This window comes from Miscanthus floridulus, chromosome 17 (assembly GCF_019320115.1).
Source record: "Miscanthus floridulus cultivar M001 chromosome 17, ASM1932011v1, whole genome shotgun sequence".
Lineage (NCBI taxonomy): Eukaryota > Viridiplantae > Streptophyta > Magnoliopsida > Poales > Poaceae > Miscanthus > Miscanthus floridulus.
Window position 1 is genome coordinate 77,025,189 of NC_089596.1, and position 60,948 is coordinate 77,086,136.

The following is a 60,948-nucleotide window of genomic DNA, read 5'->3' on the forward strand; positions in this document are numbered from 1 at the left end:
GAAGTCGGTGCGGGAGCCTCGGAAGAACTCACACCCGACCTCCGATTACTTCAAAAAGTCCAAGACTAAAATTCAAAACAAAGAGGAGAAATTCAATGCAACAAGAATATGAAAAACAACTCACCGCCGCATGACGAGGGGGACTTCATCATCCTCTTCTTCTTCAGCCAACGAAACCAGAGCACCCGCTGAAAAAGAGATGAAAAGTACTCGGTTCAAGAGAGAAACATGAAAATAAAAGAACAAAGAGTATTAAATGTGCTCACCTAAGAGCATGCTAGCAACAACTGGAGTACCTGAGGGAGTACTTGGTTTGCGAGGCTTTTTGGAGACAGGCAAGCCAGATGAAGACCCATCCATTCGCCCCCTCTTCGGGACACTGCGAGGACCGCGAGGGACTAGATGAGGAACATACTCTTCATATACATCAACAAATCTGAAAGAAACCCCAGGAAGGGCTGTAAAGGTTTTAGACTTACTAATTGTAGAAGTACCAGCTAGACGATCCCCAGTCTTCGCCATGGCAGGGAGAACACCAAGGGGGATCGGATCGATAAAATTCTGCCCAAACTCCTGCGAAAAAAGATAAAACACCAAGACAAAGAAAAGCTAAGCAAGAACGGATGCAGCAAGAGTACATAAAGAACTCAAATAAAAAAGATAGACAACTCACAGCTAGGGGCGGGTTGATGGCCAAGAACTCAGAAACGGCAGGAGGAATGACGCTCACTCCTTTCAGCATCTTCTGGAGGCGCTCGAGTACCTCCTCACCGGTCAGCTCAAGAGCTGGGACCATGCGTGAAGGATCCTCGACCCCAGAATACTCAAAGCCGAGATGTTCCCGCTCTTTCAAGGGCTGAACCCGGCGACGAAGAAAGCTTGAGACAATACCAAAGCTGGTCAATCCCTGCTGTTTCAACGTGCTAATCCTATCAAGGAGTGGCTGGATCGCTTGAATCTCAGTAGGGGACTCAAGCTTCTTGTCCCACCAGTCATTCACCATAGGACCGGATCCGGAGTGAACAACAAGAGAAGGGATCAAATTGGCAGCGTAAAACCACTCGGCACGCCAATCTTTGACAGAATCAACCAAGTCATAGTCAAAAAACTTAATTTTGAGACCCTGGCGAAACTGAATCCCACAACCGCCGAGGGCATTGGTTTCTTCGCGGCGGGGTTGGGGTTTCAGGCGAAAGAAAAAGCGAAAAAGAGATAGAGAATGAGGGATCCCAAGGAAGGCTTCACAAAGGTGAACAAAAACAGAAAGATGGAGAATGGCATTGGGGGTTAGATGGTTCAGACTAACCCTGAAATAACCAAGAAACTGATGAAGGAAGGCGGAAGCAGGAAGACAGAGTCCAGCGCAGACAAAGGAAACAAAAAGGACAATCTCACCAGGACCCAGAGCCGGAACCCGATGCTCGCCCGGAACTCTCCATTCAGCGATGACTTTGCTTTGGATCAAGCCATCACTAATGAGCTTGCGCAGCTGGTCTTCACTTGTTGTTGGAGCCGGCCAAACTTTCTGAGCTGCCCTCATGGCCACGAACTCCTGGTTTTCAATCAAAGACAGGGATGACTCCTCGTCCACGAAGGTCGTCTGAGACTTGCTTGCGGTTTTCTTCTTTCCCATGAACTGGCGGAAGCAAAAAAGGCACTAAAGGAGATGAAGCTAGAATGATGGTGCTCGGGTGATGGCGACAATGACGGCGGCGGATTTTTGAGAACTAGGGTTTAAAGGCAAGAGCTGGGCGACAAAGGAAAGGAAGATAAAAGGTCTTTAAATAGATTTCTCAGTAATACAAATGGCCCACAAGGCCCATTAAAGCACAGTGTGGAAACGCAACGGTCCATTTACCGACGCAGCTAAAACGACGGAGGGCACGAATCCTCACAACGGTAAAAACCAACGGGCAGATTTCAGACTTATCCGTCCAACGCCACGGCAGGATTATCAGATCGATACAAGAACGACCCGTCAAACCAAGAAGAAAGAAAGAAGAAAGAAAGGGCTACCTCACGAGGAACAAAAGAACCCGGTTATGTAAGAAAGAACTCGATAGTCTCATGAACGACAGGGATCACAACAGAAAAGTCAAAGACAACTCAGAAGACAAGATTTGTTACATTACAAGCGATTTCAAAAATAGAAGATTACAAATCTTACAAGACCCAACGAACTCAGCACCATAAAAAGCAAAGTAGCAAAGAGGAACACGGACACAACTAGGCTCTGGAACGACTACGTGTCCCAAATTGCTACTCGGAAGGATAAACCGCCATCAGTTACACTATTTTCTTCAAAGGACGAACGCAGTGCATCCAAGGCGGAAATCGACAGCACGGTAGGGCAACATGGAGCATAGAAGACCGGCAGGCATCTGTCTACCCAAGACCGATGTGATGCTGGATATGGTGTTGATCTGCACCGGACGGTCTCAAGACAGGCGACGAGGATCAACCCAGAACTACCGGATGAAGGAATGAAGCCCACATCATAAGACTTCCTCCAACTACCACCACGTACATCCTGGCACAATGCTGTCGCGGGATCAGCCTACCTCTAATCCCTATCACAAGACTTCCTCCATCTACGACAAGACACACAGAAAGTACAAAACATGCCCGGGGGCTGCTCTACTTCACAAACTACCATGTTCATGACCACCAAGGTTTCAATAGAATATCCAATGAATGAAAATAAGCACTCAGGGACAGTATTTATAGACCAAAGGATCGGCACATATGGACTAGGAGTACCAACGAAATAGGCCTAATAAAGGACACAGTGAAAAGACAGGACACAATAATGGACGACTCAGGCGAGAGGAAGCGGTACTCGAAGACGGGCATATTCGGAAGAATATACCAGCACAGTACAACCCGTGAACAAAAGGCATTTACACTCAACCACCACCATACAACTACATCTGACAACAGCAAAACTATCAAAGAATACGCCAAAACCACGCATCCGAGTTCTTCCTAAACAAAACAACACGGATATACGCTCGGGGGCTTGGACGGCATCATAGCTTAAACAACACTGAGCTAGGGAGCTCGGCCTTAATTTTCACCTATTCCCGGAAGCTCGGAACCAAAGACAAAAGACCAAGAATACAAGAAACTCAAGACTACAACGACGACACATCAAGACTCTTCATCCGACTTCTTTTCTAAAAAGAAGAACTCGGAGAAAGCACGGGGCCTACACTCAGTGAGTGCAAATTTTTGACATAAGCTCGGAGGCTGCTTACCGCAAAACTACTCGGATGATGACGTAATCCAAGTCTCGGGGACTACTTCAGAATACAAAATTTTCAAACAACATAAAGGATCAAGACCCTCCAACTTTTTGTTCCAAATAGCAAGAGGCTCGGGGGCTACACTCAGTGAGTGCACTTTTTCTTCGAAAAAGCGCACGTCACCAATAGGCTTCCTCAACGCAGACCACTTCAAGACATTACGGCAAAAAGAACCCGGAACAAGCCATGTTCGAGCGAGTTCTTTTTGATAAAATTTCAACGAACAATCAGGGCAACTTCAAGACAAGATCCTCCAGCTCCTTGTTCCAAATAGCAAGAGGCTCGGGGGCTACAACCAGATGGATGCACTTTTTCTTCAAAAAGCACTCACCACCCAAAGATCCCAAGAAGCGCTACAAGGTTTCACTTCAGAAAACGCTCAGATGATATTTTGTTCCTACTCAACAAGACCAGAAGGAGCAGAGCGAGATTTTCAGAGCTCAACCATGAAGTGCTCGGGGGCTTGTCGATGCGGGACCCACAGGATACCCCACAGGGTAGAAAAAAGATCTAGTCCAACTAGGATTCTTCCTATATAATCGTAGTAGTAGAACTATTAGGTAATCCTACTAGGAAATCTCATTATAAACCGACTAGGACTCTGGCCTCCTGACTATATAAAGGAGGGCGGGGCTCCTGAGAGGGAGAGAACAATTGTACAACACAACACAACACATTATAATCAATCCAACGCAAAGGCTAACGCCGACTGGACGTAAGGTTATTACTCGATCTACGATCGAGGGCCTGAACCAGGATAAATCGACTGTCTCTTGCGTTAACCATCGAGTTCAGCATACGCCGAAGCCCGAACATACTGCCCCGGGTACCCCCGTGGCAGGCTATCGGTGGTGAAACATCGACAGGCCGTGTCGTTGAAATTTGGCTGCTGCTGCTGATTTATTATGAGAGGAAAATATTGTTCGTTCGCTGAAAAGTACTGCTGAAGTAGTACTGTATAACAGGGTGAGTTGCCGCCTTCTTCTCTCCGATCTCAAACCATGGCGAATTTTTTTCTTCCTCAAGCACCTCGGACGCCTTAGCGAATTTCAGCGGCAAGTCAAAATTCAACCTGTGAATTACAACGCCCAGATTTAACCGTGCAAAGAGACAAAACTAAACTACAATTTTTTTTCAAACCGAGGATTTCTCCATTTGCATTATTGAATAACGAAAATACATCAAGAGTTTAAGACGTTTGGATCCGGGTACTAAAAATTATTCCCTAGAACCAAATGGGCCAGCGAACTAAACTACAAATTAACCACCTTGGGTGGGGAAAACCAAACTATAGGGTCACTCCTAATCTCCCACCCTCGCTAGAGGCTAGGCGGGGGAGGCTGAGGGTTTCCCACAGGAGAAAGGCCGAATGCAAATGAACGTAGGAGAGGGTATCCCGTAGGGAGAGCAAGAAATAAATGTGGATTAACTACCCATTAAATTACCCAAACGGCCTTGTCTAAACGTAAGTGTCCCTAGGTATTTATTGGCCATACCCAGAGCCCTGGTGAAATTACAAAAGGGTTGGCAAATGGCTGATGGCGCCAATACAACGACTGAGGGCATTGGGGTCCTCCGCACGCCTGTCCAACCACTCCTAACCCTAACGGGGGCCGTCGCCAGCTTCTTGTGTGGCTACGCTCGCCACCTTCGGCGAACCCTTGTCACGTTCGTCAAAGGTTCTCCCATCCTTTCGCCGATCCTGTGCCTTCCTCGCTATTTGTAACCTTTGGGCCAAATCCTGATGCAGGTACCTAAATGGAGGGAGCGAGAAGAAAACCCCTGCCGCGAGGGTGACGGCCCGCGGTCAAGGCATCTATGAAGGGCGAAGTGAGGCTAAGTGCCGGGCGGGGGTCCTGCCAGGGGCGCCTTCTCCCCAACACAAACCAAACCAAACGTATTAGCTTGTCAATGGCCAATTTTTGGATTGGCTTCTACTCCCTCCATTCTAAATTATAAGTCATTCTAAGAATCTTGGAGAGTCAAAACATCTTAAGTTTGACCAAAGTTATAGAGAGAATTATAAATATTTATGACATTAAATAGATATACTATGAAAATATAATTAATAAAGAGTCTAATGATATTTAGTTGGCATCATAAATGTTATTATCTTACATTATATAAATTTGGTTAAATTTGAGATGTTTTGACTCTCCAAAATTCTTGGAATAACTTATAATTTGGGATGGAGGTGGTAAGAACTAAACATCTCCCTCGTTCCCACCTGAAAACAGCTGTGGGAAGCGCAACAGGCACATTGCCAAGGATGCCAGGCGTTGGCTCTGGCAAATGGCACACGGTGACACGGGCAAGCACCAGCACAAAAACAGACATTTGAACATATGGGTGTGTTCGCTGCTTTTTTTTTTTTTTTTTTTTGTGGGCAGCTGCGGTGGCATTTACTGTAGCTGTAGCCAGCAAACATATTTTATAGCAGTTTCTATAACAGCATGCAGCAGTAGACGCAGCCCAAAAATCACAAACGACCAAGCTGGCAGTAGATGTACCAACAGAGTACCACACGGCTCAACATCGACGTCCTCAGCTCACAGAAGAAGCTTGATGTGTACATGGAATTATGGATCGTAGCGTCTGAACACAACATATTGTTCATCTTTTAATTTTAAACATTTATGTAAGATTTTAGAAAAGTTACTTGAACCAATCTACGACATATGTGCGCTTTGAGTTCCCTCTTAAAATGTCCTTCTGTACTCGGCACTAGTAAAAAAAAGATTTTTAGGGACGTCTTCTTTTTCTATTAGAGGCGGTTAAACTAGCACGCCGCCTCTAACGTCGTCTGGGAACACTGTAGCTCCATGACCATCACTGAAGATATATTTTTAGGGACGGTTCCATTAAAAAATCTACTTCTAAAAATGTATCCATTTTTAGAGGCGGTTCCGTTAAGAGAACCGCCTCTGAATGAAAATGATATTTTTAAGGACGGTTGCTTATGTCAACCGTCTCTGAAAATGAGTGATTTTAGAGGCGGTTCTCTTAAGACAACCGCAGCTAAAAATCGATTTTCAGAGGCGGTTGACTAAGTCAAGCGTTCTTAAAAATAGCTGCAGCATAAATAAATTCATATCTTTTTTAAATGAAGTCGGATCAAGATAAAATTTATATCAAAATTGTAGATCTCGACAAGATCTAAAACTTTATAGTTGATAAAATTTTTGTTTAAGATCATTTAGGGTTCCAAATATATAAATTAAGTCTCAGATTTTGAATTTTAAAGTTTTGAATTTTTCAAATTACCTTGGATGGAGAAATATCCTATATGAAAGTTGTAGTGCTCGACGAGATCTAAAACTTTGTAGTTGAAAGTTTTCTCATTTAAGATTGTTTATGAGATAAAATATTGATTACAAGATTCATACATATTAGTACAAATAGACAACATCTTTGAACTAGTCAAAGTGATTGTGTGGTGCGGTGGTAGAGGATGAAACGCGCGAGAAAGAGGCTGTGAGTTTGAATCCCAGTGTCTGCACTTATTTAAAACGAGTGAAAAATACATCTAAAATCTTGTGAGCTGTGGCCAGTCCTCAGCCCTTCAAGCTATATTAAAAAAATATTTTTTATTAGACTCTAAATAATTTTTAAAAAATTCAGAAATTTATTTTTAGAGACCGTCTCTAAAAATCAATTTTTAGTTGTGGTTGTCTTAAGAGAACCGTCTCTGAAAATCGATTTTTAGTAAAACCGCCTCTGAAAACCACTTATTTTTACAATCGGTGGCATTATAGCGGTTTTTTTAAACTGTCTCTGAAAATCGATTTTAACCGTCTCTAAAAATCTTTTACGTAGTAGTGCGGTTTCATCTTGAAAAAAATAACCAATTGCGCATTCACACTTGCAATTCGTACTATTGATATAGGCATCGCAGGCACTCTGGACCTATTTGAATTGGACCCTGAGAAAGCCTTCTGGACGGGGTAGCAATGTCCATTTTTTATGGCCTAGGGTTGGACGGGGTTGTCTAGCCTAGGTAAGTTGGCCAGACCACCAACCAAATAGGCCCTCTTTATCGTCCCCTGTCAGATTAACACATGAATTTCCCTATCAATGATGTGATATCTCATCTCCGTAAATCAGTGCTAAGGAAATTTGGTTGTGTGTTGTTGTTCGTGCCACCCACTCTATGTTGCCAGTCTCCGCGTGACAAAATGGCTTAGTAAGGTAGGAAGAACGCTCTCTCGCTTCTGATGAGTCAAGCAATGTTTGGCCAAACCTATATAAAAATTTATGAATATTTATGATACCGAATAAATATTATTAGATTGATCATGGAATATATTTTCATACTAAATCTAATTCGAGATATAAATATTGTTATTTTTTCTGAAAACTTGATCAAACTTAAAAATGTTTGATCTATCTAAAATCTAGAATTTTATATTTTTTTTGGATGGATGGAGTATGACGCAAGACGGTCGTCTCCTCCTGGTCCTGGCTCTCGACGTTAGTATATTTGATTAGATTGCTGGTGACACACAGGCACACAGCCATTAGTATACTTGATTAGATTGCTCGTTACAGGAGACGAGCAAGAGTTCACAGGAACAATGCCTGAGCTGTCTGCTGCTCATGTTCAGGGTGTCTACTCCAAGTAGGGGAGCAGCGCTGGTGCATGACAACTGCACACACGCAAACAAAACAACAACACATGTTTATTCTAGTTTGAACACCCTCATTTCTTTTCGCCACTTATGTGTTCTGAATTGGCTTCTAGTCCTCAGCTGCAAGGATGGGAAAGAAGAGAACGAAATAGGAGCCTTTGTGGGAACACCCGAAGGCACTCCACCGTGGCCGTGCATACTTGCCTTGTTTCAAACTTTCAAGTCACACCAGGAAAAGCGAAACAGGCTGTGTTACACTCCAGTTCCTTCTGTGTATGTTCATGTGCCAATTTGAGCCAACTGAATTTGGATTTGCTGAATTTGGCCTTTGTTTGAGCAAAAAGAGAACCTGCCTTGCTGTATGTTTCACAGTCATCTGATGCAACTATGCTAGTCGCATGTTTGCCAAAGCTTTTCGACTGCGGATTCAGAAAAGGTTTGCTTAAGGTAGTCCCGTACTAGAAAACTGGGAAATACACAGGGTTCATGTTTCTGGTCACAAGTCATAGCACTGGAATAAGCTCTGCCCTTCTGAAATAGTAGTTTATGAGACTAGACTGCAAGTGGCACGCAGCAAGATTCGTGTTCAGGGCAGCGGGGGGCAACATGCAGCATGTTAGCTTGGTTTGTATTTGGCTTATAAGTTATGACTTATCAGTCAACGAACAATATTTTTCTCTCACACCAAATCAACCAACAATACTTTCAGCCATGACTTATAATCCAAAGTTCCAAACAAGCCCGAATAGACAGGGCAACAATATCGATACCGCAGGCAATGCCTACCCGTGGGCTCAAATCATGCTCTTGAACGAAGCAAGACTGAAGTACTGAAGTGCACACAAAGCAAGACACCGGTTCATTTGACCATTCTCCACTCATCACTGTTGCTTAACTCGAAACACCAAATGGGGACATGTGTATAAACAACACCCGAAGAATACGGCACCATGTGTGTTCGTTTTCTACTCTACTTGCTTGTTTGCATCTTAAGTCAAAACGACGAATATTGAAACAAACTGAATACATTTACTGACCATCGTTTCGCTGAAATTTGGCTAATAAGCCAGCTGATGCTTATTTGTTGTGAGAGCAAAACACTGTGCCAGGACTGATAAGCTGTGCTGATAAGTTAAGCGAACAGGGATTGTTGGCAATAATATGATGTTTTTAGCATGTTGCTAAGAGTACCCAACTTTAGATCAGAAAAAGGCCCCTTTCCAGATTGTAAGACTGCGACGGCATCACGAAATTTATAGTAGTAGTAACACATAAGCTTTACAATCACATTTCTGATCACTACCCTTTGCACTCAAAAAAGTAATTCCATTGTCTGCCTTTTCTGCATATCACATGCCTTGCTTTATTTACCTAAAACACATCAAACTGGAGCACACAAAGAAACATCAGCAAACCACTCCAGCAGTTAACATTTCTATATTTGCATACCTGATAGTTGCAAGACACAATCACAAAGAACAATGAACAGAACTGAACATTAATAAGGAAGCAAACTAGCACTGAACAATATAACTGGACCTACATAATTTTGTGCAGCACTAAATGTTCTCAAATAGTCATGCTATATATATTTACATGCGCCTGATTTTCACTCATCACTAGCTCTGACCGGACTCGATCTTCCTTGCTTGAGCAAGATCAGGCCAATACACTTAGCTGAGAGATCAAATGTTTTACCATACAAATTGCTCCAGCTAAACCACGCCCTCTGCCTCCATCAGATTTACACGCGTACTGCACTACCCAAGTGTCGATATCTCATCACCACAAATTGAGTCCCCTAACCATCCTATTTCAGCTTACACAATTGGAGCACCAGAAACTTACAGAACATGTAACCAGCAATTCTCATCCATTGCAGATGGCATTGAGGAGCACATGCCCCAGCATCAGGTCCACGAAGTACTGGTGCCCGATCTTGCCATCCCGCCACACTAGCCTCGCTGGTGCACGCCCGTAGTGCACACCGTCATTGCAACGGTTGTCGTAGTGCCATGGGAATGTCATGTCAAAATTGTCGATCACTCCACCAGTGAGCACCCCGTACTGCCTCATCTTCTCAACGAGCACACCATTGAACGCCTCCATCTTGTTTGGATTGAATGCCAGGTCCCTAGCATAGCCCCCAGTGGCAATCGTCGCCCGGTAGAACACCCTAGGCACTGCATGCCCACGAGCCCGGACTTTGTCCATGACTCCGGACCAGAACTGTGCTGCAAAATCCGCACCCTGCGTGTAGGCGCGGACGCTGGTCCAGTAGCAGCCATCGTGCAGGCCAGAGTTCAGAACCACGACGTCTGGGACACGATCACCCGACATGAAGTAGGACCGGATGAGCTGCCGGAACCCTCTGTTCCGGAGGGAATGCAAGCCGAGATAGTTCATGCTCATGTTCCAGTGGCCGTTGAAGATGCTCGTGATCCTCACAGTCTCTGCCCCGCCACTGGGATTGGTGAACACTGCATCGAACCGGCGCGTCACGGCAGACGTATCCGTGATGCCGAGGACGAAGGTGAGGAGGTTCCGGATGGTGTCGACGTGGTTGGAGTCGCCCCAGAAGAAGACCCACTTGCCGTCAAGGCACCGCCACGCCACATCGGCCGCAAAGAGCTTGAAGGAGCAGTGCGCCGAGTACACCCAGCCGTTGCTCTCCAGCGCGCCGAGCGGCCCGTCGCACCACGGTGCCTCGCACGGGTGGTCCGGCTCCAGGCACCGGTACCGCCCCGCGGCGTCGACGTCCTCGCAGTTGTCGTTCTTGGCAAGCCGCGTCCACCGTCCCGACCAGACATCGCGAGAGAAGTCCGCGGCGCGGCACGTCTCCAGCGCCGGCAGGGACGCGTTCTTGTCCGGTCGGAACAGGAGGGGGATGCGGCGCAGCTCGGCGCGGTACTTGAACCTCGAGGAGGAGAACTTGAGCCCCTCGAAGCTGCGGAAGAGGAGGACGACGGTGAGGCGGAACTCCCCCACGGCGAAGCGCGGCGCGACCTGGAGGCGGAAGGAGTAGGAGCCGTCGCCATGGTCCACGATGGGGGGCCGCGACTTCCAGGCGTCCCCGGAGAGGTCGACCTCGAAGTAGTCCCCGCCGAGGCAGCGGCGCTGCCCGGCCTCGTCCAGCGCCCAGAACGTGACCTCGTGGATCTGGCCCGCGCCGAGAGTGGTGGCCTCCCCCCTCGCCGCGGCGTCGTCGAGAATCCCGACGGAGATGTTCGCCGTGCGCGCGTCCCGGCACGGGGAGCCCCCGGGCGCGAGCCACCGCGCGAGTAGGTCGTCGGTGAAGTTGGGGCGGTCCGGCACGGAGAGCCACGAGAGCGAGTCGGTGCCGCCAACGCCGACGCCGACGTAATGCAGGTACTGCTGCCGCAGGCGGCGGTGCGCGCCGGCGCCGGTAAGGGAGGCGTCGGCGGCGAGGAGGAGGATGACGGCGAGGAAGGACGCGAGCGCGAGCTTGGCTGCGGAGGGGCCGGGCTTCTTGGGGTGGTGGTCGCCCCCGCCGCCGAAGCAGGAGGCCTTCTTGTTGGGGGTGGGGTTGGCCCCGAGGTGTGGCTGCTTCTTGGCGTCCCCGGCGGCGAGGGGTAGGTGGTGGGGCGCCGAGTGGGGCGGCGACATTGCCGGGCGGGGTTGCTACTTGGGGCTAGCTAGGCGCGGTGTGGCCTCGCATGCGTCCGCGTGTGCGAGGGCGCTGCTCGCGCGGGGCGGGGAGCAGGGGGGCGCTGGGTCGGATGGGATTTGCCGGATTGGGATGGTGGCGAGGCGAACGCAAGCGGCCGAGGTTTTCGCTTGCCGCTTGTTTTTTTTTTTTTTTTTTTTTTTTTTTTTTGGACTTGGGCCTTGTTTAGATTGAAAAAAATTTCAACCCGATGAATAGTAGCATTTTCGTCTTATTTGATAAATATTGTCTAATCGTGGACCAACTAAGCTCAAAAGATTCATCTCGTGATTTCCAACTAAACTGTGCAATTAGTTATTTTTTTTACCTATATTTAATGCTCTATACAAATGGCTAAAAATTGATGTGATGAAGAGAGAGTGAAAAAACTATCTAAACAAGGCGTTGCTGGTCTGGACGACGCCGACGCAGGTCAGGTCAGACTGGGCGTGATGATAAAGGCACACCGGAAATGCAAGGAATGTGTTTTTTGACACCCGAAATACAGCGTTCGGCTGGTTCACACAACTACTGTGTACCAGCTGTTTTTAGTGGATTCAACGGTGTTCTGTGAGAGAAATTAAGTTAAAATAAGCTGAGACAAGCGACACAAGTCAAGCCGAACGGCCAAGGCCCTGACTGGTTTCAGCTGATTCAATATTGTTCGAAAGATTGTCTGATTGAAATCGATGGCTGAACGATTACAGTTGGGCCATAACTAAATTGATTGCCTATTATCGGGCTGTTCGTTTGGTCGTAAACGATCGTAAATTTTCAGCTAGAACAACATTTTTCTCTCACACCAAACCAGCCAGCAGTAATAATCTACGATCGTATCTGATCGTTTTAGCCCCAGCCGAACATGCTATACGTGTGGAGCCTGTCTGTCTTTAAAACACGGGTGATGGGCCGAAGGCATGGGAGCACGATAAACGGATTGGATTTGAACAGGGATATATAATCCCTCATTCACTAAATAAATATCATTTTCGCTTCCCGATAAACAACTTTAACTAAATATATATAAGAAATATTAATGTAATATTTATAATACAAAATTAATATTATTAAATAGATCGTTGAATTTATTTTCGTAATACATTGATATAGAGATACAAATGTTGCATATATTTTCTATAAATTTACGACAATTATTTAGGTTAAGGAATAAAGATAGTTATAATATTTCATAGAATTAACTGAATTACAAATAATTTGGATAAAATATGAAAGGATGTTGATATTATAATATATATATATATATATATATATATATATATATATATATATATATATATATATATATATATATATGTATGTATATGTATATATATATATACTAATTTGAGTATTGGGACATAAATAGGGATATTGAATTTTTGTATTTACATATAGTATGTTTCATTATAGGGTACTGAAGCCTTTCTATTAGTTGGAAAATATCTAAACTATTTTCACCTCCTTAGTGAGACTAGTTATTCTCGCTAGCTCATTAGCTAGTCTAAGGTGGTAATTAAGAATAACTTAAACATGTTGTTTGTTTTTGCATTCAAACAGGCCTTTGAAAACGTCGCTCCGTTGTGATGCATTGCTGAATTGCGTTCAGATAAGAACATCTCCAACATTTTTCTAATACTTCTAACATTAAAAGCTAACATGTTTCTTTCTTAATCCAACAGACTCCTGATACCTCTTTTTTAGTGACCGCCAACATGTTTCTCATCTCCTCTTAAATAAAGGAGAGTTGTAACTCTCTAGCAGCATGAGGCTCATCCCAACCATCACTTTTTTTAAGTCATTTTTTCTACACAGCTGTGGGTCCACTTTAATATGAATATTGGAGGAGATATATCAGGTACAGCTATAGCAACTCTCTCAATATTTATAAAAATAATGTTAGATTAACTTAATATCTCTATTATTATTAGGGACTGTTTGCAACAAAGGAATACAAAGCAGAGCAATAGAAAAAAAATGCACAAATAAGATAGAGTTAATTTAATAGTGAAAACTATAAGATTTCAAAACACGGGACTCGATATTTTGAGTTGTTTGGAATATAGGGTATGATCGGGTTGCGGCCAAAATTTGTCATGCCAAAGATTTGGCAAGTCAAAGTTAGGTAAAAAATTTGCCATGGATTTGGCAAGCCAAATGTGAGAGGTTAGCAAGTTTTGCTAGCAAATCAAACAATAGCCAAAATCATGGCTTGACATATTTTGGAAGCCAACCAATCAGTCCCGTAGTAGAGAAAAAAAAATACAAGAACATGAGCAAGCATATATATAGAGAGAGCAAAGATTTTTTTCGAGTTATAGTGGATGCTTTATTTTCTATATGTTGTGCACTACTATTGTTTCTCAACTTTCCTTTATTCCAAACACTACAACGTGATTCCTTTCCTAAGAAATTTTTGTAGAAACCAATTTTATTTTTTGCAGAAAAAACAACTTAGCAACGACAACAAATCTTGCTTTTTAAAGAAAGCCTTAAAAATTCCTTTCCAAATTCTTTGACCCACATAGGAGGACCTTGGTGGACCGTGGACATGCTCGTGATCAAGTCCGGGCACCCCCCATTTCTCTCGTCCTCTTTCCCCGGGCAATGATCCTGCGAAATCTTCAGCCGCCGGATACGGACTATGAGTACCGACGATGACGACGGAATGATGAGCCAGCCGGCTTCCGTTGCGGCATCTCTTCTACTACAGTTCGACTAATTCTGCGGCGGACGCAGAGGATCCTATGCGATTGCGATCACGTGGCGGGGTCCCAGCACGCACCGCCTCCCTTCTCAGGCGGTGCTGGGCCCGCGCTGTCTGTCTGGTTCGCTTGCTCATGCTCTCTCCCCCGTCCAGGACCGAGGCGGGGACGGCCGAAGCCCGAAGCGGGGACTCGAGGGTAGGAGACGACGACCCACCTCCACCTGCGTGGCTGTCTCACTGTCTGGCCGACTCATCGCACAAATCCTTTTCCTTTCCTTGGGTGGTGTGCGGTGTGCGCCTCGCCTCCTGGCTCCTGCTGATCTGCCGGGGGCCTCACTCACGGTGCCACGGCGCATCAATGGAGATCGGTGCGCGGCAGGTGGCGCCGTGTCGTGCTGCTGCCCCAGCTGCTTGAGCTGCCACTGCCAAGAAACGCGGCTAGGTTGTCCGTGTCGGGTGTTTTTGCTGGCCGCTGAGGGTCAGACATCCAAATTTCTCGCTGTGAAGTGGTTGTTCGTTTCTTAACGAGCTGTACCGATTGCTCTTTTTTCAGCTCCCAATGGTCGGTTCGCGCATTCATGTGGTGGGTCCGGGGTTGGTTGGCTAAGCCCGTGGCAAGGTCGTACAGTGACAGATTGACCCGCTGGCAAGTGGTTCTTGCATTGCATGCAGACGGAATGGAATGGAAGGAAAGTTCGGCAGATCACGATGGCAGCACGGTTGGCAAACAAGCGGACTGTTTCGCCTCTTTCTTTTTATATACAACCGTCCGTACGCATGTAATTGCACGGGTAAACAGCTACTCCTAGCGAACACTTCTTTGCAAGTGCAGCACACTTTGTGCCTCGATGCGTTAAATTCTCTATTTTTTCCGTGTTCTTCAAACGAGAAAAGGGCATCTCAAAAAAAAAAAAAAGGGCCACGCTCGTTGTCAACCGAGAGAGTGGCACCGGCTTTTGATGCCTAATTACGTGAGTGGAGGGAAAGGTGGTTTCACGAAAGAATCAATCAAAGAATGAGAAAGTGGGGTGCGCTGCGACGGACAGTTGAGAGAACCGGTACTGTTGCTCTTTAGGCATGATCCATGGCTAAAGTTTAGCCCACCTCTTTATTTCATCTTTCAGGCCTCATGATTCTAAACAGGAGGGCTAAAACTGAGGGTTACATTTTAGCCCAGCCTTTTTCCATTACCCCTCGGCTAAAAAGGACTAAAAGTGATCCTTTCCTATCAAAAGACGTTCATTATCTCCACATACCTTCTTTTAGTTATGCGCATGAATATTAATTAAGGACAAATAGATCATGTTAGGATACATGGCTAATCTTTAACTCCTGAATCAAACAGCCTCATGACTAAGGGCCTGTTTGGCAGGGCTCTGGCTCCTCTGGAGAAGCTGAAGTCGTTCTGGAAAACGTTGGGCAAAACGGCTCCTTCGCACTAGACGACGTGAACCCACAGCAAGGAGCCGCGCGAAGCTCGTTTTTTAGGCTTCTCCTGCGCAGGCAAAAAATGGCTCCAGCTCTTGACCGGCTCCCCATGCAGAGCCTTTTCCAAAACAGGCGTTTAGCATGCTGAAGCCTCTGCAGGAGCTCTGCCAAAGAGGCTCTAAACTTTGCCCACTCATGAATCAAATAGGGCCTTAATCTTAATGGAGCTTTTAGTTTTTGATTGCAACCTGATAGTTGTGGACCACGGTCCATAGCCTGTTTTTTACTCCCTCAATATAAAAAAAAATGAGGTCGTTTTGATAAGGCTTTGGTCAAATATTAGAAATATAAATCAAACAACCCTGCTTGGTTCGCAACCAAAATTTGTCATGTCAAAGTTGTTGAGTTTGAAAATGTGAAAACCATATATATAAATTTGTCTTGAAAAATACTTTTACAAAAATTTATATATATCACTTTTTAATAAATATCTTTATAAAAATAAATAGTTAAAATTATGTTCTGAAGATCATGCGCTGTCCAAATTGACTTTATTTTTTAGTAAGAAGTATGTACTATGGAGTAGTACTAGTATTAATACTGTGTTCCCTTCGCCTCCGTGGTACTAGTACTGGTACTAGCATACGATTCCTGTCATGGTTCAATGAATATATACGGTGCTGAGTGGTTGATGGATCGTTACTAGATCTACTGCGGGCAATAAAGAATGCAATGTCCTCTATTGTAATGTTGGCCAGTGAGATGGTTTCTTTGTCTGAACCAGTGGTGTGGAGTTTTACACACAACACAAGAACGTTCTCATACAGGTCATATGTGGTTGTCCACTTGTTTGTCTGATCTGAAATTAGAGTTCATCGTCTAAATTTTACCCCTTCTGATGAACCATCAGTCAGTATAAATTTCTGACGAACCATCAGTCGGTATATCAAGTTGTACCCACTCCACATTGGTCGGTATATATATTTAGATTTATCAATGAAGCATCGATTCGTAAAAGTTAATAACTCAGTCGACTCATTAGTCGGTATAACCCTGTTTCCATTCAGGAGCAAGGATGATAATGGGATTTTAGCTTCTATTTGGTTGCCTACCAAAACTTGTCAACTTCTCATATTTGGCTTGCCAAATCTTTGGTACTTTTTTTTACCCAATTTTTGGCTGCCAAAACTTTGACATGGCAAATTTTGGTCGCGAACCAAGCAGGCTCAATATGTCGAGTTGAGTGCCTCCACCTACAGGTGAAAAACTGTACACCCACACCTGCACTTATCAGGTGTAGCACCCACGGGTTGGACTGGATCATCATCCTAATAGAGCACCCACATGTGAAATTGCAAGCATGCACAGAGGGATGGAATTTGCACGTCCACCCGCACTCGTCAAACGTGGCATGTGCATGTTTCACATTCCTATTCGGGACCTTAGCCGATAGCTTGTGTGGTAACGTACCTTGACAAAGACAATGTCGATCCCAACCATACACAGGCTCTGAAACCGTGTCGAGTACGTAGCTGGCTGCTGGATCCATATACGAGGAGACAAAAGAACTGTAGTCTGTAGGTAGATCACCGACTGGCGACTGGCCGGCCGACGTCGTTTTCCCTGGGTTTTCTGGCAATTCCGCTCATTTTAGAACGTAGAATAAACGTCAGCTTCCTGTATCCGACAGAAACGAGTCAGCTGGATGCAAATCATGGTCCGTGCCGCGTAAAGTAAACACATGCATGTAGCGTTGTCGCACCGTTTCCTCGTATTCGCGAACGCGAAGCAGAGACGACGTGCTTCGGCAGCTCGAGCCATTTCGTAAGATCGGTGAATCGCCGATCATCTGGAGCTCAGACTTCATCAGAACAAAAGCGGCGACAGCAGAGGGAGAATTTGTCGCCCTCGCCCGCCTTGCCAACGAACAAGAACAATTGAGCGAGAGAAATGAAACAAAATGCTCTTAATCTTCAATCGGCCCAGCACGTAGCCCGAGCAGACGAGCAGGCCTTACACCGGCCTAGACGGGTGAATTCTGTCTGGACGGCCTGGCCCAGAAGTTTACGGCCGACCAGACCAGTACGCTCGGCCGGTCGGCATAATGAAGTTCTAAACCCCGCCGAAAAAAAGCGGCGTTGCAAGAATCACATGCACCGATAGCTAGGCGGTGGATCTCGTTAGTTAACAAAAGTAGAGAAAGGCCACGTACTTCCCATGACAAAAGTGCACTTGCGTTCTGCTGCAAAAGTTTTTTTTTTTTTTAAACATTCGCCAGCTCGGCGCCGGCAAACGGACTATGGTGCTCCTAAGGGCCCGTTTGTTTCCTCTGATTTCCGGCCGGAAAGTTTCCCAGTGATAGTTGGCCGTATAAAATACAGCTACGTTCCAGCCCGGATTCGTTCCGGCCCTCCGTTCCCTGCAAAACGAACGTGCCCTAAATGATGGTTGCTTCTGCTACCAATCTCGCTCAGGGATTTTTCTCTTTGTGCTACTCTTCCCTCACATCTTTCTTGTTACTCATATAGGCTCACCAGTAAAGTCTATGCGTAAAACAGGAGGGTGGGAGCCTCCTTTCTCATCAATGGTAATCGTGGCGACAATGACCTGACGGCAGCCACGGAGCCACGTTGATCCGATTGCTCACGAGTCATGACGACGTCCCCACTTTTGAAATGAAAACTCGATTTGGTCCCATGCAATGCAAGAGTTGCTGCCGTTACAAGTAAAATGTTCCATAAAATTGCCGACCGTTGTCGGTGCTTACGTACTACTACGTGCAAAAAAAAAAAAAAAAAAAACTTTCGGCGAAGCGGCCACCTGCTGCGTCCGCGGCTTGTCCATAGTCCAGGCCCTCTCTGTGGCTTCACCAAGCACGGCCGTCGTGCCGTCCATCCATGGCAAAAATGTTCCGCACGTACGGAGTCCTCCAATCACGGCGCCCCGACACCTGTTGACCTTGCTCGAATCCCGAGACCCGCCCGGGATCCACCCCGCACCGGCACCGACGATGCTTGCCTTGCTACGCTATGATTCGTTGCACCCAACCAGTAGACCAGACACAGTGTATTGTACCGTGCCGTGTCCCCTGGCGCTGGCTGGACGTAGCACTAGCCTGGAACTTCGCAGCGTGACGAACGTCACCAACCAACCAACCAGCCGCCGCACAGCCTCCCATGTTGCAGGGGGCGGCGGCAGCGGCAGCATCTTCCATGCATTCCCAGATCTGGATTCGCACAGCGTCCTGTACTACTACTACATGTCCCAAGACACCATAGAATCCATGCACGCACGACCTCGGCCTGGGCTGCGTGCGTGATTCCATTCCATCCACCATCATTGGCACATGGCGCGAGCGAAACCACTAGGGCCCTGTTTAGATGCAAAAATTTTTTGTAAAATGAGTATGGTAGTGTTTTCGTTGTTATTTGACAAATAATGTCCAATTATAGTCTAATTAGGCTTAAAAGATTCGTCTCGTGAATTTTGTCTAAACTGTGTAATTAGTTTTATTTTTTATTTATATTTAATGCTTCATGCATACGTCCAAAGATTCGATGTAACGGGGAATGTGAAAAATTTTGCAAAATTTTTTGCAAACTAAACTGGACCTAGAACGAAAGGGGATCAGCACGCAGCGCGAGGCATCAGTTACCAATCATTGCACAATTTGACATTTCCACTCTCTTTAGCACTGCACTAGTACTAGTAGTACACCAATCGCATAATTCATTTCTTCATGTTACAAAAAAATGGGGGAAGAAAGAAAGGAAAATACAAAAAATAATTAATAAATTGACTCAGCCAAGAAGAAAACTGCGGCACCACCAACCACTAGCTTACTATACACACAGAGATTATTCGTGTGGTGGTGCCTCAGCAGCCCACAGTCCTCCCCTGGGGCTCACATTATACATTTTTAACCCAGGGGAGTCGCAATGGTTTTATTATTTACCATATATAAGAATAACAGCAGTAATAATACTGAGAATTAATTAATTAATTAAACAGATTAAGCTAATCCAGCTGATTCCGACGAGCACTTCGTTACGTTGTTGCACTGCATCTGGAGTTAGTAGTAGTGCTTTTTTTTGCCCTCCTTTTTCCCTTTTTTTTTCTGGTTCATTCACGGTCGAGAAGTCGAAATCAGACGCGATTCTTGACTGGCGCCCCGGCTGCCTGCGCCGCCCGCGCGGCGGCCGGCGGCCTTGGCGGCAGCGGCGGCGCCCCTGTTCTTGCCCTTCTTCTTGGGGTGCGCGGACCCGGGCGTGGACCGCGGGATGAACACGCCGGTGCCCTTGCTGCCGCACTGCTGCAGCTGCTGCCACGCCGCCGCCGCCCCGGCGTAGCCTGCACCGTGGTGGTACAACGCGTAGGCCGGTGGCGCCAGCAACGACGACGCGCCCCAATCCTGCTGCTGCGACGGCACATGGGCGCCGCGCGATGATGCGAACCCCTGCATGCAGATTTTTTTTTCTTTTTTTGGTTAGAGAAGAGCCAATCCAATCCAATCAATCCAGGCCGCTAATTAGCTGGCGGTTCGTGTCGAGGCCTCGCACCGTCGCACATGATGTGATGCGATCATGGCAAAGTTTTATTTATAAAAATCTATGAAATGAAAAAACAATGGAAATCGATCGTGGCCGATAGCTGTATCAACTACTCGTAGATAGCATCAGTAGCCGGGCGGGAACATGACGGGTGACCACTTGCGTGCATGCAAAGATTTGGGCACCGGATCTTGTCACAGATCGATCGAGCTGCCCGGCCGGATCGGAGAGGATTAATTAAACAACAACACCGTTCGTTCATCATGATAGTACTGCTGCTAGCTAGCAACAGCGACGCCCGGCACGGGTCGCATGCATGATGCATGGCATGATGAGGTGTTGTGTGCAAGCAATGCTAATAAAGGTTGCCCCAAGCCTCGAAGCAACATCCATCGCCACTTGACTCGACGACGACGGATCCCATGTTGCCATGCCATGCAAATACGCTAATACGCGTGGATCAATTATCGTTGCATTGCAAGGGTATACTACTACTAATAAAAAGTTTTGGAGCCACGTCCGCAAGTGGTTAGTCTTGGCAGTCATGTAGGTAGGGTAGTGATGACAACGATCGAGTGTAGTTAGTTAACTTGTTAGTCGAGTGCTTAGGAGCCACGCTAATTAATACTCCTAGTATAGTACTACAATTAATAGCCGTGTGCGTACGGGGACAGGGAGCATGCATATAATCAAGCGGTGCGCCGGCTGTGTTCGGCTGGTAAAGAAGTCGGCTGGTTCGGCTTATTTTTTTAGCCGGAACAGTATTTTTCTCTCACAATATTTCAGTATGAACATTATTTTCCAGCATGAACTGTCATCATAAACAGTAAATAATCCATACCAACCGGACACTCGCCTGTGCACGTCACGGGCCTGGGTGCTGAGGCCCGCCTGGTCGGGCTAGCTCACGCCTCGCACAAAATTAGCTGTTCCAATCCATCTCCTGTACTGGTGTCATTGACTAAGTGTGATCAACTCATCGATCGGTAGGAGTATGTATTAGTAGTAGATAGCATGGTACTGCTACTGTACTCCACTGCCAGAACTATGTGCCACCCATGACTACATATAATACGGCCGACGCCGGAATTTCACATGAACCGGAAGATTCTCTCCAGATTTAAGGCCTTGTTAGATCCTCTCCCTAAACAGGGGCGGATCCAACGGTGAGGCGGGGCGGGCTCAAGCCCCCCTACCCATACCGAAACAGTGAAACCTTCTGTGGAGCCTCTATGAATTTTTAGGTAAATTTCTATAGTGTAGGGGGACTGAGACTTAAGATCGAGCATTAGTGTTATTCAGCCCCTGAAATATTTCCTGGATCCGCCGCTGTCCCTAAAGTTTACTTCCTATCTGCCTCCTTATCATGTCAGATGTGTGACACATGCATAGAGTATTAAATATAGACTAAAAAAATAACTAATTGTACGGATTGTGACTAATTTACGAGACGAATTTTTAAGCCTAACTAGGTCATGATTTGACAATGTTGTGCTACAGTAAACATATGCTAATGATGAATTAATTAGGCTTAATAAATTTGTCTCGTGGATTACCGGCAGATTATGTAATTTGTTTTTTTATTAATATCCGAACACCCTATACGACACCTTCATGTGACACCCGATATGATATCTCGACTTTAGAGCCTGAATTTAAACACCACGTCAGTCACTGGATTTTCTATACGATTTTTCAGCTGGGTCCTCTTCCAAATAGGTTTGCTGAGGCTGGTGGGCGGTGGCGGGCAGCAGAGTTTGGCGGCAGCATTTGTACTAGTACCTCCAAAATGGTCAATTTCCCACAAATAGGTGTTCAATACTATAATCTCTCGCTAATTCAAACGACTACTGCTTACTACCATTTACGAAAGATACAGCTGCACTTATTGGGAGTATCGGCGAGTAGCTCTAGTTCCGTACGCTGCCTGCCTTAATGCTTATCCTCCTAAAATCCTGCGCGTATGCACATGCGCAAGTGTCCTGTAGATACTCGATACTCCAGGTACGCGTGGTGTTCGGATGCTACAGTACTAATTACTCCGAGGCCCCTACAACTAGTTGGCCACTGCACAACTAGACCAGCATGATCGAGACGCCCTCTTCTTCTACTTCTCCTTGATGGATTGAGTTGTTCTTGCTCCGCTTTGTATTGGGTGAGCGGAACGAACGGCCACGCCGTTTGGTGAGGTTGTGTGCAATTGCAGCCATGTGCTGGGGTTTGATTTCAGCTGGTTTTCAAGTTGCAACAGCCAACTACCTACCGAGAAGCTCCGAGACCGCAGGCAACAGAAGCTATGGCTTCGCCTGGGCCTGACCCACCCACTCTGACGAGCACACGTGCATGCACATGCTTGATTGAAGGAGACGACGAGGAGGGGAGGGAACTGATCGAGGCTCACCGGGAGGGGCGCGGCGGCGGCGGAGGCGGGGATGAACTGCGCGGCGGCGGCGAAGTCCGCGCCGCCCTCGTCGTCGTCGGTGATGAGCAGCGATATCCGCTTGCTGAGCTCGGCGAAGAACACGTCGTCCTCCAGCATCGTCTCCACCTCCATCTTGGTCTTCTTCTTCCTTCCTGACGCTAGCTGCTCAGGCCCCGAAGCTGTGCTGTGCTGCGCTGACTGCCGCGGCTGCGAGCGAGCTCGGAGAGCTGCGCGCGGCGGCAATGGAGGAGACGGGCAGAGAGGAGAGAGGGCTTTGCGTTATGTCGCGGCGGCTGGCCTCTGGCTGGCGCTGCGCTCGGACGAAGGGGCCGGCGCTTTAACAGCCAGGCCCGTGTCATCAGTTTGAGGGGGCTGGGGGTGGGGCCCGGCAGAGCAGCTGGCCCAATCCCTGCTCGGAAAGGTCATGGGCCCCACGAATGTGGGGGGCGCGGCGCGGCGCGGTCCCTGCACATGTTCGCAATCCGCTCCGTTCTCGCCGCGGTCCAGTACAGTCAGTGCGCGCCCTCATCCCCGCCACGGGACGAGGCCCCACATGTCAGATGATAGCTTTTTTGTTCCCTGTGTTCATGTGTTGTGAGAAGTGGAGTGAGAGTTGAGTTGTGCCCAGAGAGCTTCTCGCAGTTGCGGTTGCTAGTTGCTACGACTGAGCCCCTATATGCGGCCCGACATGGCTGATAGTAGGCCGGTTGCTCGGATCAGACGAGTTTGAACCGCAACCGCTCGTTGTCTGTCGTCTGATCTTTGGCCGCTGGAGGGGGCATTATGCTACGCATGAGCATCAGAGCATGACCGGAATGGGATCGCATGATGACCATTTCGATTAGTACTAGCAGCAACCTTCGCTGGGAAGCAAACCATATGCGCGCCGGCGCGTACACACTACACCGGCATGAGTGCATGGCATTAACGACTCGCCATGGATGTCCTCTCCAAGGGCGGGTGGGTGGTCTGGCTGGGTCCGGCATTATCCCCTGCCGAGCTCGAGCAGATCAGGTGAAAAAAAAGCGGATGAGGCTGCTCCGGCGCGGAGTCGGCCACCGAAGCGAACCCCAGGCAGAGGCAGCCAGCCGTCGTGGAACCCGCGATCGGGGCCCGGGATCTCCGCTGCCCACATGGCCCGATGAGCGATGGGCGATGGCCGCTAGCGCCAGGGTGGCCTCACGGAGGTGTCCAGATCGGGCACCGCATGCCGCTCGCGGTCCTTCCTCTTCCGCCCGGGAGGACGTGGGACCCTTCGTTCTCTTGGGCTTATAAATCATACTTTTTTTTTTAATTAATGAATAATATTTTTCTCTTGTAATAAATAAACTAACAGTTTCGGTCGTCACTTATCAGCCTGACCAACATATTCGTTGTTCTGTTCCTCATCAGACATCAGCGGCATGTTCTCGTAGGCCAACCCGCGCACTGACACAATCAACTGTTGCGAAACAAAAAGGCGCCGTGTCACGTCCAGCAAGTACTGGTGGTACTGAGCGGGCTCGATCGATGCACTGATTGGCAGCCGAGGTGGTGCTAATTATTGGCAGCCGAGGTGGTGCTAAATGGCTACTCCCTCGGTCCAGCGAAGAATACGAATACATGTCGCGGGGGAGCAAAAAGTAGTCTACGTTTAATTAAATTTCTAGTAAATACTATTTATATTTATGTTCTAAAATAATTTATTATAAAAATATATTTTATAATTATTCTAATAATATTTATTTTATATCATAAGTATTAATATTTTTTATTTATAATTGATTGAACTTAAAATATAAAATTATAATACTGTGCATTGTTTACTATACCGAGGGAGTACATGGAATGGAATCACCGCTAGGACCCGAGGCACACGACGAATCTTAGGCCAGAATCGCTGGAAATTCACCGGGCACCTGTCGTCCTCACGGGCTCCCGCCACAGTGGTTGCCATCACCGCGCTCGGATCGGTTGGCTTGGTCTGGTCGATCCTATCCGTAACGGGATGGATTCCGATAGGCGGGTGAGTAAAAACTGAAGGGAGCCGGGGGCAGGCACAGGCAGAGGCGCCGCGCGCTCCACGTCGACCCGCTGGGGAGGTCAGCATCCGATGTGGAGCTGGGGGCGCATTCCCCGTAGCAGGCCACCACCCGCTTCACCAGCCAGCCAGGGACCACTTCGACCAGCGAGCGGGCGGTTGTGTGGCTGCGCGCGCGCTCGCTCGCTGGTTGGACAGCCAACGCGCGCCGGGGGCCGCTCGTTGTATACGGCAGCCGCTGCGGCGGGGCGGGTGCCGACGAGGTACAAGTAGCAGGAATGCAGGATGGCTGCGCGGCTAGCTACTTGACCGTGACCGGCGACGGCGACGGCGACGGGGAGCCAGCCGTCAGCACATCAGAGCGGTAACATGCGTTCCGCTCCGCGTACGGATCGCCGGTGTCGTCTACTAACAGGAAGAGCTGTCAGTGACGGGGTGACAGGTGCGTGCTGCCGAGTGACGAGCGCACGTCCGTGCTGCGCCCCATCCGCTGCTGGATGCTGCTCCAGCTATCCCGTGCGGTTCGTGGTGTTCCTCAGCGTTTCGTCGGGCGCCACATCGTCGGTCCGGTGGTCGGCAGCGCAGAATTTCATTTCAAAACGTTGCCTTGCCGAGGAATGTGCAATTTTTTGTGTGCCAATGGAGAGTTCAGAGTTTCCTGAAAATGACGTGCTTTTTTGTGCGCACTGCGGATGTCGTATTTCCCGTACCAAAGCTACGGATGCAGGATGCATGTTACACCGTCTGCAGATAATACCCTTTCTTAGGCCCTGTTTGCTTATCTAGAAAATGCTTCCCAGTTAAACTGCACAAATAAAGTAAAAACGCAATCAAAATGAACTAGTTTGATTCACTTTGTACTTTTTAGTATAAATAATATTAGTAGGAATAAATGCGTCTGGAATAAGCTAAAAAAATATGTCATTTGGTTGATGATTTCAGCTTATTTTGATCATAAACGGATTATAAACTATACCAAACAGAAGCACGAGAAGATGACTTTTCATTTTATACACTAATAGTCTGTGTCAACAATCTAAATACATTCCAAGTCGCTCTCTTAAAACCGATGTACGAGGAGATGTCTTTTCGTTTAGTACTTTCTAATAATAATACATGCCAACAGTCTAAATACTTATTCCAAGGTTGAATTATGTTTGGCCGTGTGTTACCGTGTCTTTTGAATCTGCGAAAAAAATTTAAACAAGTTCCTTTATACATGTTTCCCAAAGGGACACAAGTAGGGTTGGTACAAGCTGACCCACCATTGTAACCTTTTTTGGTTTTCGATACTTCCTCCATCAAAAAAATATATATAATTATAAGATCATGTTAGTCAAATAAACTCAAATTTATAGTAAATAGTACTAAAATTTATGCTCTAAATAAGTTTATTATAAAAAATACATTTCATAATTAATCTAAGGTACTTATTTTGTATTATAAAAGATTAGTATTTTTTGTATAGTTTTGGTCAAAGTTTAAATCATTTGATTTATAAAAAACGAGAATTGTATTTTTTTTCTTTGACGGAGAGATTACATTCAAACAATCTGCTTATCTCATAACACTGTACAAGCGGCTTATAAAGATGGACGGTGCTATTCAAATGGCACATACAGCGACGAACTTATCAGCCGGCTTATCAGCTAGAATCCACAGTATTTTTCTCTCACAACAAATCAGCTAGCTTTAATACCAGCCGAACAGGCCCAGTCAATACGGTAACACGTCAGCATGACGAAGCTGCCTCCCACGCACCATATCAGCTCACTATTCAAACTTCAATGTCCAGCAAATGGAAAAGCAGAGACAAACGAAGCTAGAATAAAGATGTTGGGACGATTGAGTTATAATCATGCAATTTCGGTTTTCCACGTAGACACGGAAATATGATGAAAAAGAACATTAATTATGCCAAAACTTTGGTGGTACTGAACTAGTTATATGCTTACACCGAAACTTTGGTTTTGATTCACTGAATGATCCAAAAAAAAAAAAAAATCAACATCCGTTGTAGTACCTCTATCCCTAAAAGAATGCAACTATAGGTTGCGGGCTACTTTAAGTGCTTCATGTTTGATCAAGTTTTTAGTAAATAATATTCACATTTATAACTCCAAATTAATTTATTATGAAAATACATTTCGTGATTAATCTAATGATATTTATTTTATCAACAACAACAACAACAACAACAACAACAAAGCCTTTAAGTTCCAAACAAGTTGGGGTAGGCTAGAGTTGAAACCCAGTAGAAGCAATCAAAGTTCAGGCACGTGAATAGCTGTTTTCCAAGCACTCATATCTAAGGCTAAGTCTTTGGGTATATTCCATTCTTTCAAATCTTCTTTTATTGCCTCTACCCAAATCAACTTCGGTCTTCCTCTACTTCTCTCCACGTTACCATCCTGGCTTAGGATTCCACTACGTATCGGTGCCTCTGGAGGTCTCCGTTGGACATGTCTCAACCGGTGTTGGACAAGCTTTTCTTCAATTGGAGGTACCCCTGATCTATCACGTATATCATCGTTCTGAACTCGATCCCTTCTTGTATGACCGCAAATCCAACGCAACATACGTATTTCCGCAACACTTATCTGTTGAACATGTCGCCTTTTCATAGGCCAACATTCTGCACCATACAACATAGCAGGTCTAATCGCCGTTCTATAAAACTTGCCTTTTAACTTCTGTGGTACCCTTTTGTCACATAGGACACCAGATGCTTGGCGCTACTTCATCCACCCTGCTTTGATTCTATGGCTAACATCTTCATCAATATCCCCGTCTCTCTGTAGCATTGATCCTAAATATCAAAATGTATCCTTCCTATGCACTACTTGACCTTCTAAACTAATATCTTACTCCTCCCGAGTAGTAGTGCCCAAGTCACATCTCATATAGTCAGTTTTAGTATATTTATTTTATATTCAGCCTATTCGCTTGTTGGTTTCAGCCAGGGCTTATCAGCCAGCTAACAGTGTTTTCCTCTCACAACAAACCAGCACCAGCCGGGCTTATCAGCCCAGAAACCAACCAGCAAACGGGCCGATTATAAATATCTATACTTTTTTATCTATGGTCAAAGGTGATATACTAAAACATGATACTATTTCAGAATTGTATTTTTTTAAGGGACGGAGGGAGTACTTCACAAAGAGATAGGCAAAACTTTACGACAAAGTAATATGATCCAAGGTAAATATGTATGGCACATTAAATGATAACTCCAAGTGGATCTTGCATGTTCTTTATCTTCAAAAAGCTTATACCACAAGAATCTGCAGCCTGTTCGGTTGGCTATTTCGTATCGTTGCTGGTTCGTAAAGAAGTACTGCTGGCTGGTTTGTGTGAGAGAAAAATACTGTTCCAGCTAAAAATTTACGATCGTTTACGACAAGCCACAGCCAAACGAACAGGCTGCTGGGCTATGGGAGCAGACCACCAGTTTCATTCATATTTTTTTAGTACGTATCAGGGGTGGGTGGGGCTACTTACTGCACACAAAACATCAACTACTGTAGTTGTCTAGATGGCACATAGCCTATCAACTATCAAGTTCATTACAAAAATTGTGTACAGATGCAACAGGTCAATGGAAGGATCAAACGATATCTAAGCTGGGTTCAGGAGCAGTGGAGCACTAGTGAACTTTACACCTTTCAGCGCAGCAGATGACCTAAACACAATTTGACTTTACACACCAATGCTTTTTGTTCAAATTTACCTGAAACACAGCGTACCACTTTAACTCCAGATTCCAGATAGATGGTCAACCACATGTCAATTGAGTTGTACCCTGGTTGATATATAAGCAGTACACAAAATGTTACAGTAATAAATGTGGAAAAACACGCTTTGTTATGCTCACAGAACTATCATGCAACTACTAGGATTTACTACCAGATACATTGGCCAGAAACATCACCGAGATACTTCCCTGAAAACGAAAGAAATTGCAACATCACAGTACAAGTAAAATGTGAAGGACAACGACGGGCATGGAACATGGAAAGGCAAGTCTATGTCAAGCAAAGCATAAAGATGACAATTGACCAGGGTAAAAAAACGTGTAAAATTAGCTTTGTCAAGGCACAAAACTATGACAAGGTAGTTTTCAGATGCAGTGTTCTAATATACTCCCTCTGTCCCAAAAAGAGTGTCGTTTTTGCTATGAATCTTGACAAATGTTTGTCCATGTTCATAGCAAAAACGATACTCTTTTGGGACGGAGGGAGTACTATAACAAGAGCGATCAAATGCCAAATGAAGGTCTTCACAGTTCATTTCTAGACCACGTCATCACAAGTTCACAACCATCAACAGAACTATACACTTCAAGATCGATGTTGTTACAGGATTATGGGCAATTACATAACATAGTGCAGCAGCAATGATACCAGCAAACTCTCCATTATGGCTCAGCACTTCTAACTTTGATCTCCATTAGTTTTTCAACAGGCTGTCTGCATATTGGGCATTTATTTGTCTGAAATCGTAGAGTTTTTGCACATTCACTGCATAAACACTGGATAAGAAAGGAACAATCAGACAAAACCTAAGGTAACAAAAGCTAGATCTAGAAGATAAAAGGCACATACAGCAAATCATGTACTTACCAAATGTCTACAAGGCATAACAGCAGTGTCTCTTGGTTCTGTCAAGCAGATAACACATTCCTTCCCCGTGTCATCAGCATCAGCATCGGCAACATCTGATTCAGTGGAGTTGACCATACCAAAAATTTCCTGTAGCTCATACCTCATGCCATCAATCCACAAGATTTGCTTCACAACTTTAACTTGAAGGTCGTTGTTATGCTTCTCCAAAACAGCAAGAGTAATCTGTGCGCGAGTGGAGTTTACTGACGGGCCACCTTCCTCTGGAGATGGATATGCTTCTGCATAAACAACAAGTGGGAACACTTCCCCTGACGAACTTGAAAGCTCATCCAGAGAAAAGAATCCCAAGTCAACACCAGACCCAGAGGGCTGGATAAACCTTTGGGCCAACCCTTTCTCGAAGGGTATCTTTGTTGGCGTCTGTAATTCTGGGTATATTGAAGAAAAACTACAATCCTTTCCTTCCTTGGCAAAGTAATATATAGTCACACTGCAAAAGATATGGACAAGTTCAAGTGTCAACTGATGTTAAATGGTAACTAAACACTCATAATAATAGGATAGCAATGTCTAGGATGACTAGGCAGCTACACACAGCTGCAAACCGCCAAGTTTAGGGGGGGTTGCTGCGCTAGACAGTCAAAGAAAGTCCTCGACAACCTAAAAGAAAATGACAACTAAGTCGTTTTGGATGGCAACTAGCATGACTAGGCAGGCATACTGGCAATGGAGATTGAAGTTGCTTCCTCAAAAAGAAAATGGAGACTGGTGTTGCATGCATGGCAAAATTTTCAGCTGCTGCCACATGCCCCTTCTGCCTAAAAGTTTAGGCTTTAAGCACAACTGGTTGAGCTAATTAGGACTACAAAAAGTAAACGTAAACGATTTTACGCAGTACCTGACGGCTGCAACTTCGTGCTCAGCAGCTAGAGCTAGTAAGAAGCATGGATACTCTTTAAATATAGCTATTTATAGCATCTACTATCTAGGTAAGTAGGTGGACATTGTTGAGCACTTGAGCCCTTGATCCCTTGGAATTTTCTAGTAAAATGCCATTTTTTTAAGAATTGCAAAAGGTTTCATCCATGCTGCACTAGTTTGAAAGGGAAATGATGTGTGATTTTTCTAAAGAAACATTTGTCAGTAGTCTCCTAAACAATTGCTAGGAGCTGGTAGCCAACCAGCTACATGTCCAATGCCAAATTTGATTTTTCTATCAAAATTTCAACAATCTAACTAAAAAACCTGCCTAGCAGTAACAACAGGATTTTGAGCACTGGTTGCAGTAATATTATAAACAAAAATGTGGTGGTTACTGTGTTTGAACATGAAGTCGTGTGATTTGTAGTTCAGATTGCAAAAAATTTTAAGCTAGGAATAACAAACATATGATAAACCTGACTACCTGAGGAAGAAAAGAAAAGAAAATTTAAACTATTCTTGTTCTTCCCATTATTAATCCTTAGCTGGGTTGTCACGTGCAAATGTGCATAGCATTCTGGGTAAGCCATTAAACTTCTGAGAGTTCTACTCTAGTCATACTTAACTATTCATCTGCTTCTTTATTACGGAAGTGGAAAACAATTACTGATCTACGAGCTTGAAGCATTATAGAAAACAATAAGTCAGCAATTGTAATGAACCAGCTAGAATTTGCTAAATGAAAGCATATCCCTCTTCACATAGCTCCACTGTTGGTATTCTATTTCCAAGCTGCTGGATCGCCAATCTTACTACTGGACTTTCTAAGAAGGGTAGGTGATGAGCTTTGGTCTAAAAACAATAACTGGCCAAGTTCTATTAATCATTAGCCACCTACATGAAGCAAATTATAAATCTCAAATTCCAGCAGGCAGTAGCCACATAATTTAGGTCGGCCAAATAAATCAAACACTACCGTTACCATTACATTACAGTGTTTTAAGACACAATAGCAACACCAGCATAACCCGACCTCACCTGCCGTCGGTTATCGCGTCGAAAGTGAAGGCGACGAGGCGGCGCTCGGGGTCAGCGTCGTCGGGCACGACCCTGATGGTGTCCTTGTGCAGATTGACGTAGTTCTTCACCTTCTGCGCCTGCTGGTGCTCCACGAACTCGGGCGGAGGCCCCGTCAGCGCGGGCGGCTGCGGCTGCGGCGGCGGCGCGGGCGCGGGGTGCCACGAGCCGTGGTACGCGTGCGGGGGCGGCGGGTGCGGGTGGTAGTAGTACGAGGAGGGCGGCGGCGGAGGGGGAGGACGGTGGTGCGGCGGTGGAGGTGGAGGCGGCGGGTGTTGGTGGTGGTGGTGGTGCGGCGGCGGTGGCGGGGGCGGGTAGGAGGAGTAGTGGTGCGGCGGCGGGTAGTAGTCGTCCCGGCGGCGGCGGCTGGAGGACGCGCCCATGGAGCCCTGCGCGGCGCCGAGTAGTCGCCGAGCACGCGAGGAGGGAAAGCAAGCGGGGCCCGGAGATTCGACTCACGCTTGCGCCGGGGGCGGGGGTTTACTTGGGCGCGTCGCGGGGGCAGGCAGGCAGGCGGAGGAGCGCGTCGTCGCGGGCGGTGGAGTCGTCTGACTGACGCGACGGGCGAGCTGAAGGGGAAGGCAGGACGGGCAGGGCGCGGATTGACTTTCACGGCTGCTCTGCGGTGTTTCCGGGTGCGTTTCCCACAAGGTTGCGCGTTGGCTGTTACCTGACGGTGGCCGCGACGACTGCGGAGGGGGTGAGCCAAAGCGGCTGCTCCGCTCGGCGCGCGGCCGCGGCAACGACGGCGTTGTTGCGTCGTTGATGGCGAGGACAGGAGGGTGCTTGGAAGTTGGAACCGTCGACGGGTGCGTGCTGTGGACAGTGGACACGCGGTGCCCACACGTAGGATTTTGGCGAGGAAAGTGTAACGACGGGACGGGGCTAACAGACTGTGTCGCGAAATTTGTAAATTTGGCTGTCGCAGTATTTTTATTTTTATTTAGCAATTAGTGTTCAATCATGAATTAATTAGACTCAAAATGTTTGTCTCACAGTTTTCAAATAAACTATGTAATTAGTTTTTTTCGTCTATATTTAACGCTCCATGCACGTATCGCAGTATTCGATGGCATTTTTTGAAAAACTTTTTGAGAACTAAGGGCCTGTTTGGTTTCCATAAGTCAGGTGACTGAAAACCAATAACTTATAAGTCATACCTGTTTGGTTGTAAATGACTTATAAGCTCATTAAAGATGTGGGCCCTACATGAAAAAAAAAGGTGACTTATAAGTTTTAAGTAGGGGTGAACCAACTTAAAACTTATAAACAGAGGTGATTTATAAGTTAGTGATGTTTGACAAAATAAATCATTTATTTCATTTTTTAACTTATAAGTATATGACTTATTTAGAACTAAACATGCCCTAAACGCAGCCACAATGTTGTAGTCCACGACCTGAAAAATGATGTAGCAGCAACGATGGCAGTCGTTCGTTCGACACGGTTTGCCTTAAATGTTCAGGCCACCGAACCCCAACTAGTCATTAGCCAAGTTGGGCGATACTGGCATACGATGTTCGATCTCACGATCTGCAATAGGAATCACTTGTAGTATTAAACGAAGACGACATGAATGTGCTTCCTCGACTGTTAAGCCGTATACCATTGGCACGGTTCGTTTCTTTTATAATCCGTATTTTTCAGAATGTTTTTTTTAATGAAATAGTGTTTTTCTCTCACAACAAATCAGTCAGAACAGTATTTCGGTTTGTTTTTTCAGCGAAGTGAACGGAGACGTTAACTAAACACCCGCATAAAAGGAAGCAATCTCCATCCGATCAAAGTTGTGCATGAAAGTGAGATTTTGGCCATTCACAGGCACAACAAAAATGAACTTCAATGTAGTTTGTTTCTTAAAAACAGGCCATGCCTGCTCTCAATATATATATATATAGAGAGAGAGAAAGGTGTCTCTTTGTCGAGACCGACTCAATCCGAGACGTACACCAGCATTCAACTACAGTCCGTCCAACAACAAATCAGAAAAACATTATTCGTTCATTAAAAAATACTGCGGAAGGAGTTCAGGCAAACAGGGCCAATGTGTTCACACCCAAACAAAAAAAAAAAAGGAAGACTTATCCAGAGGTCCTTCCTTTCGGAGCATTTGAACGGTGGACAGATCCCAACAGATTAGCTATGTGATCCAGCATGGCGATTAAGATATCGAAGATTTTTTATCACTTGCAATAACTCCCGACGGTGCACAAATACACAAAAGCGAAGCACCCAACGTAAACCATGTTCCTTGCTTTGCTGGACATGTTTGTTGTTTCCTCAGTTCACTCTGTCAATAAAGTCATGTTGCTTCCATCAAGTTTGTGTGGTAAGCTTCTCATCATAGCGTGCTATAGCGCCAACTGCCAAGTGCCGGGGCCAATCGAGCTTGCAACACCACGAGCTGTAACCCCATAAAAATTTCCAATTCATGCTCTTTATAAAAGACCAAAGTGGAAACTATGTTTATCTCAAATATTGATAAACCTTGGCAGAAAAGTTAAAGTACCTAGTGGATGGTGCCATCATCACCAACGTATCCGCTTAGGTGCTTACATACTCTTAAGCACCATCAGTTTGTTCGGTTGGCTGGTTCGTATCGTTGTTGGTTCGTGAAGAAGTACTGCTGGCTGATTTATGTGAGAGAAAAATACTATTTCGGTTGGAAATTTACGATCATTTATGACAAGCCACACCCAAACGAACAGGCTGCATATCTCCTCAGAACTTTGCTCAGTGCTGACATCACATTGTATTATGATCTTCTAAGCTCAATAATTGAGCCCACCTGAAATCATTATTTTTCATATAATTCATTACTATACTAAATACATGTAGAACTTGTGGATAATTATCAAATCCAAACTTAGCCTTAAATGTCTAAGTGAATAGATTCCAATTTTTTTAGTGCTAATGCAACTTCACATTATGAAACAAAAATATGGAAAACCATGGATTTCAAATTCTTCTATAAAGGCATTAGAATTGAAGCCACATGGTCACGTATGGATCATTCAGAATTTTGGAATCAGTTCCCATAGACAAAAAGGCTGATGAAGATGGCATAATAGCTGCAGTTCAACAACTAATTTTCACGGTAACAAGTTACATTAAGAGTGTGCCTGAGATGTACTCACAATAATCAAGACTGATGTGAACCCTATTGAAAACCCTTCATTTATTTGCCTAAGATATCGGTCAAGCAATAAAGAGGAAGTTGCAAGCAAGCTTAGCAGTAGACCTCCTGGATGTAAGAGATTATTATTTTTTGCTTAGAAAAAAAGGCACAAAGTGAAGAAGAAGGATAAATCATAAAAAAATTTGACAATGCGGTAAACTTTCTTCAAGGACACCTACCCCAGAAACGCGTTGATGTTTGTATCTTTGTAAGGTAGTCTACTGTTGCTCTTCCAGGCTTTATCCTTGGTACCCTCGCACTCATCTTATTCAGGTAATCAGATATCTCTTTGGGTAAGTTAGCCTGGAACCAAAGTTTCGCAGATAAAATATGTGCAAATAAGCATGCATCCCAATAAACTGACTCAGTTGCTGAAAATATTAAGAACTTGAGTTCTATGACACTATAGGACTGAGGTCATTATAATTTATGCCATGTGCATTGTCCTGCAGTGTTCCATATATGCCAGTTATACTTGGTTCCACAATTACACTAGTCATACAGATAACAGGCAACCATAAGTGATTAAAAAACCTTAATCACAAGTTAATATAGTTTACAGTTTTTTTATCTGAGAAAGAAAGTATCTTAAAATTAAACATGTAAGCTAAATCTTTGTGAACCGGTGGTATTCCTTGAGCATGCTGATATTGCTTATGGAGAACTAGGGAAAATATATCTGGAAGGATGTAGCCATTAAATACAATAATACATACAGAAAGTAGAACGTCAATGGAACTAAGGGAATATTCAAATCCCAAGCAACAGTGAAATAAGAATTTGCTGTCACATGCTACTGAAATGCGAGATTAGCAAAAGCATGTAGATAGATAAGATGTAAAATTTGTAAACCACTGGTGAAGTGGAAGATATTAGAAGCAAGAAGTAATTTTGCAGACATCAGAAGTTTTTAAGTATACATGGTTATTAAGATGAGAGGAAGGGCGGGTCTGGTGCAAGCGGTAGAGTCTTACCGCCTGTGATCGGAAGGTCCCAGGTTCGAGTCGTGGTCTCCTCGCATTGCACAAGCAAGGATAAGGCTTGCCACTGACACCCTTCCCCAGACCCCGCTGTACTAGGTACGCCCTTTATGGTTATTAAGATGCGACACGAACTTACAACAACAATAAAGCATTTAAGTCCCAAACAAGTTGGGGTATTCTAGAGTTAAAATCCAACAGAAGCAATCAAGGTTCATGCACGTGAATAGCTGTTTTCCAAACACTCCTATATAAGGCTAAGTCTTTGGATATATTCCATCCTTTCAAGTCTCCTTTTATTGCTTCTACCCAAGTCAACTTCGGTCTTCCTCTGCCTCTTTTCACGTTACTATCATGGCTTAGGATTCCACTACGCACCGGTGCCTCTGGAGGTCTCCGTTGTACATGTCCAAACCATCTCAACCGGTGTTGGACAAACTTTTCTTCAATTGGTGCTACCCCTAATATATCATGTATATCATCGTTCCTAGGCACTACTTAACCTTCCAAACTAATATCTTCCTCCTCCCAAGTAGTAGTGCCGAAGTCACATCTCATATACTCAGTTTTAGTTCTACTGAGTCTAAAACCTTTGGACTCCAAAGTCTCCCGCCATAACTTCAGTTTCTGATTCACTCCTGTCCGGCTTTCATCAACTAGCACTACATCGTCCGCGAAAAGCATACACCAAGGGATGTCTCCTTGTATGTTCCTTGTGACCTCATCCATCACTAAGGCAAACAGATAAGGGCTCAAAGCTGACCTTTGATGTAGTCCTATCCTAATCGGAAAGTCATCCGTGTCTTCATCACTTGTTCGAACACTAGTCACAACATTGTTGTACATGTCCTTAATGAGCCCGACGTACTTCGTTGGGACTTTATGTTTATCCAAAGCCCACCACACGAACTTACAATATCAAAAATATTGAAGACGAGATGAGAAAAGCATATGTCGAGTAATAAACCCAGGGACTACCACCAGTTGAAGTCTTTGGATTCAAAACTTCCCTCAAGTTTTCCCAGAAGGGTGAGGCAAAAATACTGCAGATATTCCACATTACAATGTTAGGGTAAGTGAAAAGACAGAAATGAAATACACTATGGTTTACCTGGCCATGATGCTTGGAAAAGCTAGCAAGTATGAGGTTGTAAGCAAGGGCTGCATTCCGGTCGGATTGATGTTGAAGGGGATATATGGCTCAACCTCTGTAACTGGGGTGCTTTCATTCCTACAAAAGAACGGTGAAATGGCTCAAGTATTTAATTTTATCTGAAAAAAATGCAGTACAAAGAATAAGAAACAGTTTAACATTAAATTATATATAACCAGTGAAATACTAATGTGTTCTACTGTTACCTAAAGGTCATTTGCAAATTCAAAGAAAGGCGAAACAGTAAAGTGTAAAACTATTCGTACGGATAACATATATAAAAATAAATCACAAAAGAAAAAAAAAAAAGAATTCTATCCTGCACCAGAAGCTAATTTAAATCCGTAGTACTGAAGTTTTATCTTCCTGCATCCTTCAGTCACCAGCACAGCCCCCATGGTGAGAATCATAAAAATTCCAGCTACTCCCAAGATGTAAGGCCAACAATAGGAAAAATTCCCTGTTTCAAAGAAAATGACAGAAACTAAAACTCCCAACGTGCACATAAAGAGGGTACAGGCCAAAGCTGAAGGTATGTCAGAGTGGTTTCAGGACAATTCCCTGAAAACTTGTTCCAGAACACTTACAAAAAGAAACAAGGCAAGACAAATGAACACCAAACGAAGTCATATTAAAAAGGCATTACAGAAAGTTGACAAGCTCAACTTCAGAGAGCTAACCTGAAAACTGAGTTATCAACTTGTGTAGTGTATCTGTGTAACCAGTCAAAATTCCAACACAAATAATCAAAGGTGAACCATGTCCTGCAAATAAAAATATAGAAGAAACAATGAACAATTGAACACACAAGCTTTATAGATTGGTGGCGCAAGACGATGAGAAAAGTTAAAAAGGAGCACAGAAAAGGAGTGGACACTCTAATTATTCTTGGCGCCTGGATTATTTGGAAACATAGAAATGCTTGTGTGTTTTAAGGGGCTTCTCCTTCGGTTAACACGATTTTGTGTGAACTTGGATGAGCATGGCTTATGGTGCATGGCTGGTGCGAAGAAACTGTAGGGGCTAGGGCTTTCTATTGCAATCTAGGGCAGTTGAGCTAGGTTGAGTCATGTGTGTTGCTATGCGCAAGAGCTTTGAGTCTGTGTAATTGCCTCACACATATTTGGTCCCCGTGTGAGTGAGGAACCTGTTGAGGACCACCCTTTCTCTTTAATACAATGTGAAAGGATCAAGATGCCCAAGAGGGGGGTGATTTGGGCTAATTTTAAATTTTCTTGCAATAATCAAATCCTACGGATAGCCCAATTAACCCCTTGTGCCTAGAAAAGTGTTTCTATCAAACTAACGCACAACGGACTTACAACCTATATTCCAAACTTACTCTAGCATGCCAATTCTATGAATGTAAAGATAAGTATTGAATTGCTCAAAGTAAATACTCAAAGTAAATGCTCAAAGTAAATGGAGAGAGAGGAATGCGGCGATGTTTTGCCGAGGTATCGGAGAGTCGCCACTCCCCACTAGTCCTCGTTGGAGCACCCGCGCAAGGGTGTAGCTCCCCATTGATTCGCGCAAGGATCAAGTGCTCTCTACGGGTTGATTCTTCGACACTCCGTCGCGGCGAATCACCCAAAGCCGCTCACAACTTGAGTTGGGTCACCCACAAGCTCCGCCGGGTGATCACCAAGCTCCCAATCACCACCAAGCCATCTAGGTGATGGCGATCACCAAGAGTAACAAGCACGAACTCTCACTTAACCACGCGAAGCCTAATAAGAAGATGGATGCACACTTGACTACTCTTGATTCACTAATGAGGCTACTCTCTTGGATTCTCAAATCTCAATCACCTCACTAGGACCTTGCTCTTCTTGGCACTCACAAACGTGTTTCTCAGCTGTTGGAATGAACAAAAGTGACTCCACACACGAGTGAAGCTTCTATTTATAAGGCAGCCTGAAAAACGAACCGTTATGAGCTTCTGCGGGGTGACCGAACGCTCCGGTCAGATCAACCCGCGAACCAGTAAAAATGTGTTGACCGGACGCTGGCAGGGTCCGGTCACCACTGACCGGACGCGTCCGGTCGCATTAAACCCTTACTGGACTCGACCGGACGCTGAACCCTCAGGGTCCGGTTAGTACTGACCAGACGCGTCCGGTCGCAGATTCCCTTCTCTGGAACCTTACTGGAGTCAATCGGACGCTGCCTTTCAGCGTCCGGTCACTTGACCTCTCCAGCGTCCGGTCGCACCGAACGCAGTCTGTTGATCAAATGAATTGACCGGACCCTGCGGCCAGTGTCCGGTCGCACCGAGGCCAGCGTCCGGTCAGCATTTGACCCTCCATTCACTTCCAACTCTCGATCATATGTGAATGAAGTTTGCTCCAAAGGATCTTAGGCATTCATAGGAGCTACCTAGAGCTAGTTTTAACAAGTGTGCACCACACCTAACTCACTAGACTCACCTAGGTCAAGCTACCCGTCCATACCCCCTTAATAGTACAGCCAAAGGAAAAACAAAGTCCTAAACTACTCTAAGTGTCACTCCAACTCCAATCGACACTTAGAACTAGTCATCCTTAACCTTGTCGTCCATCCTTTGAAAACTAAAATGATTTCTATCATAGGGGCATGACAACCTTGATTGCCCAATTGATCTCCATTACCATGACCTAACTTAATTGCATCTGTAAAACACACGTTAGTCATAGTAATCTTGTATTATCATTAATCACCGAAATCCAACTAGGGGCCTAGATGCTTTCAATCTCCCCCTTTTTGATGATTGATGACAATACCACCTCGAGTATGTAAAAGAGTGAGGTTTTTGACGGGCTTGGTTCATATAAACTTTTGTCGATAAGAACAAAAATGTTAGTCAAGCTTATATGACCCAAGCCAACACAATGTACTCAAAGGATATGAATTAAGCAAGAGTACACGTAATAAAGCTCATTTGCATCAGAGTATAAAAGCGGAAGCAAAGGTAAATGAGCATAACGCAAGTGATATGACATATAAATAATGTAAAGTAGAGAGCACACATGTCATATATCACAATCACGTAGATAGCACTATCACATAGATATAATAATATGCATGAAAGTAACACACAAATGCATAAAAGTAATAGTGTATCACACAGATAGAACTCCAAATGTATATAATAAGCTAATACTAGATAACTAGCTCCCCCTAAACGACGCCCCCCCTGAGTCTACATACTCGAACCCTCTCCCCCTTTGGCGTCAAACACCAAAACCTAAGGGTCGGTCGGTGGGGCTGCAGCAGATGAGCCAGGCGCTGAGGTACGAGGAGCAAGCTAAAACTAGGCGCCATCATCATCTGACCCTGAGCTCTGAACTAACTGACCCTCTGTGGCTGGCAATGTCTCTGAAGCGGTCTGGGTCTGAGCTGGGGCAGGTGCTGCCTGTGATGCTGCTGGGACGTCTGTCGTAGGATCTGATGAGGCGACAGACGAGGGGAGCCTCTGAGTAGTCACAACGACTAGGGCTGCTGTAGAAGGACCGGCAGTATGCATATGAGGCGGTGTAGGCATATCGGTCAACTCGCTGAAGGATGCTCTAAGACTCCTGGAGACTGACATGTCAGGCACGAATAGCGAGGGTGACTGCTCCGGTGAGAAGCCCGTGTGATATGGAGTGAACTATGGGGCTACCACTGGTGAGGACAACCACTGGGATACCTGAACTGTAGGTGAAGCAAACTGAGCTAGAGGCTGTCCCTAACTCTGAAGCCCACTGGGCTATACAGCTAGAGTCATCGAAGTGGTGGCAGGCTGAGCAAGCTAGGGCGAAGGCTGTGGTAGTGGGGCCCCAAGTGCTGTTACTACATGCTGCATAAATCCCATAAGTTGCTACTGCATGAGTAACTGCTGCTGCTGGAGGAGCTGCTGCTGTCGCTGGAACTCGTCCTGATGAGCCTGAAACTATGCAAAGTTGGCAGCGGTCTCCTATGCCTATCATGCCTAATCCTACTGCATCCGCTCAAGAATAGCAATCAATGCGGGGTCTGTCTACGGTGCAGGTAGAGCTGAGCTAGAACTGCCGGCCTCTACATCATGTCTGTGTGGAGGCATCTGAGGAATCGGCTAATAGTCATCATCCGAACTGTCACTGGACTCGGTCATCTCCTGCTGTGCCTCAAGCTGCTCCTCCTCAGTAGCGGCTATGCCTCTAATGATCTCGTTCTACTGAGCTACTGACTCTGGAACATCTAGACGACGACTGGGCCGAGCGGGTGCCTATGGTGTGCTATGCCGGATCCTCTATGCCATGTTATATGCTAGAAACTCTGTGGTGGCACCTCTGTACTCAGCAACCATCTCTGGGGTCTGAACCTGCACAGACTGAAGCATCAGGAAAGTGATCCAATGTGCATACAGAAGCTGCCTGTGACCCTTGAAGCCCTCAGTTATAGTATCTTCCATCTCTGATAGAAGGAGGTCCCAAATGTCGAACACGGTCTGCTGCATCAGGGCATTAAGAAGCCAGAGCTGTAAGCAAGTCAGACCCTCTCTGTATCCTAACCTGGGAAGTAGTGTCCTCCTGATAATAGCCTCTAGTACTCGAGCTATAGGAGTCAGGTCACTAGGGTTCCTCCTCGACCCCTCACCAAAGGGCTCCTTGAAGCAATGGCACACAAGATCAGTAGGGGGCACCAACCCTCCATGAGGACGCCTGGGAGGCTCCTGCTATCCATAACATACCTCATGCAATTTGACAGGCTGATCCTGTAACCTCAGTATCTCCCGAGCCCTGAAACTCATCACCCTGTAGTCTCTGCCGTTGAATGCAAAGTGTATGAAGTTGTGATGTGGATCAACATAGAGTGAAGCATAAAACTACCGAACCCAAGATGGTACATATACTCCTGTCTGGCCAATCAGATCTGTGAGCCCCAACAAATATGACAAGTAGGGCGAATGTGCTCTCCAGCTGCTGCCATAATAGACTCTATACTACAGACTCTCTGAGATCTGAACACTGCCCCACTGTTGAGATAAGCATTATAGAAATCCTCCTGGAGCGGTGTATAGAAGCCCTCTGCTGCTCTCTCATGCCTCCTCGGAGGGAACCACATGTCAAACTCAACAAACCTCAGCTGGCGAACCTGTCTGGCTGTGGTGGCCCTCAAGTCAAGGTGTACCACTAGAGGCGAACCCTGTGGTCTGGGCGGTGGGCGTGAACCCCTACGCTGTGTAGCTAGCCTCGGTGGAACTATAGCACTGGTACGACTAGAGTGGCGTAGCTGGGGTGCCGGCTCGGTCTCCTCGGCCTGCTGGCCCTCCTAAGTCTCTTGAGCTGGCTAAGGCTCTGCTGGTGGGGGCTGCTACTGTGGCTCCTACTAGGACTCCCCCTGACACTGAGGCTCCTCAATAGCCAGACGATGTCCTGCCACCATGATAGTCCTAGGTGGACTACCATGAAGTCGCTTAATCTCCCTCAGTCTGCCCTGAGCATCGGGTGCTAGATGATTTGCTATGACAACTCCACTGCAGGCACCTCCTCTCTCGGCATGCTCTGTGGCCTCAGCGACTGCTGCTGCTCTCGCTGTCTCTGCGTCGAGGTACTTGCGCTTCTTTGAAGTCACCTACTTCGTTGTCTTGCCTTTCGATCCTGCAGGCTGGCAAGGCGGGGGCCTCCGATCGTCATCTCCTGGACCACCACCTACATTCTTCGTGCGAGCCATCTGATCTAACAAGAGGATGAACTGCCGCTAATGAAGATCAACTGTCAAACTGACACTCCCGAGGCTTGGCCTCGATCCTTACTCGCGAGCTTGGCTCTGAGTTGACTGCCAACTACCACAAGAACCTCAACGGCATCGACTCACTGCACGATGGAATAGATGGATATACAAATAAATACAATATATCTAATAGATGCGAAAGCCCTAGGAAACAAGCAATGTAGGTACGAAATTGAGATGATGGGCTTTCTACCTAACGAACCGATGATCTGAGAGAAGAAGAGACGTGTCACGCGGGGGAACCTCAGAACCGACTAGGGTTAGGGTAGATGAAAGCCCTGAATGATTTGAAATCAGTGCATTGCAATTTGATCTAGGTCACAAGCAAATCAAAACTGGAACAACAGTCTGGCCTTACCAACAAGGAGGTAGGGCTAGGGCACTGGAAATGGCCTTGAGTGGTGCTCGGTGCCTGGGAGCCGACGGTGGCACACACGGGCGACGACGGCGTGGCGAGGTGCTCTGCAGCGGGCTCAGCTATGGCAGCACGATGGCTTGGGCGCAGGAGGCGCGCGGTGAGGCGCAGTGGCTGGCGAGGTGCTCGGTGGTGTGGGCAAGGGAGCTACTGTGGTGAGCTTGCAGTGGCGTGCGGTCGTGGGAGGCGTGGAGGAGCTGCGGCGGTGCTAGCTAGGGCTCGGCGAGATGTGGGGCAAAAAGGTACGGCGGCGATTAAATAGGTCCCCCAACGCAACAGATAAGAAAACGGAAGAAGAGTCCTAAAGCCACGCGAGATCCACTGACCGGACGCTCCGGTGGTAGCGACCGGACGCTACCACCCAGCGTCCGGTCGATTCTAGAGAGGTCCAATTCCTCTAGAATCGCGACCGGACACGTCCGGTGGTCCATGACCGGACATAGGCAGGGTCCGATTAGTACATCCTGTTCCTTCTTCAAACGACCGGACACTGGATCCCTTCCTAACCGAACGCACAAACGCAGCGTTCGGTCACTCCTTCAGCAGCAGTTCACCTCCTGTGAACTGACCAAACGCTGGACAGCAGTGTCCGGTGCACCTTTTCCAGCAAATCTTCAAAGTTTCTTTGCGCTGCCTGTTCCCAATCAAGTCCCAACTTTGAATAAGATCCAAATAAACACCAATTGGGACTGATGTGAGTGACCTCTCTCAAACCCTCATATTTTTCAAAATATTTTGCCTTAGGCTATAATTCTTTTTAAAAAAATAGGCAATAAGAGGGCAAATGGAACAAAACGACAAAACAACATCCATGCATATGGAATACTTTGGAAGTAAATCTAGTTGCTTGTCGAGTTTGATCTAAGGTTAAGCTTCTTCACACGCTTTTCGGTGGTTATCTTAACCATGTTATACAAGCCCTATATGCATTGCCAAAAATTAAACATGTTGTATATTACAATGAATGCAAGGGACAACACAAGCTCAATTTTTAGTGAAGTTGCTAAAGTCAAGTACATTGAGCTCATTCCGCAATCTACAAAATGTAGCCTCATCTAGCGGTTTAGTGAAGATATCCGCTAATTGATCTTCGGTTCTTACACCTTCTAGTGATATATCATTTTTAGCAACATGATCTCTTAGAAAAGTGATGACGGATATCTATGTGCTTGGTGCGAGAGTGTTGAACTGGATTATTTGTAAGTTTTACTGCACTTTCATTGTCGCACAAAAGAGGTACTTTTTCTAGAACTACACCATAGTCTAGCAAAGTTTGTTTCATGTATAAAATTTATGCACAACAAGCACCCGCGGTAATGTATTCCGCTTCGGCGGTGGACAAAGCCACACTATTTTGTTTCTTAGAGGACCAAGACACAAGTGATCTACCGAGCAAATGACACTCTCCGGATGTGCTTTTTCTATCAACTTTGCATCCGGCGTAATCCGAATCGGAATAGCCAATTAATTCAAATATAGCTCCTTTGGGATACCAAAGGCCAATGCTTGGTGTGTGCTTAAGATACCTAAGGATTCTTTTTACGGCAATTAAATGTGTTTCCTTAGGACTAGCTTGAAATCTAGCACACATACACACACTAAACATGATGTCGGGCCTAGATGCGGTTAAATATAACAAGCTACCAATCATAGAACGGTAGAGCGTTTGATCAACAGGTTATCTCCCTCATCTAGGTCAAGATGTCTATTGGTAGGCATTGGTGTCTTGATTGACTTACATTCATCTATCTTGAATCTCTTGAGAAGATCTTTTGTGTATTTCTCTTGAGAGATAAAGATGCCTTCTTTCATTTGCTTGACTTGAAAACCAAGAAAGAATGTAAGCTCACCAATCATGGACATCTCGAACTCCTTTGACATCAATTCACTAAATTCTTTGCATGAGTCTTCATTTGATGATCCAAAGATGATATCATCAACATATACTTGACAAATGAAGATATGCCCATCAAGCTTCTTGGTGAATAGTATGGTGTCGACCTTCCCAATGGTGAAGCACTTTTTAATGAGGAAGTCCCAAAGGCGCTCATACCAAGCTCTTGGGGCTTGCTTAAGCTCATATAGTGCCTTGGACAACCTATAAACATGATTAGGATATCTAGGGTCTTCAAACCCGGGAGGTTGATCAACATAGACTAGTTCATTAATAAAGCCATTTAAAAATGCACTTTTCACATCCATTTGATATAGTTTCATTTCATGATGTGATGTATATGCAAGTAGGATACAGATGGCTTCTAATCTTGCAACTGGTGCAAAGGTCTCTCCAAAATCCAAACCTTCAATTTGAGAGAACCCCTTTGCAACTAGTCTTGCCTTATTTCTCACAACAACACCTTGATCATCTTGCTTGTTGCGGAACATCCACTTTGTTCCAATGACTCTTGCACCTTTTGGTCGCTCTTCAAGAGTCCAAACTTTATTGCGAGTGAAGTTGTTCAACTCTTCATGCATGGCATTGATCCAATCCGGATCTTTAAGAGCTTCTTCTACCTTGGTAGGCTCATAGCAAGAGACAAAAGAGTGATGAGCAATAAATGAAGTGAGTTTTTGAGATCGAGTCATTACACCCTTTGATGGACTCCCTATGATGAGATCTTGTGGATGATCTTGTAGGAGAGGTGTATTTCTTCTATTGACCACTTGAGGAGGAGGTTGTGGAGCATCAACATCTTATGCTTATACCACCATTTGCTCATGAGAGATATGAGTATCTTTATTTTCTACTCTCTCATTTTTCTCACCATCTTGTGGCACACTTGATGAAGAAGGTTGATCAATGACTTGTACATCATCTTCATCATCTTTTGGCTTGATGTCTCCCACCGGAATATTCTTCATAGCCTCCCTCAATGGTTCATCACCTATATCATCAAGATTCTCATGTGCTCCTTGGGAGCCGTTAGATTCATCAAATTCCACATCATATGTTTCTTCAACCAAGCCGGCGGCATGATTAAATACTCTATATGCTTTGGACTTTGATGAGTAACCAACAAGAAAACCAATATCACAACATCTTTAGAACTTCCCTAGGTGTTGCCACTTCTTGTAGATATAGCATTTGCAACCAAACACCCTAAAGAAGGAGACGTCCGGCTTCTTTCTATTGAGCAACTCATAAGGTGTCTTGCCAAGGAACTTTTGAAGGAATAGGCTATTAGATGCATAGCATGCGGTGTTGATTGCTTTCGCTCATAGAGCTTCGAGAGTGTTGTACTCATCTAGCATTATCCTTGCAAGAGTGATCAAGGTCCAGTTCTTCCTCTCAACTATACCATTTTGTTGAGGAGTATAAGTTGCGGAGACTTCATGCTTGATCCCAACTTCATCACAATAGGCTTCAATGTTTGTGTTGTCAAATTCTTTGTCATTGTCACTTCTTATCTTCTTGAGCTTCACTTCAAATTTATTTTGAGCTCTCTTGGCAAACTTCTTGAAACAAGATACAACTTCGGATTTGTCATGAAGGAAGAATACCCATGTATACCTTGAATAGTCATCCACAATCATAAGACAATAGAGATTCTCTCCCAAACTCTTGTATGTTGTTGGTCCAAATAAATCTATATGTAGAAGTTCTAGCACTCTTGTGGTTGACATGAAAGCTTTGGTTGGATGAGTATTTATAACTTGCTTGCTGGCTTGACATGCACTACAAAGCTTGTCCTTCTCAAACTTCACATCCTTCAATCCTCTCACCAAATCATTCTTCATAAGCTTCTTGAGTGAGCTCATCCCAATATGAGCAAGTCTTCTATGCCATAGCCACCCAAGTGTTGTTTTGATGAATAGGCAAGTCTTCAAATTTATATCTTTGGAGGTGAAGTCCACTAGATATAAGTTATTGTATCTAAATCCATTGAATATCACTTGATTGTCATCTACCTTGGATACAACAACCTCCTTCTCGGTGAACAAGCATTGGAAGCCAAGATCACATAATTGCCCAACGGATAGCAAGTTGAAGCTCAATGAAGCAACATATAGCATATTAGAGATGGAATGCTCATTTGATATTGCCACTTTGCCTAATCCTTTAACCTTGCCCTTTGAGTTATCTCCAAATGTTATTTTCTCTTGTCCATCTACCTCTTTATCTAGTGAGGTGAACATACGAGGATCACCAGTCATATATTGAGTGCAGCCACTATCAATAACCCAATGACTTCCACCGGTCTTGTAGTTCACCTACACACAAGAGATTCAAGCTTTAGGAATCCAAACTTGTTGAGGGCCCTTCACCTTCTCAACAAGTGACTTAGCCACCCAAATCTTCTTAGGCCTATTCTTGTTAGGAGGACCTAAGAACATGACTTTCATCTTTCCACTAGAGTCCTTTCTAAGCATGTAGTGAGCATTGAAGGCAAAGGGTCTAGCATGTTTGGGCAAGGGTTGTGGCAGTGGAGTTTGACACTCATGAGCAAAGTGGCCTTCTTATCCACACTCAAAACATCTCTTTGGCTTTGGCTTTGGCTTTGATTGTTGTTGTTGAACTTGAGCCTTCTTCTTCTCTATACTTGCCATATATCCAATGCCACTTCTATCCATCTTTATGATAGTGTTCATGAGTAGCTCACTTTGGAGGTGCTTGCCTCTTGAAAACTTGCTCAATCCAATCTTGAGATGCTCTTTCTCTAACTTGAGCTTCTTATTTTCTTCCTTAAGAGCATCATCTTTCTTCTCTTCCTTGAGCTTCTTGTTTTCTTCTTTGAGCTTCTCATTCTCAAGAATCAACTCTTTGTCATGATCAAGAGTTTCTAGCACAATGGTGTTGTGGCTTTTCATTTCTTCAAGATCTTTCATGAGCTTCTCATTTGTGTTCTTGAGCTTGACATATTCATCATAGTCATTGCACTTAACCACTTGCTTGCCTTTGCCACTAGATCCTTGCTCAATGCTTTTATCAATCAAATCATCACATGATGTAGCTATATCAATCTTAACAACATAGTTAGTAGCATCATGTGGCTCATTTGGTAGAAATTCTTGAGCAATGACAAGAGTATCATGATTGATCTTAAGAGTTGTATACTCATCTTTTAGTTTGTTGTGACTAGTGATGAGCTCATTGTGCACCCACTCAAGTTTATCATGTTTATCTTTAAGCTCTTTCTTAGAAGATTTGAGCTCCTTGAGTTTGGATGATATAGCATCATTGGTTTCTCTAAGCTCATCATTAGCATTTTCCAATGTATCGCACTTAGCTAAGAGTGAATCATTTTTAGCATCAAGCTTTTCATTTGTAGCTCTACTCTTTCTAATGATCTTAGTGTATTTTCTTAGTATTTTGACAAGATCGTCATATGTAGGTGAATCATCATCATCGCTATCGCTATCATCATCACAGCATGCTCATCATCACTACTATCATCATTCTTAGTTACCTTGCATTCACCCATGGCCATAAGGCATAGGTGTGTAGAGGATGATGGCGATGGTGGTGGTGAAGATGCAAGATCAATAGCAATGGTGGCCACCTTCTCATTGTCACTATCATCATCAGATGATCCACTTGATGAATCAATGTCTGTGAGCCAATCACCGACAATGTAGGCCTTTCCACTCTTCTTCTTCTTATAGAAGTCCCTCTTTTTGCCATCTCTCTTCTTGTATGGCTTGTTCTTCTTCTTTTCATCTTCATCTTCATTACTTAAGTCATCTTTCTTGCCCTTGTTCTTGTTCTTGAACTTGTCTTTCTTGGGCTTTGTGCATTGATGAGCTAGATGGCCAAGTTCACCACAATTGTAGCAATCCATCTCGGAGATTGGCTTTCTTCTTGAGCTTATGAAGAACTTCTTCCTCTTGCTGTCAAACTTGATGCCACTCTTATTTAGCTTCTTTAGCATCTTGGCGGTCTTCTTCACCATGAAAGCAAGACTTTCTTCATCATCTTCTTCATCACTTGAGCTCTTATACTCAAGTCTTACTTTGCCCTTATCTTGGCTAGCTTTGAATGCTAAGTCCTTCTCTTTCTTCTTTGTAGAGGATGAGCCATCTTGTGGCATGATGTGCATATACATCTCATGAGCATTGATCTTTCCCAAGATTTATGTCGGTGTAGCGGTGGAAAGATCACCTTGATGTAGCACGGTCACAATGTGTCCATATTTGTCAATGGGGAGGACACTCAAGATCTTTCTCACAACGTCAGATGGTGACATTTGAGTAAGTCCAAGTCCATTGACTTCCTCTATAAGAACATTTAAACGAGAATACATCTCATTAGCACTTTCTTTGGGAAGCATTTCAAATGAATTTAGCTTTTTAATCACAAGATGATAGCGTTCCTCACGCTCATTCTTGGTTCCCTCATGGAGCGCACAAATGTCCAACCATAGTGCATGGGCGTCTTTGTGGTTCCTTACACGGTTGAACACATCTTTGCAAAGGCCTCTAAAGATAGTGTTGCGAGCCTTTGCATTCCATTTTTCATAATTAACCTCATCGCCTTATAGGTTAGTAGCATCCCGAGGTTTTGGGAAGCCTTGTGAGGCGGCTCTAAGAATACCAACGTCAAGGGCTTCTAAGTACGCCTCTATGCGGATTTTCTAATATGGAAAGTCATCTCTCTCAAAGATAGGAGGTCCATCCCTGTGAGACATCTTACTCTAAGCGGTTAAGCTTAAAAACATGAGCATGAGGCTTCGATACCAATTGAAAGGATCAAGATGCCCAAGAGGGGGGTGAATTGGGCTAATTCTAAATTTTCTTGCAATAATCAAATCCTACGGATAGCCCAATTAACCCCTTGTGCCTAGAAAAGTGTTTTTATCAAACTAACGCACAATGAACTTGCAACCTATGTTCCAAACTTACTCTAGCATGGCAATTCTATGAATATAAAGATAAGTATTGAATTGCTCAAAGAAAATACTCAAAGTAAATGCTCAAAGTAAATGGAGAGAGAGGAACGCGGCGATGTTTTGCCGAGGTATCGGAGAGTCACCACTCCCCACTAGTCCTCGTTGGAGCACCCACGTAAGGGTGTAGCTCCCCCTTGATCCGCGCAAGGATCAAGTGCTCTCTACGGGTTGATTCTTCAATACTCCGTCGCGGTGAATCACCCAAAGCCGCTCACAACTTGAGTTAGGTCACCCATAAGCTCCGCCGGGTGATCACCAAGCTCCCAATCACCATCAAGCCATCTAGGTGATGGTGATCACCAAGAGTAACAAGCACGAACTCTCACTTGACCACGCGAAGCCTAATGAGAAGATGGATGCACACTTGACTACTCTTGATTCACTAATGAGGCTACTCTCTTGGATTCTCAAATCTCAATCACCTCACTAGGACCTTGCTCTTCTTGGCACTCACAAACGTGTTTCTCAACTGTTGGAATGAGCAAAAGTGACTCCACATATGAGTGGAGCTTCTATTTATAAGGCAGCTTGAAAAACAAACCGTTATGAGCTTCTGCGGGGTGACCGGACGCTCCGATCGTATTGATCGAACGCTCCGGTCAGTTCAACCCATGAACTAGTAAAAATGTGTTGACTGGACGCTGGCAGGGTCTGGTCACCACTGATCGGACACGTCCAGTCGCATTAAACCCTTACTGGACTCGACCGGACGCTGAACCCTCAGGGTCCGATCGTAGATTCCCTTCTTTGGAACCTTACTGGAGTTGACCGGACGCTGCCTTTCAGCGTCTGGTCACTTGACCTCTCCAGCGTCCGGTCACACCGAACACAGTCTGTTGATCAAATGAACTAACCGGACCCTGCGGCCAGCGTCCGGTCACACCGGGGCCAGCGTCCAGTTAGCATTTGACCCTCTATTCACTTCCAACTCTCGATCATATGTGAATGAAGTTTGCTCCAAAGGATCTTATGCATTCATAGGAGCTACCTAAAGCTAGTTTTAACAAGTGTGCACCACACCTAACTCACTAGACTCACCTAGGTCAAGCTACCCGTCCATACCCCCCTTAATAGTACGGCCAAAGGAAAAACAAAGTCCTAAACTACTCTAAGTGTCACTCCAACTCCAATCGACACTTAGAACTAGTCATCCTTAACCTTGTCGTCCATCCTTTGAAAACCGAAATAATTTCTATCGTAGGGGCATGACAACCTTGATTGCCCAATTGATCTCCATTACCATGACCTAACTTAATTGCATTTGCAAAACACACGTTAGTCATAGTAATCTTGTATTATCATTAATCACCGAAACCCAACTAGGGGCCTAGATGCTTTCACAATGAAACGCAACTCTCCTGTGTTTTCAAAAAAAATGCTAACCAAGACAGACACATTGATAATAACATTATCATATGTTTTCATGTTGAACTCGTCAATCAAGCCAATGACTCCTAACTCAAATACATGCCTTGTTTTTTCTTAAGAGCCCAGTACCAGCAGATGAAGTAGTTGGAACAGAAAGACCAGACACCAAAAAGAACAGGCAGTTAATTATTTATTTACTTTAGCCTTTCAGGAATGAGAAGCTCCCAATACATTAAAACATCCATGAGCTCTTCCACAATATAGATCTGCAAACAAAATTGCCCTCCCCACGCACGCACACACACACACAAAAGATATTTCTTATAATTTCAGTTTATTTGGTATCGAGACAAATATAGCATATCAAGGTTCTTCTAAACAATTAATTATGCACAGCATCAATATATGACATAACGTGTGTATTAGTCCATACAAGACACAAGACATTCAGAACATGGACAGGTTATAATAAATTACAAATATGCATGAGGTAAAGTATTACCAAATCCAGATTCTGTTATGGTGTCACAAATCCATGTCATTGACATTGCACCAAGAACAAGCAAAAGACTTGTTATAATTATATGCTTAACCCTGTAACAAAAGAATAAAGAAAATAGAGCTGTAAACATACTAAATGAGTATTTATATCTCCTACTATTCAAACAAATTAGGATTAATAAAAACTTTGGTCCTCGAATTACTTATTGCCCTTACAGCTGATAATGCATCAGCATGAAAAACAAAGGAACAAAACAATGAGCTGATGGTGGTGCCTGCCAGCATGCTTGTGGGGAAGGAGTACTTTGAAGAAAATAATTTACACCAAAAGGTAGTTTACCTGTAACTTGCAGCATATACTGAATACTGCAGGGAATAGCATAACACATTAAAAGCAGCCACAGTTGCAAAACACAAAGAAAGCCACCATCTACCCACAAAAGAAAGGATTCAAACTAGATGAAATGGTATGTAAAAGTCCAAATAATTTCCAGGGAAAAAACGGTCTCACTGTTCAAGATAGACAACTAAACACACATATAGCCTTTTATTTTCTCATGTCCGTCTAATCCTTCCTTGCGGAGCTTTTCAAGTGTTGGAAGAACATGACAGAGAACCTAAAACAGATACCTTTTGTTATGTTTTTTTTCAATAAAAAGAGACCAGCCTGGTGCAAGCGATAGTCTTACTGCCTGTGACCGGAAGGTCCTAGGTTCGAGTCGCGGTCTCTTCGCATTGCACAGGCGAGGGTAAGGCTTGCCACTGACACCCTTCTCCAGACCCCGCACAGAGCGGGAGCTCTCTGCACTGGGTACGCCCTTTAAAAAGAGACCAGTTATTGTAACAACAGTATCAAAATAACAAGATGCATTTTTATGAAAAATCAAGTGCCATAAAAAGAGGCTTAAACTTGTGGCGTTCCAACTAGGTCCATGAAAGGGAATATATTGAATGGTAAACTTACATGAGTAGATCCAAACTGATCTTTATTCTGCGCAATGTAACTTGTGCTTATTAGGCAAGGCAAAAGTGTGAAACATATAGCAACATTTGGGGCCTAAAGTGTTAAGTTCTTGAAACTTGAGCTCATATACCTAAATAGATAAATGTTAAAGGATGCATGGTACAATTTTCTTAAGGATTTGCGTGCGAACAATTTCCAAGCCTGAAATAGCAATTTACCAACTCTGAATGTTGTGTGTGTTGGGTTGGGGGGGACTTCTCTACCAAAATTCTGGGCTTCTAGGCTATGCCAAGGGAAACATGCATGTTTAAGGGATTGAATATAGTAGTAAGAATAGGGCAAGTACATTGGTATGTTAGCAGTCTTCGAGGAGTACATTGGTATGTTAGCAGTCTCCGAGGTCGTCTCATGTAGTGCCACATAGAACTATTTTGTGATGAGGAGGAGAGAGGGAGGTGAGAGAAAGAGGTCTTTCTTTCGTGAAGCAACTGTTTCATGAGCAAAAATTTTGAACTATGAGACAACACTTTCACCATTGGACGAGTTGATGTCATGCAACTCACAAACAATGTATATGATGTCCTTCTTTGGAGTACCAAAACGGATTCTGAAAAAGTTATGTTTTATAGATCTAATTTCTTTTAGCAAGGGGACAACCATAAGAAAAAAAAAATAAAGAGTTATAGACCGACAAAATGGGGAGTTTTATGCCAACCAAAGGAACAAGGTAGCTTAGGAATCATAGACCTTGTGACTCAAAATGCTTGCTTGCTAAGCAAGTATTCTTTATATTAATCAATGAAGATGGGGTTTGGCAATAACTTCTTAGAAAGAAATATTTGAAAAACAAAACTATAGAGGAAACACATTGGAAACCAGGAGATTCACACTTTTGGTAAGGCCTTATGAAATTCAAAGATCGTTACCTAGACTTATATTCTTTTAAACTACATAATGGGGCCCTTGTTAGGTTCTGGGAGGACAAATTGTTTGAAAACTTGGCTCTCAATGAACAATACCCATCTATACAATATTGCTAGGAAAAAATATATTACAGTTGCTTAGATTTTTAGTTCTAGACCTCTTAATTTTACTTTCCGCAGAGCACTAGTTGGTGACAAGCTAGCCAAGTGGAATGAATTGGTCTCAAGAATAGCATTTGTGCAACTTGATTGCTAACAAGATTCAATTAAGTGGAACCTCAACAACCAGGGATATTTCTCAGTTCAATAAATGTACAAATACTTAGTGAACCAACTTGCAATGCCTCTATAAAGCAGTATGGAGGTTGAAGTTACCCGTTAAAATTAAGATCTTCATTCGGTTGTTTCTGAAGGGCGTAATTTTAACTAAAGATAACCTTGTAAAGCGCAATTGGAGAGCTGATGAGAGTTGTTGCTTTTGCAACAAAAAAGAAACTATTCAACATCTTTTTTTCAATGGCCACGTAGCACACATTGTTTGGTGCTTTTGGTTTACGCCCACCAAGAAACCCTGTTCATTTTTTGTTCCTTGGCTTCATCAATTAGATCACAACTTGTGCTCTCAAGTTTGTGTGGGAACAAGCACAATCATTTGGTCTATTTGGTTCTGCTGAATGACTTGGTTTTTGACAAAAAGATACTATCATCTTATTTACAGGTTGTTTTTAGGGCTACTCACCGGATACGTTTCTAGTCCATCTTTCTAGGAAAAAATGACCAACCAGTGGCCTAGTCATATTCTGGAGACAACGGCAACGGAGATCTTCGCCAAACATGGTGGCGATGTTCAAATAGGCTTACTGCTTATATTGCTGTCCTTTTTTACATCATAGTTATGAGTTTTTTAAGAGCCTACTTTTATAAGCCAGAACCTAAATTTGCAATAATTTTTTGTTGAGTGCAGATCAGAATAAAACTTCCTTTTTTCTAAAAAAAATGCAACTCACAAACTTTCCTTTGTTCATTGCAAAAATTAAGAATTAACTAAAAAATATGCAAGAATTTGTCACTAGCAAATATAAGCACATCACGGACCAAAGGATAAGAATTACCAAACCTGCATGACAATAGATGCTGAAATTTGATGCTGATCCCCAGCTGGAAAAATGAAAGCTTCAATTCTTAGGAGAAATCGCCTAGGTCAACTGCACAAACGAAGTTAGAACTACAGGCTATTTTCTTGAGGCTTTTACATGTATGCCATTAAAAAAGTTTGTAATTACACACAAGCCATTAAAAAAATTGACCGCACACGAGTGCCATCGTTCTGAACTTCTTTGCTCTCCAAGCCATTCTGTCGGTGTTCTGTTCGTTTTTCACCGTTTAGGAGTCCTGACAAATGGGTTTGGTCAGTCAAAATGTCCATAATACCCCCCCTCATCCCTACCCTCTCTCTCTCTCTCAAACTCGATCTCTCTTCTCGTGCGTGCGGCCGAGGCGAAGCTCGCCCGCGCGCGCCCATGGCGGCCGGGGCGAAGCTCCCCCGCACTTGCGCTCGCGGCGTCCGGGGCTAGGTTGGGCGGTAGTGTGGAGCAGCGGCGCCGAGGCGGTCACCTTGAGGATGGTCGTGGCTAGAGCGGCCACCATCAGCAGCACCGCCATCTCCTTCTTCTTGGCCGCGGCGGCACAGCGCGGCAGGCATGCCCACGGCCACAAGCACGAGCGCTGACGGAGGGGATGGCGGCCACGAGCTCGAGCGCGAGCTCCGCCGAGCGGGGCTCTACCGGCCGCAAGCGCGAGGGGAAGCTGGGTGTCAGTGCAGAAAGTGACCAACTAGTAAATATTTGTAGTTTTGTTGTACGTTGTGATTGGAGATGGCCTAGCACTTAATGACACAGGATCTATACTGGTTCGGGCAACGTGCCCTACGTCTAGTCGGGGTCGGTCGGCGACTTTATTCCTAAGCCCAGGTGCTCAAACTTTGTAGTGGGGTTACAAACAAGAGGGAGAAAGATGGGGTGTACAAGAGGTCCGGTCGACTCCAACCAAAAGGGCCGAGAGTGACAGGAACTTTGCTACCAGCTAGGTATTCGAGCGTGTGCATGAGGGATTATGAGCTATCGATCTAGTGAGTCTGAACTTGAAAAAGTCGACCTCCCCCCGTTGGAGGGAGTGCATCCCCTTTTATAAATGAAGGGGATGGCTTTACATGTGAGATGGAGAGAGTACGGATGTTTCTAAGCCTTGTTGCCCACGCTGATGAAGACTGGATGATGGTAGGCGCCCCTAACATTGTTGATGTCACTGTAGAATGTCGGATGTGTACGAGAGGTTGTGCTATCTTCTTCAGGAAGGATGGACGCCGGTACCTGCAAATACTATTTGATGCCTAGTGGCATGTGAGGAGCCATGCTATGTTCACCCGGTATAGCAAATCCTAGTGCCCATACCGCGATTGATGTTTAGAGACACGCGGGGGGCTTACCGTATAGGAGTTTTAGCGGCCCCTACAATACTGTAGGGGGAGATGGTGGCTATAGAGTATTGTTTTGCACAGGGTATGGTCCCTAGTACAGTGGTTTTGACTTGTGAGCCTTGCCTTGCCTTTCCCCGCACGTCTTCTGGTTCATACCGAACAGGGCACCCCCGGTCGGATGGCTCTAGTCAGCTCTGAGTGCGCCGGTTGGAGAAGAGCGGTGAGCAGGGTTCCCACGAGCCCTGGTCGTGGGGTTAGAGTCATGGGGTTAGAGTAGGAAGCAACATTTTTGGCTTGGCCTTCCGATTAGAGGGACCGCTTGGAGGCGACTGGTGCCTGAAGCGAGTGCTTCGGTCAGAGAGGTGGGCCAAAGAAGTTGACGAGCGGGCGCTTGTTCTTTTGGGTAGACCTTCCGGTCGGTGACCGGATTGCCCTTCCGGCCCATTGTGTTTTAGACTCTTGGGCCGACTGAAAGGTCCTTGTTTGGTTTTGGTAATTGAGTGACAACTTAGGTGGACTAATTGTGTTTATGTGAGATACATAGGTGATTAGTCCACATGTACATAAGTATGAGCAACATATGCCATGAAGGTGATAATGGCTTGGAGATGTTGCAAAGCTCACACATGTGATGATGAAGGAGCTCATTGCACATGAGACATGACATTAAGTCATGTGATCAAGGTGGAGAAGATTAAGACAAGACTTGGCTTGATGGACCGGTTGCAAGCATGAAGGGCAAGTTAGAGGCTTTGGAGCAATGGACCGTGTGGCGGTAAAGCTTGAGCAAGACTTAGCATCGATGGACAAAGGCAATGGTGAAAAGCAAGTGAAGTCAAGATCAATGAACCAATATGATCATGTGATGATATGAAGTGGATCATATCGTTGTTGATCGTGTTGGTGCATGTGTTGCATCGACATTGGAGGAGATGGAATGGAATGCGCAAGACAAAGGTATAACCTAGGGCATTTCATTTCACCGGACATAGGTGTGTAGAGAAGTTGATGACCGGGTTTAGGATAGATGGCCGTACTATCAAGAGGAGCAAACTTGTTTGTATATCGGTCATCTATGTGCCACTCGAGTGATCTAACTGTGCATCGTCGCTAGGATTGAGTGGTGTGACAAGTTGAGTGGCTAACATCCTTTGGGAAATGATTGTGAAAAGCTAACACACATACACATGGTGTTGTACACTTGGTGGTGTTGGCACATTTACAAAGGAGATGAAGTTGGAGTTGATGTGGATCAACTCGGTGATGAAACGGAGGCGAGAAGGGTTAGAAACTCCACCGGCGGAGTGTCCGCCCATAGAGTGCGGATAGTCCGATGATGCCACTGACGCCCTATAGAAAAGACAGGGTCCCACAGTGTGGACCAGACTCTGGTCACGCAGTGACCGGACGCTGAGGCTTAGCGTCCGGTCAATGGTAGCAATCAGCGTGCAACATCGGTCAGTCGACCAAACGCTGGCTCTGAAAGTGACTGGACGCTGGAGGCAGCATCCGGTCCTGTTGTCGGACAAAGTAGTGTCGCTGGAGAGTGACCGGACGCTGGGGCTATGTCCGATCACGACCGACCGGACGCGTCCGGTCGGGGTCGGTACCTTACTGTAAACGATCAGACGCTGAGGGTCCAGCGTCCGGTTAGTTGAAGCTACTATATCTGGTCAGAAGATGACCATTGAGATCAGAAGTATGCCGTTGAACGCAGGTGACACGTGGCATGCATCGCACGACCGGAGCATCCGGTCGACCCGATAGTTGCCTAGTGAAGGGGTAACGGCTAGTTTAGCCCTTAGGGATATAAATAGAAGTGGCCTTCAGCCATAGCTAGAGCTGAGCATCTTGGGGGACTTTGTGTCTATGCTTGAGAGTGCTTGAGAGCCCTCCATCTCACACATACTTGATAGTGATCATCCGATTGTGTGAGAGAGCGATTCTAGTGCGATTGCATCGTGAGGTTGCATCGAGTGGCACTAGGTGATCGAGTTGCAAGCCAGTGGTGCTTGTTACTCTTGGAGGTTGCCACCTCCTAGATGGCTTGGTGGTGGTCTCTGTGGAAGCCTGCAAGAAGCTTGTGCGGCGCTCTGGAGAAGTGCTTTGTGAGGGGCATTATACTCGGCCCACGGGAGCCACGAAGAGCAACTTTAGTAAAGCATGTCATTGAGTTACCCTCGCCTCTGGGGTAGGTTCTTGTGGTGCCCGACGTGCAGGGTTGGCGAGTGATACCAATTAGCCGCCGAACCACCAAGTGAGCGGTCGACACAACGGGGACATAGCGTGTTGGCAAGCACGTGAACCTCGGGAGAAAAATCATCATGTCAACCTTGTTCTTCCCGTTGGTTTGCATTCCCATTACACAAGCTTGCAATTACTTTTATACATATTAAGCTTGTGTAGTTGCTCTTGTAATTAGTTAGCTTGTGTAGCTTACTAGTTACCTTCTTGCTTATGTAGCATAGAAGTAGCTCCCTTGCGTGGCTAATTTGGTTTACGTAACCTTGTTAGTCACATTGCTTAGTTTGTGTAGCTAAGTAATTGCGCTCTCTAATTTGGTATTGGTTGCCTTGTTATTGAGCATGCTAGTGAGCTTAGTTGGCTTTGTGCTTTTGCTTACTGGCATGTGTAGGAGCTCCCTTGTCACTTAAAGTACTAGTGGCATAGGTTTGTGTGACCTTGCTTCTAGAATTGGTTAGGAGAGCTCTAGCTAGCCCAACACCTTTGTTGCTAATTAGTATCTTTGAAAGGTGCTAGTGAATATAGATAGAGGGGTATAGTCTTGGCTAGACCGATAGTTATAATTCTGCACTTGTTTCGGTTAGTTGACGAGATTAAGTTTTAGAAAAGACTATTCACCCCCCTCTAGTCCACCATCTTGACCCTACACTGGCCCATGAACTACATGTTGTTTTCCTAGGCTGAGCCCGGGCGTAGAAGCCGGTCCCCGAGGGACCCTAGGTTTATGAACCTGACACCGGGAGTGGACAAGGACGCCGTTGTCGAAGGTGATGGTAGCCACGAGCACGAGCGCGAGGCCAGGTGTGGATGATGCTACCACTGCCAGAGGGGATAGGCAGCCGTGAGCATGAGTGCGAGGCCGAACGTGAATGCCACCACCATTGACGGAGGGGATGGTGGCCGTGAGCATGAGCTCCGTCGAGCGGGGCTTTGCCGGCTGCAAGCGTGAGCGCGAGCTCCGCTGGGTGCGGACGCGAGCGGAGGAGGAGATACTGGACGACAAGGAGCATGCAGCGCATGTGCATGCCGGGCTGTGTCTTCGTGCCTTACTTCATGATGGATGATTTTGTAGTCGTGCACGACGTCTTTGGCGCCAGCAACGTGTCCAAGATGCTAGAGTGCATCGAGCTCCTCGAGCAGCGGCAGGTGGCCACGGCGACGCTCGTCGAGGAGGCCAAGGTGCGGCAGCGGGACCCCACCTTCGACCACGTCTCCTACATCCGCATCCTCTAGGTGGTGAACGACAAGGCCAGGGAGCAGGTGGATGCGGCATAGGAGGAGATCACCAGGGAGTTCGGTGCCCTAGCCGCGGCCGAGCCTCTTCCCATTCCTGGCACGCGAGCGCGGGTGCGAGCTCCACCGGTGTCGGACACAAGCGCGAGCGGTGTGGACTAAAGAAGTAAGAGGATAGGACGAGAGAAGGGTATTTTGGACCTTTACACTGACCGGGACCACATGTAATGGTGAAAAACGAACAGAACACCGATGGAATGGCTTGGAGAGCAAAGAAGTTTAGAATTATGACACTCGTGTGCGGTCAATTTTTTTAATGGCTTATGTGTAATTACAAACTTTTTTAATGGCATACATGTAAAAGCCTCTATTAGCTTCCCTAAACCAAAACCCCATGCACAACTCGCTAGTGTGTAATCCGAGGGAGGAGTGGAATAGACCTATAGGAAGCGGGGAGAAGTTGAGGTAAGAGTCTAGGATGAGGCGGCGGTTGAACCCTAGGTGTGGGATAAAGTAGCCCACGCGGCTGAGCACGATGAGCGCGACAGTGAAGGCTAGCGGCCGGTGGATCTCACTACGGAAGAAGGCCTCCGCCACGCCCTCCGCCATCGCACCTAGCCATGCCAAGAACTGGTTTTGGTACACCGTGCCCTTCCGCCCTGCTGTCGTGCCACCACCTTCCTCTCTGTGCGCATGGGACCACATCGGACGTCGAAGCCCTGGTGAAGACGGCGAGTGTCGACAGAATATCATCGGCAGTCCTCCGAGGGGTATCCTAGGAAGGTAGATTGATCGGTAGAGGAGCGTGAGATCAAGAATAAGAAGGCAACAGAGACACACGAGTTAGACAGGTTCAGGCCGTCAGTATGACGTAATACCCTACTCCTGTGGTCTGTTGATTTGTATTAGCTATCGTATGATATTGCGTGACTACAGATGTATGTATCTTGATATAGCCTAGTGACTAGGGGACCCCTATCTCTCTTTATATACTCTGAACGGGTAGGGTTACAAGAAAAGTATCCTATTTGGTACTATACAATATATTGCGGTGCACGTTGAGTAGCGTTGTGCACACCTTGATCTTATGGGCTGGGCCACCTCTGATGGAGTGGCCCATGTCTTGTCTTATGGATACTGAGGGTCATACCCCCCAAGCTAGTCCCTGAGCCTAACAGTAGGTGATGTAGTCACGTGGTGCTAGGGCTAGAAAGTAGAAAACCAGCCGAGCAGGCAGCCAGTCCCCGGGCATAGCCTCGAGATGAGAAAAGTGCACATTCACCATAAGGTGAAGTGTGCCCACTTAGTCCCTGAGCCTGCTGGAAGATAAAGAATGAATCTTGTAGTAGGGTCAAAGAAAAAGAAGTCTGAAAGCTTTGCCGACGTCATCCGATATGTGCGTATCAAGACCCTAGATGTGCTGCCTAAGATCAGCACCCTGATCCGAACAGTATGGAGCAGCTTGATAGCACATCGATGAGACGTAGCAAGATCCAACCACCAAGAGTGATGTCCGAGCGCCATGGAGCCCCCGGCGTAGCTA

The 60,948-nt window shown here is 45.4% G+C and overlaps 3 protein-coding genes and 1 pseudogene across 3 annotated transcripts; all 4 read right to left on the bottom strand.

Annotated features, from left to right (window-relative positions):
- Positions 1–9,271: 9,271 nt before the first annotated feature.
- LOC136516569 (uncharacterized) lies at positions 9,272–11,679 on the bottom strand. The gene has a single exon (XM_066509996.1). It carries the CDS (start codon positions 11,558–11,560, stop codon positions 9,803–9,805), a length of 1,758 nt encoding a protein of 585 aa, XP_066366093.1. The 5' UTR covers positions 11,561–11,679; the 3' UTR covers positions 9,272–9,802.
- A 7,736-nt stretch (positions 11,680–19,415) lies between these two features.
- On the bottom strand, positions 19,416–23,040 carry LOC136516570 (uncharacterized). Its single transcript, XM_066509997.1, has 2 exons — positions 22,684–23,040; positions 19,416–20,188 (listed from the first exon to the last, which is right to left on the bottom strand). Exons 1-2 carry the CDS (start codon positions 22,834–22,836, stop codon positions 19,859–19,861), a joined length of 483 nt encoding a protein of 160 aa, XP_066366094.1. The 5' UTR covers positions 22,837–23,040; the 3' UTR covers positions 19,416–19,858.
- Positions 23,041–28,987: 5,947 nt separating this feature from the next.
- Positions 28,988–32,160, bottom strand: LOC136516731 (probable E3 ubiquitin-protein ligase LUL3). Its single transcript, XM_066510213.1, has 3 exons — positions 31,309–32,160; positions 29,347–29,839; positions 28,988–29,255 (listed from the first exon to the last, which is right to left on the bottom strand). Exons 1-3 carry the CDS (start codon positions 31,728–31,730, stop codon positions 29,142–29,144), a joined length of 1,029 nt encoding a protein of 342 aa, XP_066366310.1. The 5' UTR covers positions 31,731–32,160; the 3' UTR covers positions 28,988–29,141.
- Positions 31,828–60,525, bottom strand: LOC136515820 (preprotein translocase subunit SCY2, chloroplastic-like; annotated as a pseudogene).
- Between the last annotated feature and the right edge of the window lie 423 nt (positions 60,526–60,948).

Excerpts from the sequence above, each read along its gene's own strand:
- LOC136516570 (XM_066509997.1), bottom strand. The coding sequence starts at position 22,836 with ATGGAGGTGGAGACGATGCTGGAGGACGACGTGTTCTTCGCCGAGCTC. Across the intron at positions 20,189-22,683 it reads CCGCCGCCGCGCCCCTCCCG|GGGTTCGCATCATCGCGCGG; the intron begins GTGAGCCTCGAT and ends ATCTGCATGCAG.
- LOC136516569 (XM_066509996.1), bottom strand. The coding sequence starts at position 11,560 with ATGTCGCCGCCCCACTCGGCGCCCCACCACCTACCCCTCGCCGCCGGG.
- LOC136516731 (XM_066510213.1), bottom strand. The coding sequence starts at position 31,730 with ATGGGCGCGTCCTCCAGCCGCCGCCGCCGGGACGACTACTACCCGCCG. Across the intron at positions 29,840-31,308 it reads GACGCGATAACCGACGGCAG|TGTGACTATATATTACTTTG; the intron begins GTGAGGTCGGGT and ends TATCTTTTGCAG. Across the intron at positions 29,256-29,346 it reads TTATGCCTTGTAGACATTTG|TGTTTATGCAGTGAATGTGC; the intron begins GTAAGTACATGA and ends TTTCTTATCCAG.